Raw genomic sequence first — 72089 nt, forward strand, 5'->3', positions numbered from 1 at the left:
AGACTTGTAAATACTATCTGGGAGCCGAAAGCCAGACATGGCATAGGAGAGGATAGATTACATTACCGCTTTGATAAGGATTTCTTTTCCCCTTTTCATGAAAAATTTGTGAGCCTAATTGGAGATGTGGTTCTAAGCTCTCTCTCTGATGTAATTTAAAGCTTGTTTTTTAGTTCTTCCGAAGCATTGGGGAAGGCCCAGATATTTCTCAAACTCATTTTGTACAAGCATGCCCATGTAGTTTGAGATAAGAGTTTGATCCCTTAGGGCAGTGTTTTGTGAGAAGTAAAGAGATGATCTATTAAGATAACACATTGCCCTGTGGCCTGTTTGTACTGCAGGAGAATCTCTTTTACCACATTGCAAAATTGGATACTTGCATGACAAAACAAAATACTGTCATCAACGAAGAAAAGATGAGATATGGTAGTAGTAGTACGAGAAATTTTTAGACTATTAATATTTCCAGATTGCTCAGGTTGACAAATGAGGGAGGAAAAACCTTCAAAGCACAAGAGAAAAAGGTTGGGAAAGAGAGAATCTCCTTGCCTAATTCCCCTCGTAGGAGTCACAGAACCCATGACTCTACCATTAAGATTACATTGGTAAGAAACAGTAGAGATCCAGCGGTAGATCAGGTTAATAAAACCTTGGGAAAAGCCAAACTTTTCCATTATTTTAGTGATGAACTGCCACTTGACTCTATCAAAGGCTTTTGCCATGTCAAGTTTAATAGCCATCAAGTCTTTCTTTCCTCTTTTCCTTTGTTTTATGGCATGGACTACCTCCTAGGCAACAATAATATTATTCTAGATAAGACGACCCAGAAGGAAGACGCTTTGCTTGAGGCGAATGAGCTTATTGAGAACAGTCTTAAGCCTATTGGCAATAACCTTTGAAATGATTTTATAAATGATGTTACAAAGACTAATAGGCTTAATTTCTTTAATAGTTCTGGATGGTTTAACTTTGGGGATCAAAGTAATAAGGGTTTCGTTTAGGTTAGTAACGTTCCCTCCGAAGTTGAGAAAGTTGAGGTCAGCCTTTACAATATCAGATTTAACCAGCCCCCAATTTTTTCGATAAAAGTTTAAGTTAAAATCATTTTTCCCTGGGGCTTTTATCAAGGGGGAGTTGGAAAAAAGCTCTTTGAATTTCATCCTTAGTGAATTAGTTTTGAAGCATGAGGGTGTCTTGAGAGCTAACTATAAGGCCGATGTTAGCCAAAGACTTATTGATATTCTCGGGTGAGGGAGTAGAAGTTTGTAAAAAGTTCACAGAAATATCTCTCAATTTCCCTCGTAATATTAGATTCATTCAAGAGGGTTTGACCTTGAGCGTTAAGAAGCTCTTTGATTTGGTCTCCAACTTTCCTATTAAAGGAAAATTTATGGAAGAACTTTGTGTTCCAGTCCCCATGGTTAAGCCAATTGACCCGAGAGCATTGCTTCCAGTAAATTTCTTCTTGGTGCAAAAGATTGTCCAGTTTGGTCTGAAGAAATTTAATCTGATTGATCCTATCTTCATTACATGGTTGGCCAGAGCGAGTCAATTCAAGCTCTCTAGAGAGTCTATCAATACATCTTTTGAATTGGAATAAAGGTTTGTGACTTCAATTCTGAAGGCTATGAGTACAATTTTCTTGGATGTCCAATCAATGGTTAATTAAAATGGACTACCTTTTGAAAGAGCCCTTTGCTCCTTCAGAAGTCTTCTTTTTTGTAGACTTTGTTGGTTGAGAATTGTTGATTCCCAGTGAGAAAGTAGTTGGCACACCCACAATATCTTGACTAGTATCGAGAAGAGGAATGGCAGCAAGAAAGGGCCCTTAGAATGGCTAGAGATGTTGTTGCTTGAGTTGCCAGGGGTACTGGAGTGAGACAAATGGATAGAGCTTGAGGAAGTAGTGACATGTTGTCTAGATAGAGTGCGCATAGTAGCATTGAGAAGCGTTGTGAAAGTTGGGACAAATTTAGTGGCTTAGAGAGGCATTGTTGAGGAATTTAGGATAGGGCTGCCACTGCTCCAATGAGAAAGCTATTGCTCCATACTAACATTGTTGGACATAAACAAACCAGCTTGTTGAGAAGACGCTGCCATAGTTTTGGATGTAGCAAGTTGGAGAGGGGCAGTAGTAGCAGGGCTGGCTTAATTGGAGACACACAAACCACTGGTAGGGTTGGTGGACATGAAAGTGACCACTAAAAGTGGAGCAAAATGCATATTGTTAAAATTTTCAAGTAAATGATTAGTGAAAACTCATACCTTACCTTGAATCCTCAAATGTCCTCATTGTAATAGAGATTAGGAGGTAGCATCTTACACCAATAACATTATTATATTTTAAATAATATAAGATACTATTGATATCCTTTAAGAATTTTCATTAATGATATTGAAAAGAAATGATATTAAAAATGAATAAATTCTTGTATTTAGAAACCTAGTAACTACTACCATAATGATATTGAAAAGGAATGAATTCTCATTAATCTGTGTAAAGTTTTGAATTGATATATTTGATAAAGATACAAAATTAATTATATTTAATATTTTTGAAATTAAATTTGATATATTGATTTTAATGTGAAAATAATTGTATCAGAATATTTATTGTGTTAATAAAATAAAGAAATTGTGTTTCTATATCAATTATATTATATAATGGTATTTACATATGGAAAGTCGGGCAATCTGTAGGAAAATTACAACTGTCTTGGGTACGAATTTTAGACTTGATATCTTTAGAAATATGATATGGATGTGAGACGTGACATGATAGAATTTTGAAATAGCTTTGAAACACAAGTTTAATTGCATTAATCACATACATATTCAGCACACAACGCCCAGATTGACAACTCAACGCCCAAGTTGACATCTTGACGTTTACTTGGACGTTGGGTAAGTGAAAAAAAGTCCCAAATTTCTTTGATGCCTAAGTGACATGTTTACATCACTTAGTCAAATTCTTTGTTCTAGTGAAGTTGCTCACCAATTCTGGGTGATGTTGATTTTCAGTGAAATCAAGTAGGCTAAAAACTTCCCAATGATTATTTCATTTTTATTTTTCTTGATTTGATATTTATCCTATTCAAAGTTGACCGTGTATATCATACATGTTAAATGAGAATTGTATTTCTTTATTTATTTAAGGAAACTTTGTTTAAAACTGTCCAAGTTCATCTGTATCTGTTCCAACAAATTTATAGGCCTCTTGAAATGTCTCTAATATCCTAATTTTTTTTCTCATGACGTGGCATGCTTACATGGATCGATGTTGTACCACATGGCAATAAAGCTCACTAAAAGGAAGGCCAAGTCAACATTCGAGCCAATGAAGAGCCCGACACTTAAACGTGGATCAAGTGATAGTCTAGCTCGTTCTAGGGAGCTGGCAAGCTACCCCTGGCTGGCCCCATGGCCGGTCAGGCTAGGGATACCATTATGGCTGGCCAGCTTGGCAAGTACAAGGCCATGGCGGGCCAAGGATTGCACAGTAGGTCCCACAAGACACACCTGAACGTGGACATCATAAGTGGGCTGCGAATTGGACCCTAAAAGCCCAATATAATAGATGAGAACAATCTAGAATCTAAGGGCATTTTTGTCTTTTGTAAATATCTAGCTAAATATCCTATTTTCAAGGGATTTGAATTGCAAACCTAGGGTTTAGGCGTCCTATATAAAGGCCTTAACTTCTAGCTAAAAACCTAAGTTGCCTAAGCCTCCCCTAAGCTAGAAATCTCAAACTCTCTAAGTGTCAGACTCTCTCTCTCTCTCTTCCTCACCCTCTCACACGCCCAAGCCTAGGTTGCACAACACCGAAGGTTGTCCAACACTTGAGTTCTGCCAGACACCGATTCATACATTGTAATCCTAAAGGGTACTATAGCAGATCCCACCTATAGCGATCTGGATAGTAATTCCCTTAGTATAATATAACTAAAAGGGGAGTAGGTCTTTACCCGCTATCACAAGGGGGTCAAACCTCTATAACAAATCCCATTTTCTATTGCTTTTACTCATATTTGTGCACAAACTGTTGAGTTTTATGTCCTAAATAAAACTCATTTCAATATAATCAGATTTACTTATTAATATAGATCAGAAATAACATTTAATGTTTCATGGTTCACATGATTTATTTCATGATTATATGTATATAATGTATGAATTCATCTGAAACCCTTTTCACATACTTGATCCTGTTTATTATGTTGTCAACACATTGGAAAGTAAACATGACTATGTGAATAAAGATTCCTAGATTTATCAGACATAGGGTTTTACTGATATGATAATCTACAACAGAGTTTACTTGCATTTGGAGAAATGCTATGTTCTTTCCAGAGCATTGGTTAAAGTAAAGCTCAGGTTGGATGCATGGAGTATGCATCGGAAGGGACCGATATTGAACTTTGACTTAGATTTATCAAACTTACCGTAATATCTATTCAAGTCAATATCGCCTAGTTAATCTTGGAACAAATGATCTTAATCCTGTTATGATTAGGTTCGATCTCAAGAGGCTATTCATGTTCTTTGATTTGTTAGTTAATCCTACTTTTAGGTCAGGGTGATACATACATTTTGGGAACACGGTAGTGCAATTGAGTGGGAGCGCTAACATAAACATGGAATCTATAGCTTCTATCTGGCGAATAGTAAGTAAAGGATGATCTCCTTCGAGCTTGACCAAACGAAAATAAATGGTGGAGATCTCATTTCACATAAGCAGAAATATCATTTATACGGGGTTAAGTGTTTTAAGGATTAAATACATTGTAGGGTGTAACGGTAATTTAATCCCTTTACAGTGTAGATCATTCATATAGAGGATCATTGATCAAATTAGGATTATAACAATGGATAACTAATGATGTGTCTATATGGTGGAACATATAGAGCATTCTATATACTGAGAGTGCAATTCTAAGTTCTATGCGTGGATTCAACGAAGAATTAATAAGTTAGTGAATTTTAGTAATAAATTCTTGATCTACTTATTGGAAGCTCGGTTATATAGACCCATGGTCCCCGCACTAGTTGAGATAATATTTCTTGTAAGACTCATATAATTGGTTTTGATTAATCAATTATAATTCTCAAATTAGACTATGTCTATTTGTGAATTTTTCACTAAGTAAGGGCGAAATTATAAAGAAAGAGTTTTAGGGGCATATTTGTTAATTATGATACTTTGTATGGTTCAATTAATAAATATAATAAATGACAATATTATTTATAGTTATTAAATAGTTAGAATTGGCATTTAAATGGTTGAATTTAAAAATTGGCGTTTTTGAGAAAATCAGATGTAGAAAAGATAAAACTGGAAAATTGCAAAAAGTGAGGCCCAAATCCACTATGCATGGCCGGCAACTTTTGTAGGGAATTTAAACTGATATTTTCATTATTTTAATGCCAAATAATTCAAACCTAACCCTAGTGGAATGCTATAAATAGATAGTGAAGGCTTCAGAAAAATTATACTTCTGATTCAGAAAAAACTGAGCCTTTCTCTCTCCCTATCTTTCGCCGACCCTTTCTCTTTCTTCTTCCTCTTCAATTTCAAAATTCTTAGTGTGAGAGTAGTGCCCACACACAGCAAGTGATACCTCAACCATAGTGAGGAAGATCGTGAAGAAAGACTTTCAGCAAGAAGGAGTTTCAGCACCAAAGAATCAGAGAAAGAGATCCAGGTTCAGATATTGATAATGCTCTGCTACAGAAAGGAATCAAGGGCTAGATATCTGAACGGAAGGAGTCATTATATTCCGCTGCACCAATGTAAGGTTTCCTAAACTTTATATGTGTTTATTTCATCGTTTTAGAAAGTTCATATTTAGGGTGTTAATCAACATACTTGTGAGTAGATCTAAGATCCTGGTAAACTAATTTCCAACAGAAACTTCATTAGCATAAGATCTGCATGACCCCGATGTCGGTTGATCACTTTTGAGGGTAAATATTTGGTTCTTTCATTAAGAACGGGGATATCGTGATCTGATCAAACGCCATGGTGAACACAAGAATAACTCCTATGGCACCATCTCCATCTTTGAGTCTCCCTCTGGATCCACAGATTGCATATCTAGACACTTGGGTTCCAGTCACAACTGGGATCCCCATGAATACTGCAGATATGGTCAGTCCTGTCACCACAATAGGTTCAACAAGTCTGGCCATCACAGCTGGCCAACCTGACGTGAGCATCTCGGTGGATCTAAGTGGCATGACCATCAGCAGATCCACCATTGGCACCTCCCAGTGAAGGAAGGACCCAGGAGGCGACAACCTCCATGAACAACAACTGGACCTCAAATCCAATTCTACGCTGGAGAAGCAGGCCCTAACCAAAGTGCCTTCCACAGGGGTCATCTCATTTATGATAATATCCTTATGGCCTAAGAAGTTTTCCACTCTATCAAAAGTAGAAAGAAGGGTAAGATTGGATGGATGACTGTCAAATTGGACATGGCCAAGACTTTAGAGAGAGTTGAATGGAGATTTCCGAATAAGATTATGCAAAAATTTGGTTTTCGTTCAAAATTTATCTCCTTAATCATGACTTGCCTGTCCTCTGCAAATTTTAAGTTTAATATCAATGGCTAAGCCCTTGGAAATGTCATTCCATCGAGAGGGATTTTCCAAGGGGGTCCCCTTTCACCTTACCTCTTTCTCCTTTGCTCTAAGGATCTTTCCTCCATTCTTAAGCAATCTGAAATCACTGAAACAACTTTTGGTCTTAAGATTGCTCGCATTACCTCAAAAATTTCACATCTTCTTTTTGCTGATGATAACATCTTATTTTGTTGCTCAAACATCGAGGCCTGCAATGCCATTAAAAAGGCTCTGGCCAAGTATGAGATTATCTTAAGAATTAGTAAATTTCAATAAATCTTCAATATTTTTCCCCCAATACCAGTCTTACTTACCAAACCCTCATCTAGGATTATATGAAAATCTCATCTACTAATCATCTTGATCAGTACCTTGGACTACCTCAGTGTTTTGGCAGATCCAAAATTCACTCTTTTAACCCTCTTAAGGATATAATTTGGTCTTATCTTTCCAAAAGCCAAGGGAAACTTCTCTCCAAGGGAGGTAAAGAAATTCTGCTAAGAGCTGTCATCCACGCTATCCCTACCTATGTCATGTCTGTCTTCAAACTTACAATCTTTTTTTGGAATTTTGTTGAAAAACAGATGGCCAAATTTTGGTGGGGATCGAATAATGGTGACTGTAAAAATTCACTAGAAGAATTAGAGGGCCCTTTGCAACTCAAAGACTTTTGGGGGCCTTGGCTTTAATCCCTCAAACCCTTCAATCAGGATATGCTTGCTAAACATGCTTGGAGAATTCAAACCAACCAAGCTTCCCTTCTAGCAACCCTTTTTAAATCTAAATACTTTCCTAGGTCCTCTTTTCTTGATGCACCCCTAGGACACTCCACCTCTTATGTATGGCAAATCTTGCACTGGGGCAAATCTTTCCTCAAAGTTGGGCTCTGTTGGAGAATTGGTAATGGTGCCACCACTCGAATCCTTGATGATAATTGGATCCCTAATTACCATTTTCTTCCCATCTCCCTGCCTAATCACCTTACCAATGATTCTAACCTGCTCCCTTAATGGTGATTGGAACATTCCCCTCCTACACAACAACTTTCCTAGTGATATTGTCCATGATGTCTTGTCTCTACCCCCTCTTGACATCAACCACATTAATACCCTCTTCTGGAAGCACACTACCTCAGGCCACTATTTCGTCAAAACATGGTATCATCTTGCCAAATCCCTTGCTAATATATCTAAACCCTCTACCTCAAACAATGACATTCTCAAGTCTTGGTGGAAGTCCCTCTAGGCGAAAAACAAATCCCCTAAGATAAAGCACTTTATCTACCATCTCTGTCATAATGCCCTTGCCACAACTAAAAATTTGTTTCACAAAAATTGTCACCCTCCCCCACTTGTCCTCGTTGTGACCTGCATCTTGAGTCTGTCAACCATGCTTTATTTGAGTGTAAGGGTATTAAGAGGGTGTGGTCAGGTACAATTTTTAAATACACTCTTAGTGATTGGAGAGGAAAACTCGTCTTCCCTCTCATAACCAAACCAGACATAAGGAATGGCTCCCTCTAGAGACCAGAAAACTGAAGCTTAATGTCGACGACGCTATTTCAAGCAAAGAATGAAAAACAGGTGCTGGTTCTTTGATTCTAAACTCCTCAGGGCAAGTCGTGGCTACTATGGCTAAGAGTCGTTATGGTCTGATGCTCCCAAAAACAAATGAGGGTTGGCATTATTACAAGCTATATGATGCTGTCGAGAGAGCAATATTGAAATTCATCAAGTGGAATCAAACTGCTTAAATCTCATTATAGACATCCAAACAAATGGAACTACTTTATCTGCGTGTGGAGCAATTGTGAGTTATCTTCGCGAGGTGTTATCTTCACTCCCCACTGTCTCCCTTCAACATACCCCTAGGCAAGGGAATACATTAGCACATAATTTAGCATAAAAGGCTATTGGGGTAGATAGCACTTGGTTTTGGAATGACAATGATCCCTACCTCTACTTGTTGTAATTTTTTGTGGGTTGTTTTCACACAAAAAAAAAATAACTAAAACATATAAAAATATCCAAATAAAATTACTAGTTACACAATCACGAAAAATTTCAAAAAAAAAAAAATTTATGAAAAATTTCAACAAACATTTTCTTTGTTTGGGGAGAATATCCTTGATGAACCAATGACCAGCCGTGTCCTTTTGCAACAGTGGGACTTTGACGGTGATGAACTGAAATTAAAGAAAACCATCGGCCATGCGATTAAAGAAAAACAAAAAAAAAAATCATCCAACAAAAACAAGATATATGAACGAAAAATACCTTAATGTGAGGTAGAGAACAAAAAACCAACGAAAAATGGTCAATGAAAACTATCACCGTCGACGTCATCGCCTGTGGGTTTCTAAACCCTCAAAACCTATTTCTCTAAAATTATTCCAAACCCAAACTAAAATAATTGTTATAGGTTTTTATGCTAGCATTAGGAAAATAAGAGTTTAACAAAAACAAAAAAAAAAAAGATAAAAAAATGGGAAAGAAATGGTCCAGCGAAGAGGTTGGTGGAGTTTTAGCGAAGAGTGTCCACGAAGAAGAAAAGAAACTGAAGAAGAAGAGGAAGGGTTTCAGTTTGCAATATAGGATATATACATCCTATAACTTCAGTTATTATGTAATAACCGAAGTTATTGATGTCCATGTGGACACCTATAAGTTCAGTTATTCTATAATAATCGAATTTATAAGTCTTCGATCACTAACTCATAGAAATGGGCCTATATCTTCAGTTTTCATTTTTCTCCATATAAAAACTGACGTTATATGTTATATTTGTAGAAGTGTCGTGCGTATGTACAAAATATTAGTAGTAGATTTCTCAAAACAACTTAAAAGATAAGAATTTGATTTTTATGTATTGAAATATATCAATGACATCGTCGCACATGGAAATCCTAACAGATTTATGGTCGATGAAAAATTTGTAAGTCTTAATAATTAGTTATCTTATTCATTATATTAATAAACAATCTAATATATTGTAATACCCTAGAATTATGAGATAGGATTAGCAAAACCCTAATTAGATAATGATGTATTATTGAGAAATTACATTATTATATAATTTATTATATGTGAATTTATATGATTTACAATATGTTAAGACCCTCTTGGTGAGCTAGAGGCATTTTAGTAATTTTGACCCGAGAAGGTAAAACAGTAAAATTAATTTATTAACATGCTTATGGGACTATATTATTATATAATATGCATGTGTTGTCTTTTTCAGGTGTGTTCTGACAGGTTGACGTGGTATTGTCATAACCGGGTATTTCGGGCCCAACGGGTTCGAGCCCGAAATGCAATTGGGATTTAATTATTGGCTTTTTAATTATTAGTGAGAATAATCTGAAATTTATTAGAGTTTAAGTGAGCATGAATTGACTTAAATGCCCTTGTGTGTGTATGCATGCTTTATTAACCCTAGGGGTAAAATGGTCTTTTTGGACGTTTGATTTATGTTTAATAAAATGAATTTTGGCAAGATAAAGATTGAATTTTCTGGCTGTGTTTTTCCCAAAACCTGAACCCCTCTCTCTCTCTAACCCTCTTCATTTTTAACTTTAATTTGGAGAAAAATTGCTCGAATCTTGCTATCTTTGGAGCTTGGAATTTAAAGAAGCTCTTGCTATATTTGAGGTAGTGTTTCTATTGATTTTAATCTAGAATCCTTACTGAATTTAAGGTTGAAAAGCATGAAATTAATTGTAGTTGAACTTATGTTGTATGTTGATGTTCTTGGTTGCATGAGTGTTAATCTTAATAGAGTTTGAGTGTGACTGCTTGGCTTTGTTGTTGGATTGTTTTTGTTGGGTTTGGGCTGTGATTTCAGGGAATTTAAGAGGGTAGAATTAATGTTTTATTGGGTGTTATGCTGGTGGAAAATGTCTGGGGTTGAAGGATTTAAAGCTCAAGTTCATGAGCTTGAACTTTGTTAGTTTGAAGCTTGATTTGGGTATTGTGCAATCTGAATTTTGAGAGTTTGTTGTTGATGTTTAATGCATGAAATGGTGTTTTAAACTCTCTGCTTAATGATTGAAAATCTATGTGATGGTTCTAAGTTTTGGTTTGAGTTTTGATGTGTTTTGGGCATAATTTTCGTGGCTAAAAACTGAGTTTTTTGGGTTTTTAAACCCAGTGGTCGCGACTATCATAGGTCTGGTCGCGACCATGATAATGGCAGTTTATTAATTTGTTTGAGTTTTTGTTTTTGCCATAACTTTTGACTCGGAATTCCGTTTGGGATGTTCTTTATATCGTTGGAAAGCTCCTTTTGAGCTCCATGTGATTATCTATAATATGAATGGCAATTTTATATTTTTGTGGAAGTGGATTTAGGGATTAACCGTATTTGTGTAAATCCCAATATTGTGACTAGGATTACCGGCACCTAGTCAGGAGCACCCGGGGATTTGGAATCTCTACTATTGCGGGACATTAAGTAAGACAGTAGTTAGCACATAGAGTTATGCGCAGTGGCGCTTATATTGGAAATGATATATGTGAGTAATCAGTAACCGGGATTAGGGTTATTACCCTAACATGAGCGGTTTAATTTCCTAGGGTTATTACCCTAGTGATATATTGTTGGAAATATTTTACCAGGATCTAGATTTACTAACAAGTGTGTTTCATTAACACCCTAATATGAATTTCTAAAACAATGAAATAAACACATAAGGGTTTAAGAAAACCTTACATTGGGTGCAGCGGAATATATTGACTCCTTCCGTTCAGATCTTTAGCCCTTGATTCCTTTCTATAGCATAGCATTATCAAGATCTGAACCTGGATCTCTTTCTCTCCTTCTTGAGTCCGATTCTCCTTCTTGTTGATTGGATTCTTCACAGTCTTACACACTATGATTGAGATACCACTTGATGTGTGTGGGCACTCACTCTATCACTAAAGGCTGAATAATATGAAAAAGAAAAGAGAGGAAGAGGGTGGCTGTTAGGGTATAGGTAGAAGGCTTAGAGTTTTTTTCTGAAGGAATGAGATGCATCATCTTTTTCCTGAAGCCATCACTACCTATTTATAGGTAACCACCTAGGTTTAGGTTAGATTTAATTTGTTGGGTTTTGTGCCCTAGATAAAACCCATTTCAATATAATCAGATTTACTTATTAATAAAGATCAGAAATAACATTTTATGTTGCATGGTTCACATGATTTATTTCATGATTATATATAAACATATTTATCACACTATATAATCAGCGATAGGTATTCTTACACCTTGGAAAAGTGTTATGTCCTTTCCAGAACATTGGCAAAGTTTACCAGTATCGGATGTATGGAGTATACATCGGAAGGGACCGATATTGAACTTTGATTAGATATATTAGAATTTACCGTAATATCTATTCAGTTTAATATCACATGTTGATCCTAGATCAAATGATCTTAATCCTGATATGATTAGGTTCAATCTCAAGAGTGTTATTCGTGTTCTTTGATTTGTTAGTTAAGCCTACTTTTGGGTCAGGGTGATACGTACATTTTGGGAACACGGTAGTGCAATTGAGTGGGAGCGCTAACATAAATATGGAATCTATAGCTTCTATTTGGCGAATAGAAAGTAAAGGATGATTTCCTTCGAGCTTAACCAAACGAAAATAAATGGCGGAGTACTCATTTGAAATATCATTTATACAGGGTTATGTGTTTTAAGGATAAAATACATTGTAGGGTGTTACGGTAATTTAATCCCTTTACAGTGTAAATCATCTATATAGAGGATCATTGATCAAATTAGGATTATAACAATGGATAACTAATGACGTATCTATATCGTGGAACATATAGAGCGTTCTATATGACTAAGAGTGTGATTCCCAGTTCTAAGAGTGGATTCAATAAGGAATTAATAAGTTAGGGAATAAACTTTCGAACATATAATCAAGATTATATTCCACTATGCTGACAACACTATAATCATCAACAATTACATATGTTCTGGACTTAATAGCATTTATACATTAAATATAATCATGAAATAAATCATGTGAACCATGCAACATAAAATGTTATTTCTGTTCTTTATTAATGAGTAAATCTGATTATATTGAAATGGGTTTTATTTAGGGCACAAAACCCAACATATATGTTGTATGAATGCTATGCCATGATATATATATACACATATGAGAATATGAATATGTAAGATTTAGGGTTACGTGTTCAAGGCAAAGCCAAGTTAGACTCGGTAATTAGAACCGAGAGGAACCGTTTTAAGGCCTTACTGTAATTAGACGTGTGAGCGCAATATGTAGGTCTACGCTAGTTGACATAAATAGGCATGTGAGCGTAACATGCAGGTCTGTGTCATACAGGCATATGTGAATGACATTACTGATTATATAGTGTGATAAATATGTTTATCATTATTTTATACTGTCTTGCTGGGCTTGGCTCACGGGTGCTCTACTGTGCAGGAAAGGGTAAAGTTGTTTCTGATCAGCCATGAGTATGGGAGCTGAACGAAGAATGTACATGTTCAGGCCACACTAGAGCAAGCGAGTTGGGGTCTACCAGTGATGTGTTTTTGAGACTCTGTTTTACCGGTTAGGTCGGCTAAAAGAAAAGGACTTGTAGTAATGTTTCGTAAATATTTGTAGGATCCCGGCTTCTGTAACTTTTGAATTATAAAGTTTAAAGTCTTACAAGATTATTTTTATTCCAATTGTTATTAAAGTTTAAATTCCGCACCCTTTTGTTAGTAATCCCGTTTAGGGGATTAGGGTTTCTTAAGTATATTGGGTAGAATGCCTAGTTATTTAGGGCGTTGCAATTTGGTATCAGAGCGCCAAGGTTTTTTAAACTTCATGTAGACCAGCCGAACATGTACATTCATCGTCAGAGACAAGCTCGTCTCATGGTGCAGTAAGTATTGAGAGTAAATACTTTACTGTTTATCTGATCATCTGTTTACCGCTTTCCATTTTAGGCAGTATGCAAGCATCTAGAGTATATATGGGTTATGTGATGCCATGCTTTAAATGCTATATGATTAAGTGTTTATTTATAAGGAATAAATAGTTGAGTTAGGGTTTAAGGCAATAACTGCATAAGTTTCGTATTGGTGCTTAACTCGCTGGGGTTGTTGATTACAGGGGTACTAGTAATGGACCCTCCGCAATCATTTGGACCACAGGGCGAGCAAGTAGAGCCTGTGGTTGCCCAAACTGATCCACCGGCACCGCCTCCACCTCCGTAGAATCTGAGGGGATAATGCGGGGGTTGGCAATGCTAATCCTCCTACTGACTGGCAGCAGATGTTCCAAGAAATGCGAGGTATCATACTTCGTTAAGAAGAAGAGTTGCGTCGATTAAGGCAACCTGCTGCCCCTATAGAACAAGTGTTATTACCAGCACCTGTGCCAGTGCTGGGTAACTAGGGGTTTATTATGCCGCATAGAGATTCTGTATTTGAGTGGTTTGTGAAGCTGCAACCTCCGACTTTTCAGGGAGGTACTGATATAATAAAAGCTGAGTAGTGGATGAGTACTATTACCTGTATCCTTAATAATATGGGGGTGATGGGAACTTAGAGAGTGAACTGTCCAACCTTCATGCTATAAGATCATGCTCGCGTCTGGTGGGATATTGTGGGTCAAACCCGGGATGTCAATGTAATGACTTGGGAAGTGTTTAAAAATTTATTTGAAGAAAAGTTTTACAACATCGCTGTGAGAACTTCACACATGGAGGAAATTGTGAAGCTTACTCAGGGGAAGATGTCTGTGGCCGAGTACACTCTGGAGTTTAATCAGCTGTCCAAGTTTGCTAGTGATCTGGTGCCCACAGATTTCACAAGGAATCAGAAATATGTGAGAGGACTGAATGCCACGATCAGTCGAGACTTGAAGATTACCACTTCACATGACACTTTGTACAAGAAAGTGGTAGAGCTAGTCTTGATTGCTGAGGAGGCTGAGAACCATGTAATAAAAAAGCAGACTGCAAAGGATGCCGTCACGGCATCGAACCCTCCTGCTAGTGGTATTGTCAGTAAGGGGACCAACAGTGGCAACCCTGATCACAAACGGAAGGCTGAAGCTTCCGGAGCATCAGGAGGTAATAGAATGTTTTGGGGAAATAGATGTGGTCGTCAGGGCGGCGGGTCCTCATTCTGATCTTATCCTGAGTGTCCTAAATGCAAGAAACACCATCCAGGTGAGTGTTGGGCCAAAAAATGTTTTCAGTGTGGCATGGTGGCCCACTTTATCAGAGATTGTCCTTAGGCCAAGAAAGAGGAACCTAAGAAGAATGCTACTCAGAACTCGGGGCGACTTTTTACTATGACTTAGGCTAACGCTGATGCTAGTCTGTTAGTAGTGACAGGTCAGTTGTCTATTAATGGATGTTCTTATACTGTGTTGTTTGATTCGGGAGCTACTCACTCTTATGTGTCGAGTAGAGTTATAGAAAGTTTCCATAAGCCATGTGATATTTATGCTTCGGATTTCGGTACCATGTTACCCTCCGGAGACCTTATAGTATCCACTAGGTGGATTCGGTCTTTTTCCTTCTGGATTGACGATTGTGAATTGACTGCCAATCAAATTGAATTGCAACTGTCTTATTTTGACATAATCCTGGGAATGGATTTTCTGTCTAAGTATGGGGCAACGATCGACTATAAGCGGAATATGGTGGTGTTTGAGCCTGATAGTGTTAACCCATCAGTGTTTGTGGGTAAGGTTCAGGGGACACGCATACCAAGAATAACACTGTTGAAAGCTAAGGACCTGATGAGCAGAGGTTGTCTGTGATTCATAGTCACTGTAGTGGATACCAACCAACCTGTGACATCAGGACCTGAGAATACAAGATTGGTGTGCGAGTTCCTTGACGTCTTACAGAAGATTTACCGAGATTGCCACCTACCCGAGAGATTGAATTTGTACTTGAGTTGGTTCCGGGAGCGGATCCAGTATCAAAAGCACCGTATCGAATGGCTCCTGCGAAATTGAAGGAATTGAAGATACAATTGCAAGAATTATTGAATTTGGGATTCATTAGACCGAGGTACTCACCTTCGAGTGCTCCGATATTATTTGTGAAAAAGAAGGACGGGTCTCGGCGAATGTCTATTGATTACCGAGAGTTTAACAAGCTTACCATCAAGAGCAACTATCCTTTACCTCGAATTGATGATCTGTTTGATCAACTAAAGGGGAAGACGGTCTTCTCCAAGATCGATCTTCGCTCAGGCTATCATCAGCTGAGAACTCGAGAGGAAGATATTCCAAATATTGCGTTCTGTACTCGGTATGGACATTATGAATTCGTTACGATGTCTTTTGGACTCACCAATGCCCCGACGACATTCATGGATCTTATGAATTGGGTGTTCAAGGATTACCTGGATAGATGTATGATCGTGTTTATCGATGAGATCTTGGTATATTCTGAATCAAAAGAAGAGCATGAGTTGCATCTTAGAGCAGTTTTACAATGGTTACGGGATCACAAGCTATATGCTAAATTCAAAAATTGTGAATTCTTTTTATCTCGTGTCTCTTTCTTGGGGCACATAGTAGATAAATATGGGATCATGGTGGATCCGACAAAAATTGAAGTTGTTCGGGATTGGCCGACACCAAAATCAGCTACTGAGGTTAGAAGCTTTTTGGGATTAGCTGGGTATTATCGGCGGTTCGTTAAGGGTTTTTCAAAGATTGTTGTACCGTTAACGGAGCTGACCCGAAAGAACCTAAAGTTTTTTTGGATTGATCGGTGTGAGAAAAGTTTCCTGGAGTTAAAGCAGCGCTCAATTACCGCTCCAGTACTAACCCTTCCTTTAGATAAGGAAAAGTTTGTGGTTTTTTGTGATGGGTCGAGACAGGGTCTCGGCTGTGTGCTTATGCAAGTTGGAAAGGTAATAGCCTATGGTTCTCGGCAGTTAAAGGAGTACAAGTAGAGGTGCCCTACTCACGATCTAGAACTCGCAGCAGTGGTATTTGCGCTAAAGATTTGGCGGCATTACCTATATGGCGAGAAATGTGAGATATACACTGATCATAAGAGTCTGAAATACTTCTTTACCCAAAAAGATCAGAACATGAGACAGAGACACTGGCTAGAATTGGTGAAGGATTATGATTGTAAAATCCTTTATCACATGGTAAAGCCAACGTGGTTTCTGATGCCTTAAGCAGAAAGGGGCAGAGTCAGATAAATATTGTGAAACAAATCTCCCAGCAGTTAGCAAATGAGATGACCCGATGTAAGATTGAGTTGGTTGTAGGGCAGTTAGCTAATATTACCCTGCAATCTACTCTTTTAAAGCTAATCAAAGAAGTACAAATGCAAGATCCAGAGTTGGTAAAAACCTGAGATAGGGTTTCGGCTTGGAAGGCTAGTGATTTTTTAGTGGATGAAACGAGAATGTTGCGATTCAAAAATCTTGTTTGTGTGCCTATGGATGTGAGTATCAAAAGAGAGATCATGAATGAATCTCATACGACTCCTTATTTAGTTCATCCAGGATCAACGAAGATGTATCGGGATTTAAAGGCTATGTTCTGGTGGCCAGGAATGAAGAATGACATTGTTGAGTATGCTGCTAAGTGTCTAACTTGTCAGCAAGTAAACGTTGAACATCAGAGGCCTGCAGTGTTGCTGCAGCCATTGAACATACCAGAGTGGAAATGGGAAGATATTGCTATGGACTTTGTGGTAGGTTTGCCATGAACCACAAGACAGTTTGACTCTGTGTAGGTCATAGTGGACAGGTTTACAAAGTCAGCGCACTTTTTACCTATTCACACGAATTTCTCCATTGACCAGTATGCCAAGTTATATGTCAGAGAAATTTTTCGTCTTCATGGTGTCCCAAAGTCCATTATTTCAGATAGAGATCCAAAGTTTACATCGAGATTCTGGGAGAGTCTGCATCGAGCTATGGGTACTCAGTTAAAGTTAACCACTACATTTCATCCTGAGACGGATGGGCGATCTGAGAGGACTTTTTAAATCTTAGAAGACATGCTACGGGCATGTGTGCTTGACTTTGAAGGATCATGGGTAAAGTACTTACCCCTGATCGAGTTCTCTTATAACAACAGCTATCAGGAAACAATTGGGATGGCCCTTTATGACCTTTTGTATGGAAGAAAATGTAGATCACCTGTTCATTGGGATGAAGTAGGTGAAGAAAGTTCTTGGGTCCTCAGGCTGTTTAGAGAACGAGTGAAGCAGTTGACAAGATTAGAGCGCAAATACTCGCGGCTCAGAGTAGACAGAAGAGTTATGCTGATCCAAAGCGTCGGGATATAGATTTTTAGATTGGGGACATGGTATTTCTCCAAATATCTCTGATGAAAGGCATTAAATGCTTTGGTAAGAAAGGAAAGCTTAGCCCGAGGTTCATTGGACCTTTTAAAATCCTTGAGAGGATAGGGGAAGTAGCGTACAGGTTGGCTATGCCCCTAGCGCTAAGAGCTGCACATGATGTGTTCCATGTTTCAATGCTTCGGAAGTATGTCTCAGACTCGTCCCATATTCTGAGTTATGAAGCACTGGAACTTCAGCCGAATTTATCTTATGAGGAACAACTGGTATAGATACTTGATAGAAGAGAGAAAGTCTTGAGAAACAAGATGATTGTACTGATAAAAGTATTATGGAGGAATAGTAAGGTGGAAGAAGCAACCTGGGAACTCGAGACGGATATGCAGCAGAAATATCCAGAGTTGTTCAGGTAAATTTCGAGACGAAATTTCTATAACGAGGGGGTAATTGTAATACCCTAGAATTAGGATTGGATTAGCAAAACCCTAATTAGATAATTATGTATTATTGAGAAATTATATTATTATATAATTTATTATACGTGAATTTATATGAATTATGATATGTTAAGACCCCTAGGGGCATTTTAGTAATTTTGACCCGAGAAGGGTAAAACAGTGAAATGAATTTATTAACGTGCTTATGGAACTATATTATTATATAGTATGCATGTGTTGTCTTTTTTAGGTGTGTTCTGACAGGTTGGCGCAGTATTATCACTACCGGGTATTTCGGGCCAAACGGGGTTCAAGCCCGAAATACAATTGGGATTTAATTATTGAAATTTTAATTATTAGTGAGAATAATCAGAAATTTATTAGAGTTTAAGTGAGCATGAATTGACTTAAACACCCTTGTGTGTGTATGCATGCTTTATTAACCCTAGGGGCAAAATGGTCTTTTTGAACCTTTGATTTATTTTTGTTAAAATGAATTTGGGGAAGATAAATATTGAATTTTTTGGCTGTGTTTTTCCGAAAACCTGAACCCTCTCTCTCTCTCTCTCTAACCCTCTTCATTTTCAACTTTAATTTGGAGAGAATTTGCTTGAATCTTGCTATCTTTGGAGCTTGGAATTTAAAGAAGCTCTTGCTATATTTGAGGTAGTGTTTCTATTGATTTTAATCTAGAATCCTTACTGAATTTAAGGTTGAAAAGCATGAAATTAATTGTAGTTGAACTTATGTTGTATGTTGATGTTCTTGGTTGTATGAGTGTTAATCTTAATAGAGTTTGAGTGTGATTGCTTGGCTTTGTTGTTGGATTGTTTTTGTTGGGTTTTGGCTGTGATTTCAGGGAATTTAAGAGGGTAGAATTCATGTTTTATTGGGTGTTATGCTATTGGAAAATGTTTGGGGTTGAAGGATTTAAAGCTCAAGTTCATGAGCTTGAATTTTGTTTGTTTGAAGCTTGATTTGGGTATTGTGCAATCTGAATTTTGAGAGTTTGTTGTTGATGTTTAATGCATGAAATGGTGTTTTAAACTCTGAGTTTAATGATTGAAAACGTATGTGATGGTTCTAAGTTTTGGTTTGGGTTTGGATGTGTTTTGGGCATAATTTTCGTGGCTGAAAACTATGAGGCTGTTTGGCTGTGTTTTCAGTTTTTAGTTTTCAAAAAACAGTTTTTAAAAGTGAAAACAGAAAACAGTTTTTTGTCATTTTAAAAACTAAATGGTGTTTGGCTAATATTTTTTAACAACATTTTTTAAACAACAAAAATTGAAAACATGTTTGGATAGTAAAAACAACAAGTTTTTAAAAATTACTTTATTAAAAAAAATATAAACAAAAAAAAAGATGACTGTTATTATTTTTTTTTAGTGTTGTGTTGTTTTTTTTTTAAAAAAATAAATATTACAAATTTTAATTTAATTCAAAAACATATTAATATCTAATTTATTTAAGAAAAAAATTTAAATAATAAGTAAATATAATATTATAATACTTAAAAATAATTATGAAATTCTTAAAGAATTTTTTAATCTAAAATAGATATAAAATAACCATTAGTCTAGAATATATCCTTATAAAAATAAATTTAATCTTGAATGTATCATCAAACATTAAAATATAATTGACTAATTTCTATTATTATAAGCCGTCCACATAGTTTGAGCAATACGATCTCGAACACGTGCCATTACTGCAGCAGATTCATCAGACAAATTAACTTCATATCTTGACACACTGGTTTCCCATCCTTCTTTGTTGTCTTCACTCTCAAGTTCTTTTTCTTCCCATTCTCTAAACATATGATCATATTGGGTGCATTGTCGAATAAAATTATGAAGTGTACAACAAGCAATTACTATTAAAGTTTGTCGACTCAATTTGTAAGGTGGCATCATCTTTAATATAGGAAAACGAGCTTTCAGCACACCAAAGCACTGTTCAATGACATTTCTAAGTGAAGAATGTCTATAATTGAATAGTTCTTTCATGCCACGCGGTCCATTACGTCCACTATTGTATTCTTGCAAATGGTATCTTTCACCACGATATGGTGGGAGAAAACCTTTTGTACATGGAAATCCAGAATCCAAAACATGATATTCACCTACAAAAGAATTCATTTTCTATAAGCACCATCACTAAATAATAAAATAATAATTCAATTTTGGTTACAAATACCTTCTTTAGGCAGTGGAAACTTATATTCAGGTGTTGTAATTGTTGAGTTTTATGCCCTAAATAAAACTCATTTCAATATAATCAGATTTACTTATTAATATAGATCAGAAATAACATTTAATGTTGCATGGTTCACATGATTTATTTCATGATTATATGTACATAATGTATAACTTCTATTTAAGTCCAGAACATATCAATTTGTTAATGATTATATTGTTGTCAACACAATGGAATATAATCTTAATTATATGTTCGAAAGTTTATTCCCTGATTTGTCAGAACACTGGATTTAGACTGACATGGTATAATCAGCGATAGGTATTCTTACACCTTGTATAAGTGTTATGTCCTTTCCAGGACATTGGCAAAGTTTACCAGCATCGGATGTATGGAGTATACATCGGAAGGGACCGATATTGAACTTTGATTAGATATATTAGAATTTACCGTAATATCTATTCAATTCAATATCACATGTTGATCCTAGATCAAATGATCTTAATCCTGATATGATTAGGTTCAATCTCAAGAGTGTTATTCGTGTTCTTTGATTTGTTAGTTAAGCCTACTTTTGGGTCAGGGTGATACGTACATTTTAGGAACACGGTAGTGCAATTGAGTGGGAGCGCTAACATAAATATGGAATCTATAGCTTCTATCTGGCGAATAGAAAGTAAAGGATGATTTCCTTCGAGCTTAACCAAGCGAAAATAAATGGTGGAGATCTCATTTCACTTAGCTGAAATATCATTTATACAGGGTTAAGTGTTTTAAGGATAAAATACATTGTAGGGTGTTACGGGAATTTAATCCCTTTACAGTGTAAATCATCTATATAGAGGATCCTTGATCACATTAGGGTTATAACAATGGATAACTAATGACGTGTCTATATCGTGGAACATATAGAGCGTTCTATATACTGAGAGTGCAATTCTAAGTTCTATGCGTGGATTCAACGAAGAATTAATAAGTCAGTGAATTTAAGATATAAATTCTTGATCTACTTATTGGAAGCTCGGATATATAGACCCATGGTCCCCATACTAGTTGAGACCATACTTCTTGTAAGACTCAGTTAATTGATTTTGATTAATCAATTATAATTCTAAAGTTAGACTATGTCTACTTTGTGAATTTTCACTAAGCAAGGGCGAAATTGTAAAGAAAAGAGATTCTAGGTTGATTTATTAATTAAGAGACTTTATATGTCTAATTAATAAATATATTAAATGACAATATTATTTGATAATTAATTTTTAGTTATTAAATAATTAGAATTGGCATTTAAATGGTTGAATTTGAAAATTGGCGTTTTTGAGAAAATGAGATGCAAAAATGATAAAACAGTAAAATTGCATAAGTGAGGCCCATTATCCAAGGCCCATGGCCGGCCACACTTATAGGGATTTATCATTTATTTTTTCATTATTTTAATGCCAAATAATTCTAACTTAAACCTAGGTGGTTACCTATAAATAGGTAGTGATGGCTTCAGGAAAAAGATGATACTTCTCATTCCTTCACAGAAATTTTTCTAGCCGCCACCTTCTCTCTTCTTTTCTTCTCTAAATTTTGAAATCCTTGAGTGAATGAGTGAGTGCCCACACACATCAAGTGGTATCTCAATCATAGTGTGTAAGACTGTGGAAAACCATCCAACAAGAAGGAGAATCAGCATCAAAGGAAGGAGAGAAAGAGATCCATGTTCAGATATTGATAATGCTCTGCTACAGAAAGGAATCAAGGGCTAAATATCTGAACGGAAGGAGTCATTATATTCCGCTGCACTCAATGTAAGGTTTCCTAAACTTTATATGTGTTTATTTCATTGTTTTAGAATTCATATTAGGATGTTAATGAAACATACTTGTTAGTAAATCTAGATCCTGGTAAAATATATCCAACAGTAATTGCATCTATAAACACCCTGGAATCATTTTCAGTGCCCTCCCAACAAGCAGATACAAAAGTAAAGAACATGTTGAAGTTACAAGCACATAAAACATTTTGTGTTACTACATTTTTTCGACCTTTGTAACTGACTTGCTTATCTGCAGGGACACATGCACTCACTTGTGTTCCATCAATTGCACCTATACAATTCTGATTAAAAAAATAGATAAAAGTTAATAAAAAAATACACTCTAATAATGTGTGAAAGTATTATTTATCTTACACTAGATGTAGTTAAATACCTGAAACCATGGATAGTATTTCGAGGAATTGACAATACGAGAAGGTAATGGAGACTGAGTTGGACGAATGATATCTTGTCCTAATTTACATATTGCCTTCAATGTTAGACGAAAATGCTTATCAATGGTTTCAAGTGAATTTTGAAATCGATCTGCTATAAGTCTCATTTTCATATTTTGACCAACAATCATAAGAAAAATAGCAACTGACTCTTCAACTTTAACCTCTCGGGTGTCCTTAATGTATTCTTTTTGTTTTAAACAAGTACAAAGCTCAACAAATACATTCTTATCCATTCGTAACAATTTGCAACATGTTCTCTCATGACCACCTAATAATTGTTTCACAAAATCCTCTCCACTTAAAACAGATGTTCGTTGAGGGATTTTCTCAATAAACTTCTCATTATAATCACTTAGAAGGTATAGCATCAAAAAATCTAAAAGGTCATCGAAATCGCTATCTGTAGAAGATGAACTAGAACTAGAATCATCCATTTGATTATTCTTAGTCCTGAAAATCATATTAGCATGCAAAAAATTAACTTAGAAAAAAAACATAACCAAAAAGATATATAGAAAAGATAAATAATGTTTGAAATCAATAACAAAGTCATCCGGTGTTCAAATAAAGAAATAGGTACCAGTTAGCATCATCATAGCATAAAAAACTATAATAATATAAAAAAAGAGAGAGAGAGAGAGAGAGAGAGAGAGAGAGAGAGAGAGAGAGAGAAATAAGTATCAATAATCATCTTAGCATAACAAACTATATAATATCAAAGCCTATCTAGCCAAGCCCTCTTTCTAGCAGTAGACATATTAATAAAAATCTCCCTCCAATCCGAATCTTTGAATTTCTCGACAGCTTTCATGTAAACATCATCATCAACTCCTTCAATTCCTTCAAGGATCTGCATGCATTTTGTGAGAGAAAATTCATCTTTTTCACTTCCTCCTACTTCTCTTTTACTCTTGTATTTTTCGGCTGTAGCTAAAGTAGCCTCAGCTCTTACTTTAGCTACCTCGGTCCATGCAACAATTGCATCACTCATTTGTTGTGATCTTTGTCTTTTCACTCGCTCTGCACTTGTTGATGTTGAATTTTTTGCTGAACGTTTAAAAATATAATCAACAAGATGAGAGCCTATACAACTAGCACTATCATTATCATCAATATCTTGTATGTCTACATGATCTAAATCATTTTCCATCTCCCTTTCATCATCAGTATTGGGTGGACCTGACACAGGAAAACGATGGTGTAAACCAGTCGCAGTTGATTTACTAAAAATTAGTTCCAACAATCTAAAATGATCACATCCTTTCTTTCGATATTGTGCTGCCCTTGGATGTGCCTAAACAAAGAAAAGGAACTAACTTATCACTTTATTTGATTAAAGACTAACTCTTTTAAATAATAAACTTAATTAGTTCTTACCCTTATATAATTCTGCCATACTTCTTCAGGAGCAATCACAATATCTTTCTCACGACTCCATCTAAATCCAGTTTGTTTCGACAATTCAGAAAACTCGTGATACCTGGTGCGTAACCTATGAAACTTTTGCTTAACTTGTTTCATTACATACTTTCGCTTACTTATACTTTGCAAATCCTCAAGAATTCTTGCCCATGTCTTTGAGCTAAACTGACCACGTGTCATATTTCCCTTATTCACTTCATCAACCATGATATCAATAAACATTTTCTCCATAGTTGGTCCCCACAAACATGTATCATCATCTATGTTCTCAGTTGTCATATTTCAAATCTAGCAATATGCCATAGCAAAAATTATCTTCCTGTGTATGTAAGTCTAAATTCTAAGTTATAACAATAATTCTACATAACCCCCTATCACATAATCTAAAAATCTCAACTGCACTTGCTGCAAACAAAAAGAGTATTTTGGAATCATCACTGAAATCATAATCAATTTTAAAGCCATGCCCTCTCTTGTAAACAAAAGGCAAAAATACCAGAAAAGAAAAGATAGTGAGAAAATCCAATTAGAGAAACTGAATACAATCCAGTGATTAGCTCTACTAATCAAAGATATACTGAGCTAAAAATAGACCATGATAGTTGTAATCAACAATTAAAAAAACTAATTAAAACATAATAAGTTTCTCTGCATAAGTGGACTAAACAGTAAATAGAACAAATTGCAGACTCGAGAAGGATACAGCCAGATGCAACTAGAACATAATCTATTATTGAGGTTTTGAGGTTGTTCTTCTTTGATTGCCTTCGACAATGAGAAGTTTGTTATAGTTTTTATTGTATTATATTTGTTTTTAAAAAAAAAAAAACAAAACAACTGGTTTTAGAATAGTCTTCTCCCAAAGTCAATATATAATTAACTATGGCCCACTAATATTTATGCATAGTTAAACCTACATGCAGTTTCCTGCATATATTGTGAATGTCTAACTACAGTAAATAATCACTAGTGTGTCTCTCGGCCTCACTGAGGAGATAAAGAAGGCATTAAAGGGGGCTTTGAAATATTTGGTTTGAACTTTATAATTATTCTATACAAATCAATAATCATGATTCGTATGCTTTTGCAAGTTCAGTGTCATGTTTTATAAGGCAACCAATACCATCCTACTTCACCTGTTAGCTTTGTTGGTCAAAGAAATTTACTAACAGGTTTAAGACAAAACTTCATACTAGACAGAGATGGACCAATATAATTGAAATGATATATTTTCTTGTCAGTAGTACAATGCTAAAATAAAGGAATATATAGCATAATAATTAAAGAAAATCAAATGACCAACGTTAGGGACTTTTCTTTTCATTTCTTGTGCTATTTTCCTAGTAGTTTAGAACAACTAAGATGGTACTCAAAAAGGGACGGCCCTCTTGCTATAAGCACATGGAGTCTTCTAACTGCACATTCTTTCAATAAACACACTCATTTCCCAAAGTTTATTTTAACTATTCAGAAAGGGAAGTTAGAAACCTTAGGTGATCAAATTCTATTCACAAACAAAAACAGCTAATTTTTCAAAGATCAGACAAACTATTCTCAGAGTGTAGAACCCAAAATTAAGCAATAAATAAATCATAAATCAATTTAATGCTAAGCAAGAAAAAATTGTAAGAAGGGGTTGATAAGGGTCGTGTTCTAAAAGTATTGCTCTGTATTGAAACCCAAAAAATCCATAAGACAATGAATCAAAAAGTATTGTTCAAACTGAACTAACCTTATTTGTCACCTTGTCTTCTCTTCAGAACTCAAATCTGGAGTAAGCCCATTGCAATTCAAAACCTAATTAAAGTAAATCAGAAAAATAAAACAGAAAAATCAAAAGGCCATTTCTAGGACACAGAAGAAGAAGAAAATGAAGATAAAGAAGAAGAAGAAGAAGATGATGATGATGATGATGATGATGATGATGATGATGATGATGATGATGATGATGATGATGAAGATGAGAAGAGTTGTAAATACTTTCTAGGAAGAAGAAGAAGATACCTGATTACACTGTAGGATAGAGAGATTACATTCAGAGAACTCGTTCTCTTTTTTTTCGTTTGAGAATTTCTGCTGAGTTTTTAAAAATTCAGAGAACATCATTTTGATGTTTTTCAGTTTTTTGTTTTTTTTAATCCAGTTTTTAAAAATGATTTTTAAAAATTTCAGCCAAACACTGTCAATTAGTTTTAAAAAACTATTTTTAGTTTTTAAAAAGTGAAAACAGTTTTTAAATTGCAAAGCCAAACAAGCTGGTTTTTGGGTTTTTAAACCCAGTGGTCGCGACTATCATAGGTCTGGTCGCGACCATGATAATGGCAGTTTATTAATTTTTTTGAGTTTTTATTTTTGCCATAACTTTTGACTCAGGACTCCGTTTGGGACGTTCTTTATATCGTTGGAAAGCTCTTTTTGAGCTCTATGTGATTATCTGTAATTTGAATGCTAATTTTATATTTTTTTAGAAGTGGATTTAGAGATTAACCCTATTTGTGTAAATTCTGTTATTGTGACTAGGATTACCGACACCTGGTCAGGAGCACCCAGGGATTTAGAGTCTCTACTATTGCGGGACATCTAGTAAGACAGTAGTTAGCACGTAGAGTGATGCATGGTGGCACTTATATTGGAAATGATATATGTTAGTAGTCAGTAATCAGGATTAGGGTTATTACCCTAACATGAGCGATTTAATTGCCTAGGGTTATTACCCTAGTGATATATGTTGTATGAATGCTATGCCATGATATATATATATATATGAGAATATGAATATGTAAGATTTAGGGTTATGTGTTCAATGCATAACCAGGTTGGACTCGGTAATTAGAACCGAGAGGAATCGTTCTAAGGCCTTATTGTAATTAGACGTGTGAGCGCAACACGCACTACAAGAAATGTCACTTTTACCAGCACATTTCGCAAACTACGCTGGCAAAGAGATCAAAGTTTTACCAGCGTAGATTTGTAGTGGCTAAAATCTAACTTTTACCAGCACATTTACGCGTTGGGAAAAGTCTGTTTTGCCAGCGCTTTTCATTTTATGCTGGCAAAAATTCTAATACCAACATTGATTTGCCAACCCCCTTTTGCCAACACATCATGGGTAAATTCTATTTTACCAGCGCAGTACTAACTTTTGCCAGCACAAAAATGTGGTGGCAAAAGTGACATTTCTTGTAGTGACGTAGGTCTACGCTACGTAGACATAAATAGGCATGTGAGCGTAACATGCAGGTCTGTGTCATACAGGCATATGTGAATGGCATTACTGATTATATAGTGTGATAAATATGTTTATCATTATTTTATACTGTCTTGCTGGGCTTGGCGCACGGGTGCTCTACTGTGCAGGAAAGGGTAAAGTTGTTTCTGATCAGCCATGAGTATGGGAGCTGAACGAAGAATGTACATGTTCGGGCCACACTAGACCAAGCGGGTTGGGGTCTACCAGTGATGTGCTTTTGAGACTCTGTTTTGTCGCTTAGGTCAGCTGAAAGAAAAGGACTTGTAATAATGTTTTATAAATATTTTTGGGATATCCCAGCTTTTGTAACTTTTGGATTATAAAGTTTAAAGTATTACAAGTTTGTTTTTATTCCTATTGTTATTAAAGTTTAAATTCCACACCCTTTTGTTAGTAATCCCATTTAGGGGATTAGGGTTTCTTAAGTATATTGGGTTGTGTGCCTAATTATTTAGGACGTTACATATATATACTAATAAAAATATTTACTTATTTTTACATTTTGGGGAAAATGTTACATTATAGTGAGAGTGGATAACACAATTGCTTACAGTGATTCACGATGCTGATGTACAAAATAATTGTATAAGATTTTTTTCTTTTATTTTAGTCATTATGTTTAATTAAATAACTTGTAAACACTTTAATTAATTTTAAAATATTTGTGTAATATATTTACTTAGAATAATATATATATACATTTAGTTATATGAAATTGATATTTAATTTAAATAAATTAATAAAAATAAAAAAAAAATTAAATATGTGAAAATATATAGATTTTATATGAAAATCAGTGGTAGATTTAGTAACTATAAGGCGTCGATTATTAGCTAATAACTGACGTTATAAATCACGACGACGTCAGTTATTAGCTAATAACCGACACCATATATGCTAGATTTTCAACATGACCACCTTATATTGTCGGTTATTTTATAATAACCAATGATATAGACTCGTTTTCTGACATTGGTTAATTTCTCCCTTACGGTATCACTTAGAATAATGTTGGGAACGAATTTTATCAAAATTGGTGCTGTATATCCCAGTTCTATATATTTTAATTTCAGTTAGAATATGTGAAAATTAACCATATACGTATGCAGAATATAAGGTGAAATGATAGATTTTTTTTCTCTTTAATAAAATCTAAATATATTAATTAAGTAGTAGATAAGAAAATAAAGAACACTCACTGACACTGTGAAAACTCATTCAGGATAAAAGACCTACATACAGAGAAAAAATAAATAGTAAAAAAATGAGATTGTTAGTATGATATCTACAATAGCCTAATTTTTCTCAATACTTCTTTTACCTCACCCCGCCAGCTTTTCAGATCGACTGAACCAATTGGAATTCCATCAAGTAAGAAATACAACAATAGCTTAAATAATATTTCAAATAATCCTTTTATTATTCTATATAAGATATAAAGTTTAAAACAATTAGAATTATTTAATTACAATCTTATATATCAAAATAATAAGTAGGAATAGGATCCGCACAATGTACGTATTAATCATCTTGATGTTTGGCCAATTTTTTTATTTTTTTTTTTGACTGATCATATTTTCATATATTGATCGCTAGGCCGGTCATTATAATAATCTAACTAAACTATATGAGTTACATTAATACTTTTTTATTAGAATATTATTGCAGCAGGCTTTTAAGTAGGGACACATGCATATATGCATTTCTTATAAGTTTAGAGTAAGTATTGGATCTCAAATATATTAAACTAGAAAACAAATCCGCGCTTCGCGCGATTTGTGACAGTACAATGACAATTTTAAATAATGTATACTGTAAAATAGAACATATGACCCTAATTTCATAAAAACAAATAATTTTAGCCAAATAATCTTTTGATTCTATAAGTTCAAATTTAGTCAAGTAATTTTAACCCTAGTTCTAAATTTTTCTTCTTCTAGCGCTGAAACTTTTATTTCCTAACACTAACAATTTTGACCCAATTTTTAATATAATTTTAATTCTAAAAACGCTAAATATTTAATACATTTAATTCTTGTTAAAAAAAATGCAATGCTGATAAATATTTATAGATTATCTGCAAATGAAAAAAAAAAAAAATCATGACTTTCCAGCGCTCAAAGTTTTTAAAGTGTACTTACTTATATTTATATCTAAATAAAAATTTAGAAATCTTAATTGTTAATGATAGAGCGTAATTTATTTATTATTTTATTTTTTTATTTGATACTTTTGTGAGGACCATGCTATATTTGTTTATTTAGTTACAAAAAAAAACTTGGTGCCCAAAATTATGAAAGGAATAGCATAATATATTGTGCATGAGAAAATTATTGTTGCGAGTGATTTCAATAAAATATAAGGATGGTATGTATATTTATCATTCTCCATATAAATAGTACAATAATATATATATATATATATTTACAATGTATATAATCTTGAAAGAGATAAAAAAAAAAACTCTTCAAAATTGATAAAAAGGTAACAAAAAGGACCAAAAATAATTAAGGAATTGAAACTTAAAAAGGAAAAAAAATTATATATATATATATATATATATATATCTTAGCAAAAATTAAGTCTAGTCTTCTTTTCAACTGAAAATTTACAAACTCTTCGTGTCACTATTAATTTCCTCATGCATAGAGATCTACATTGTGATTGCGTACTCAAATATTGCTTTAAAATTTATATCATATATATATAAAGCGATTCTCTTCATATATTTAATTGACAAACATGTATAATGTTATGTTATTGTCTTAATATATTATTTTCATAATAAATATATAAGGGAAAAAAACAAAAAAATACAAAAAAGGAAAAAAAATTACAAAAATACTTTGGGCCGGCCCATTAAACATTTATACAGTCCACATACAAATATTTACAAAAATACCACATGCACTAAGCCTTCGGTATGCACGGAGCGAACCATGAAGATGAAAATACGCGCTCGTTTCAAAACCGCAAAACAACCAAAATGAAACCAAAACGAGAAAAATACAACTATTAATTCTGGCAAAATCAACTGGAAAAGAATACCTGCAATGATCTAAACTGAAAATGACGAAAAAAAAATCAAAAAAACTGTGAAGAAACTGAAATTACACATTTGTTTTCTATTTTATTCGATCAAAATAACTCCCCCTAATATCGAAATCTATATTCATGAAATGTAGATCTGTAACAAACAGATCTGGAGCTCCCACTAAATCCAAAACAATGTATGATGTGAAAAATTTAAAAAAAAACCTCATGAATAATACATCTACGTTATATAAAGTTGCATTTTGATTTATTTTTTGTTTTGGTTGCCTTATAGTTGCATTATCGTTTTATGATAGTTTATATATTATGCAAGAATTTAATTTGATGGGGACTAAGAAATAGTAGTTATACATAGTAAGTTTTGTGCAAATAGTTGCATATTAATTTTATAGTGAAATAACATATGCAAGTAGCAAAACTATAACAAAACTACAAAACAACTGTATGCAAGTGCAAATAGTTGCCTTATAGTTGCATTATCGTTTTATGATAGTTTATATATTATGCAAGAATTTAATTTGATGGGGACTAAGAAATAGTAGTTATACATAGTAAGTTTTGTGCAAATAGTTGCATATTAATTTTATAGTGAAATAACATATGCAAGTAGCAAAACTATAATAAAACTACAAAACAACTGTATGCAAGTGCAAATAGTTGCCTTATAGTTGCATTATCGTTTTATCGTTAGGAGAGTTCATTAAGTCTCATGGTTACTCTGACTTGTTTATGAAAGCATTTCTTGTGAGATCACTTTACTAATTACTCAACTCTATTTGTACATATTTACTAATTTGACATTAACAATATTTAATTATATATGATTATTTCATATTATAGATTCCAATGGTTTGTTCGATATGGTGTTGCCATTCAGACATTATTATGAGCTTCTCTGCATTCTCTCTTCTATCATACTGTCGCAATCACGATCTCTTTCAGGTATATATAAATAAATTTAAATATATGTAGAGAGAAAAGTTTCTCCTGTGTGGATATATATTTATATATATATACTTACTTTTCGAATGACATGTGTGTATGTTGCTTTTTATTTTCTTTTTTTTGGCTAATGCAGCTATATGATAATCCTCAATGGCTTACTATCAAAGGACGTGCACAATGTTTTGTGAAAAAAGTATGTAACTTATTTTTATGAAAAAAAAAACTACTAAGGCATTATATTATTTTAATTATTTTTTTAAAAAGAAATAAATAACTACAGGTAAGAGAAGAGCTAGCGAATAGAGGTACATCAAATTAAAACATGTTCTGAGGTACAAATGATTTCAACCATTGATGAGGGTTAGTGCTCTCAACTACTTTTAATTACATTTGACATTATTTTGATATGGCTTGACGCGTAAGGAACAGTGTCCAACAAAGTTCATACAAAATATGATTATTAAAAAACTGAAAATAAAATTAAAAATAAAAAATTAAAAACTGAAATAAAATTAAAAATAAAAAGAAAAGAAGAAAAAAAGAGAGTGAAATGATAGATTGATTGATAGAAAATAAAAAAAGAGAGGGAAGAGAGTAGGATTTGATTGATGATGGATGGAATGATGAGTAAGTGGTAAATGTGTAATAAAAATAAGTTTGTAAGTATAAATGTAGTAATAAGCGTGTGAGGGTAATTATGTAATAAAGTGTGTAAAAAGGATTTTTCATGTAAAAATTTCAATATATAATAATCAGGATGTGCACAAAAATTTTATATAAAACATCCAGTTATAATAATTAAAAATAAAAATTTCATACTTTGATATTATTCATAAATATACTTACAATTTGACTTCTTCCCAATTCCAAGATGATAATTTTTCTATAGTAAAAATGCTTAAAGTTCTAAGATATATATTGTAGTATATATAGGATAGTTTGAGTCGGATATATTATAGTAAGAAAGTTGAAAGAGTTTTTTTTTTTTTTCATTTTTTTGTGAAAGAAAGTTGAAAAGTTTTGTGATAATAAAAAGTCTCATAAATATACAAAAGAATACAATTTATCTTTAATTAATTGAAGAATACAAAAAGTTTCACTATTAATGTAGTAAAAATATTTAAACAAACAATTCTTCACCAACCATAAGAAAGCCTCACAAAATTAGAAAAATAGAAAGAGAGAATTATAAGATGCCACCTAAGATCTTTTGTGCTTTCCTTTATTTATTGATATTGATTGATTATATGGTGACTATTCAATGGTTACATTTTTATTGTGCCTATATGGTTACATTTTTCTTTAACCTGTAATAGCAGGTTACTAATAGGTAGACTTTCTTTTTTTAGATTTAATTAATTATAATTAACTATTTTCTTAAAATAATTAATTAAATAGACATTCCTTTTTTAGAATTATTTAATTATAATTAACTATTTTCTTAAAATAATTAATTAAATATTTAACAAGACCTCTTTTAGCAATTAATATTTATATTTAAATCATTACGTGAATTATTTTAATAATTAAGCCATTTAATTATAATATTTACAATAAAATTTATTTTTTTTTTACAAAAATTAAACTTCTTTTGACACAAATTAAAATTCTCTTCTTATAATAAATTTTCAAATAATTAATTATTTTTAAATGATATTTAATTATTTTGTTACAATTATATGAACTAAGTATGAGACCTCAAGCTAATCAATTGATAAAAAGTGCAGTCACTTTTTCTCTAAAATATCCTTCAACTTATATCATTTTTTACTTTTTTAAATATTTAAATAAAAAAATTAAATAATTAAGTGTAATAATTTAAAATTAAGATTACAAGTATAATAAAATTTAAATTATGAAATTACATGTGTATAATTTTAAATTATAAAAAGTTTTGCTATAAAATTTTAAATAATTTAAGTATAAAAAAATAAATTGCTAAAAGATCCTTATATAGTAATAAATTGCAAAAAATTAATTAATAATTATAATTAATTTAATTTTAAAATATAATTACTCTTAATTAAAGTTTTATAAGGAAATAAATGATTAGGTTACTTTCAGGTTACAAGTTATTTATTATTTATTTTTATTTAATTTCCAAATTAATCACAACCATTTAATAGTAATCCAATGGCTTAAAAAAATGTAACCATGATGGTTACAATAAAAATGTAACCATTGAAACCTCTTCCTTAATTATAACACCAATAAAAATATATGGTTTTATTTTTATCAATAATTTACTTATTTAGTAGCTCAAAAATAACTTTGACATACGGTCAACTATATATAGGCATTACCTGTCACGTTATCGTTATCGTGATGTAGTTTTCTGTGCTTAATGAAGAAAGCGCGAAAAGAAAAATTCTATAGAGGAAAAGGATAAGTGATTCAAAGACAAAAGACTAAACAACACGAAGGATAAAACAAAGGAAGACAAATAATGAATAAATATTAATGATAGACATAAATGTATATAATTGACTCGTAGTTCACTCTTCGTTCCGTCACTTCTGACATATTCAAATGTTTTCTCTTTGGGTGGCCCCGGCCTCCTGCTTCTGCAGCCTGAGATGGTCACATTTTCCATTTCATTTCTTCATGATATATTGATCTTCGCACCCCACTGAGTTCACATGTACATATCAACAAAAACCATCATCATCACATATAAACAGTATACCATCGATCAGTGGTTGCCACTGAATTGGCTCAATCCCATAGCTGATGAACCACAGGAATTATGTGACAAGAGTTTCCTTTGGGCCATTACTACCCCTGATCCCGATCCTAGAAAATCCCTAGTCAGACCACCATTTTCGATGCCTTTAATATTTGATGATGACAATGAAATGTTACTTCCTAATGATCTCATCAAGTTTGAACCGTCTAAATATCCATGATGAGCCATGGTTGTGGCCACATTGACATGACTATTAGTAGCTGAAGAAGAAGAGGGGTTCATGATCATCATTACACCTGTTGATGATGAGCTAGTGGTAGTAGTAATATTAGTAGTACTAAATGAGGGGTTGCTTGATGATCTAGTTGAGCCCATTTGAGCGGCTTTTTGGAGAAGAGCTGTGGCTGACATTGGAGCAATAACATGCTTCGATGATGATAATGATGAAGAGTTGTTAAGCACTCGATTTGCTTCTTCTTTTAATCCTACCAAACTTGACATTGAAGAAGAACAAGAGCCAAAGAGAGTAGTACTACTAGTAGTTGATCCTATGACCAGTTCTTGCACACTACTACTTCTATTATAGACATAATCCATAGGATTATTGTCATTATTATTAATGTTATTACTATTATGCGATGAATTATTTGCTTGGTTAAGCCAATGTGATAATCTTGACTTGCTGAGATGATGATTGAAGTGATCTTGTTGAAGCTGAAAACCATGACTAGTACTTGTAGTACCACTCATAATACCGAGTCCATGTAATATATGGTCCATATTAACCATAGTGGTAGTACTTGAACTAGGACTACTAGTAGTAATAGCATTAGTATGATCATCAACATTATTATTACGATTACCGAAGCTGAGATTGCTGGATACAACCGAAGTAAGCCTAGCACTCTCTTCTGCTAGGGCATCACAAAACGCTCTATGTGTAATGAAGCTATCTTTCCTGGTATACATCATCAGAAGAAATACTTTATAAATATATATATATATATATGTCTATATAATTAATAATGTTATTTCGCAAAAACAGCTATGATCATTTATATGTTTATAAAACATCAATGCAATGCTATATTTTCAAATGATACTGAGAATTATTATAAAAGAGATCGTGGGGGAATTCTATATGTTTATATATATATATATATATATATATAGGTACCTGGAAAAGAGGGTTCCACAATCACATTTGTATTCTCTAGTACCACAAGTCTTGGAATGAGCTTTCCAGTCAGATTGAACTGCATATTTTTTAGAACACTTATCACACTTCCACTTCTTCTCACCGTGTTTTCGACTAAAGTGCTTCTTGATTCCGGTGAGGTCACCCAAGGCTCGACCAGGGTCATGGTGGACACAACTCTTTTCAGGGCATATATACACCTTCTTCTTCAGCTGATCTTTGTTAGTCCTTTGCCTAAGCTTCCATGGAAGGTTGTGACCTCTTCTGTGAAGCTGCAAGTTCTGGTCTCTCTGGAACCCTTTGTTGCATATTTCACATACGAATCTGTTTGTAGCCATAAGTGTTTTTGGAGATAAAGCAACAACCTCCGCATCTGGATCTGTAATTAATGTATATATACTTAGTACAATTTACACATGTATAATTAGTAAAAATTATTAACATAAATATATAAATAATTTGCCTGGTGTTCCTGGGAGATTTCTCTTCTTTTTGGTAGCAGCAGCAGCAGTAGTAGTAGGGTTAGGTTTTTGATTATCATGATGAAGAAGATGAGCAGTAGTAGTGCCAAACCAGCCATTCATATTGGAAGAAAAGCTTCCAGTACTACGAGCCATAATATGCATCTAATAATAAAGAGTTTTATATGATACGTAGTACTAGCTACAAGAGTATAAACAAAACAAAGCTCTATAAAGCTCTCGACATATAGAGTTATAATAAGTCTTTAGTATATATGTGTGTAGTATGTGTGTTTATAAGTATATATATATACTACACACATATATATCTACAAAACCCATGTATATCCCAAACGACTCTAAGGCAAAACGACAGAGATGAAAAAAAAAAAAGAAAAGGAGAACGAATGAAAGTTCAAACTTGAATAAAGGGATCTTGAGTCTAAATAATATACTTAATAACCTCCTTGGGTGGTGGAGAGAGAGATCTGGCTAAGTGTTTTTTTGTTTTCAGCTTGTTTTGTTTCGGGTTTTGTAAATATGAAAAAACCAAAAACTGTGTTTGAAGACCAAAGACAGAGAATAATCTACTTATATATAAATATTTTCTTCACTCTCAAGTGAATGTATTTTTTATTTCTTTTCTTTTCCTTCATATATATCTTCATAGTTGGTCAGCCATAGTAGATTTGGATGGGCCACCACCCTTTTTTTTTCTTTTCTTTTCTTTTTCTTCTTCTTCTTTAATTATTATCTTTCTATCTCAGAGAGAGAGACAGAGAAGTACTCATAGTCTTATATGAATGATCGCTGTAAATGACAGTAGTGCTTTGAGAAATTTCTCTCTCTTATTTTCTTGAGGTTTGTGAGAAAATAACTTTTAAAGCTCAAACTCCAATTATGTATAAATAAATATTGTATTGCTATTGGGCAGTATATTTTTTAAGTGATATTTTACCATTGATTTGTAATATTTTCTAAAATTTATTATTTTAATTTATGTAAGATTTGATACTTAACTACATCACATCAATAATAGTGTGATACCAAAAATATGTACTAAGCAACAGTAATATAAATCAAAATGGTAGCTTTAGAGTATGTATACGTGTAGAGTAGGTTGTAGATTTAAGAGAAAGAGAAGGTACCCATGCTGCCTCATACTATAGGGAGGTGTAATATCTCTTCAATATAATATAGTGTCTCATTTATTTTATTTTATTAAAATTTATTAAAAAACCGTTAATCAATTATATGCTAGTTTCCTATGCTTGAAGAAAAAAGTGAGTTGCCTTTATGAGATTAATTGGATATTGTATATGTTATGATTAAACGATAATTAGTAACAAAAGGTTAGAGAAAAAAAAAAGAAAAACAATAATAAAAAGTTATGTTTTCGAGGCATGATGATCAATAGGATCGTCCGCGATAGGGTTGTGGACAGAGGAAGCAGAAGGTGTGGGGCTTGGTTTGGGTCCCAAACCATAGAGTGTGTGTGAGCCGTCTCTGCTGCACTATCTATCATCCAAAAAGAGTAATGACTATGAGAGTGGATGTGCCACCACAACAAGCCATATTGATACAGTTAAATAAATTCAGTTAGTCTTCTGTTATAACTGTCAATTGTTTATTAGTTGACAAGTCCTCTGTCTTTTGGTTTCTTTGTAAAACTATCTCTATAAATAAAGGTTTCAACTCTTAAGCTTATAACTTTTACAAGCTTATGAGTTCTTTGTATTCATTGACTAAATACTTGTATTGATAAGTTCACATGGTATCAGGAAGCCATCGACGAAAGTCATTAATGGATCCTTCAATCATCGACAACCCACCTCGCACCTCTTCTCAGCCTCAATGGCCACCACCACCACCTCCAACTGCTCCTACTCAGACCTGGAATCCCTTTCAGAACTCCCTGAATTCATCTCTTACTGTCAGACTTAACAGATCTAACTTCTTGGCATGGAAATCGTAAGTAATTCCTACAATGATTGGTCACGGATTTGATGATATTCTTCTCACTGGAATTCCTCCACCAACTCAACTCGTTAATGGTGCCGTCAACCCTGAGTTTCTGGCCTGGCAACGAAAAGACCAACTTCTTCTTAGTTGGCTACGCTCTTCCATGTCTAAAACGGTTCTTGGCTCCCTGGCTCATTACAACACTTCATTTTCAGCATGGAAAGCATTGGAGCAACGCTTTGCCTCTCAGCCCAAAGCAAGATTATTACAGATCAAATCACAACTTTCTACAATTCAGAAAGGTAATCTCTCCATTTCTGATTACTATGACAAAGTTAAGGTTCTTGCAGATTCTTTATCCACAGTTGGACATCCCATGGAGGAAAGTGATTTGATCATGCATCTTCTTAATGGCCTAGGCCCTGAGTATATCCAGTTGTTGTCCATGTCACAAGCTTGGTGGACAATCTCTCCTTCGAATCCATACAATCCCTTCTCTTGACTCATGAAAGTCGTCTTGAACGACATTACACTGTCAGTGATCCTTCCTCCAAACCAACTGCCAATCTCTCTACAAATTCATCAAGATTTGGATTCGAAATGCCTCACTCACGATCTACTGGTTATAATGGTCGTGGATATGGAGGCCAACCCAATCGACCCACAGGAAGGTATCTTGGTCGAGGAATCGCACCCTTCATACTTCTCTATCAAGTCTGCTTCAAAATAGGGCACACAGCTGCTGTGTGTCATTACAGGTTTGACAAGTCTTTTGTCACTCCGAAACCTGGTGACTCTCATGCATATCTAACAGAACTTGACGAAGAAGATCCCCTCACCTATAGCTCTCCCATAATTCAAGAGTTTGCTCATGATCCCGACTGGTATGCTGACTGTAAAGACCGCTTAGTTTAATTTGGAAATTAGCAGTTAATCACGTTTAATTATGAAATTATTTATAGCTATTTAAATAATTATTTATACTGTTATTGTTGAATTCTGAGATGCATTTTATGTCAGTTAGTAGTTTTCATAATTTTGCATTTCCGGTGCCCGGTAACATGGAACTCGGTGTTTGGCTCAGTAAAATCACAACTTAGTATGTTAGTAGTGTGGGACGGATTATTAGACATTGGGAATGTCGGGAATGGCCGGGAATTTAGATTTTCCCAAAAATACCCCTTTAGTGTTATTTATGTGATTTTAGTGTGAAGGGGCAAAATGGTCATTTTGCCCCATTGTTAGTTTGTCTTTTGTGACTTAATAAATTGGAAAATATATGTTATTTAATGATTCTTTTTGGCTGAAGTAAAATGTGTTAAGTGCCTTAAATTTCATTTTCTTTTCAAAACTTAGAAAAAAATAGAAAAATTTCAAAGCTCTCTCTCTCTCTCTTTTCGGCCAAGTCTAGGAGCTGCTAGGGCTGGGTGTTCTTGTTTGATTCTTGTGATTTTCAGCAACTCTTTGTGTAATCCAAGTCAAGGTTTGATCTCTAGTAACTTTTCTTTGTGTTTTCTTGAGTTGTAAGAAAAGTTTGATAGTTGCATGCTTGATATTATGTTGTTGTTGTTGCTGTGTTTATGTGATGTTTTCAGAGGTTTAATCTTGTAGTTTTAAGTAGATTAGAGCTAGTGTATGCATGATAATTGTGTTGGTTTCAAGATTGAAAGTTTTTAGCTTAAAGTTTAGTTTTCAAAGTGAAATTCGAAATCTATTGCTGTGATTATTGCATGAGTTAGAGTTTGTTTTCTGCAGTGTTTTTATGCATGATTATGTGGTTTCAATCTAGTTTTGAGGGTTGTAAGTGAGCTTTAGTCAAGTTTGAGTTTGAAACTCAAAGCTTGGAGCTCTCATGGCACTTTTTGTTTCTGTACAATCTGGGTGAGTTTGTTGCCTTAGAAATGTTATTTGGGTCCTATAGAACAGGTCTGGAAGGTTTGAGGTTGTTTGGATTAGATTTGAGCATTGTGTGAATTTTTGAAATTCTGTCTGCGAGGAACCGGAATTCCGGTTGTGCATTCGGAATTCCGGATGGGTTTCGAAAATTCCGAGAACCAGAATTCCAGTTGGGCAACCGGTCTACCGGTTGGGGAAATTTCAAGAACCCTAGTTTTCCTCGATTTTATGTTATTTGGGGCATTGCCATGTTTTTTATCCATAGGGAAACTTTTAGTTCCTAGTTTAAGTCCTCGGGAAGTGATTTAGCGTATTACTTATAGTGTTGTGATTTTTATGGTTTAGGAGCCTGTAATCCGCCGCGCAGATAGTTCCAAATCGGGTTGATCAAAGACACCTGAATTCGGAATCCAGGTAAGATTAGTATAACAGTATGCATATGTAGATTACATGTTTAGCGTGCATGTAGGAAGCCTGTTAGATTACATTAGATATGTATGTTGGCTTTGAACCATCCGACTGTGTCACGTCGGTACAGGCTGGAGTATGACCAGCAGCCGGAGTATGACCGGTTCGACCGATTAGGCTGATACTTAGGTTGGAGGTTCCGTACTATTTGACGTATCACGTCGGTACAGGCTGGAGTATGACCAGCAGCCGGAGTATGACCGGTTCGACCGATTAGGCTAATACTGTAACACGTCGGTACAGGTTGGAGTATGACCAGCAGCCGGAGTATGACCGGTTCGACCGATTAGGTTGTTACTTGTCAATAGTATCGTCCCTATGAACGTTCAGAACTCAGTACCGTGTTGGACACGGCAGTTAGGGGGACTCAGTATCGTGTTGGACACGGCAGTTAGGGTTATGGTCAGGGGTATGGGCGTCTGACCATGACCGGGATTTATGTATGGGTATTATTATGCTTTTCTTACTGAGTCTATTGACTCATAGTGCTATGTTTATGTGTAGGTAAAGGCAAGGCTAGGGCTGATGGACCGTGAACGAGCCTATGAAGATTGTACATGTCGGGGCGGTTAGGCCTGGAGCGTACGATCATCGGGACAGCGAGGCTATTTTTGTAATTAGTCGCTAGGCGACAAATATTTTGTATAGACAATAAACTTTTGTAAATGGTTTTGTAATCGAGATCCTGAGTCTTTTGTATAAATATTTTACAAGTTTAATTAAAAAGCAAAAATTTTAATTAATCACGTTTTCCATAAACCTCGTTGATTAGCAACAAGCTGCACAGCATGTTTAAAAATCACGTAATACGCCTATGCTAGTTAGGGTGTTACAATTTGGTATCAGAGCCGCCAGGTTGTCTTCCGAAGATCGTCACGACATGTACAATCATCATCAGCAGTTAGCTCGTTCCACGGTTAAGTAAGCCTTTATTGCTTTAGTAGTTTATTTATTTATTTTATGAATAAGAAAAGCCTAATAGGAAGCATGTTAGTAGCCTGATAGTAGAATAGGCGCATGTTTCGTTTTTAATTTCCAAATTAAGCGGCATTAGTAAGCTCTCCTTGAACACGACCTGATATGCCAACTCTTGGTTTTGCAGGCGGTTCCGACTAGATGGACGCCAGGCGGACTACCAGGATTCAGGGCAATTCGGTAGGGTCGAATCAAGGTCAGGGAGCTCAGTTTCCCCCGCAAGCTAGGGGCCGAGGTAGAGGTCCCCGGGGCAGGGCTCGTGGTCGGGGTGTTGAGAACCCGCCACAGGCTGCCCAGGATCCCCAAGCCGACCAGGGAGCCCAGAATTGGGAGGTTAGGTTTGCTGAAATGCAAGCCAGGATAGAAGAGCAAGACCTCGAGATACAGAGATTGAGGCAGCAGGGGGCTCCTGCAGTGCCTGTGCCAGTAGTTCCAGTGGCACCCGCCCCTGCTGCTCAGGCCGAAATAGTTGTGGCGGCCAACAGAATGGAACCTTTGTATGAACAGTTCCGGAAGCAAGCACCTCTAGTCTTTCTGGGAGGTCCAGATGTAATGAAAGCCGAACAGCGGCTAACAGTAATCACCAAAATTCTGAACTTTATGGGTGTCACCGGTAATGACAGAGTGGTGTGTGCCACTTTCCAGTTCTAGGAAGACGCTCTTGTCTGGTGGGACATGGTGTCTCAGATCCATGACGTTACTACCATGACCTGGGAAAGGTTCCAGGAACTCTTCAACGCCAAATATTATAACGAGGCGGTCAGAAGCGCCAAGAGGAAAGAGTTCACCCACCTGACCCAGCGAGAGAATATGAGCATGACAGAGTATACTACTCAGTTCGACCGGTTGGCGAGGTTAGCCTCGGGAATAGTGCCAACCGACTTCAGCAAGAAAGAGAAATACCTGGACGGGTTGAATGCGAAGATTAAACATGACTTGATGATCACCACTGACGACAAGACCACCTACGCTGAGATGGTGGAGAAGGCACTGCGAGCTGAGGGCGAAGTTGGGTGTATGTCGGAGTCAGCTAGTACTCCGGCGTGTGGCGGGGCTCCTACCCCTCCTGCATCAGGCTTTAGCAGGGGGAGTAGTGGTTCGGCCATGGACCAGAAGAGGAGAGCATCCACTGCATCCGGTGGCTCGAGTCAGAACAAGAGGTTCCGGGGGAACCAAAATAGAGGTAGTCGTTCTAGTGGTGCAGAGACCCGGTTCTCCTATCCCGAGTGCCCCAGCTGCAAAAGGCACCATCGGGGTGAGTGCAAAGGTCAGGGATGCTTTCACTGTGGCATGCCCGGACACTTCAAGAGGGATTGTCCCCAGCTCCGATCAGAGGCACCGGGGGCTCCGGCGATACCCACTCCAGCTAGGGTGTTCGCCATCACTCAGGCTGATGCAGATGTCAGCCCATCAGTTGTAACAGGTCAGCTTTCTGTTAATAACTCGCTTTACTCAGTTTTGTTTGATTCTGGGGCTACACATTCTTATGTGGCATCCAGAGTCTTTAGTAAATTGGATAGACCGTATGATAGATATGAATCAGGGTTTGGAACCCTATTACCTGGCGGAGAGTTGGTTATCTCCAAAAGGTGGATTAGGTCTATGCCGATCAGAATAGATGGTAGAGAGTTAAGTGCTGACTTGATAGAGATGAGCTTAGTAGAGTTCGATATTATTTTAGGAATGGATTTCCTATCCAAATATTCGGCGAGTATTGATTGCAAACGGAAGATGGTGATCTTCCAACCGGAAAGTGAAGAACCTTTTGTGTTTGTTGGTTCAGTTTGGGGATCTCGGATCCCGGTGATTTCGGCCATGTCAGCTAGAGAATTATTGCATGGCGGTTGTTTAGGGTTTCTGGCCGTGGTAGTGGACACCACTCGGCCAGATACCATTCGGCCAGAGGACATCAAGGTGGTTCGGGAATTTTTAGATGTTTTTCCCGAAGAACTTCCAGGGTTACCACCTCAGCGGGAGATTGACTTCGTGATAGATTTGGCACCAGGGGTGGAACCGGTTTCCAAGGATCCATATAGAATGGCTCAAGCTGAACTTAAGGAGTTAAAGATTCAGCTCCAGGGGTTGCTTGACATCGGGTTTATTCGGCCCAGTGTGTCACCCTGGGGAGCCCCGGTTTTATTCGTCAAGAAGAAAGATGGAACTATGAGGATGTGCATCGATTACAGAGAATTGAACAAGCTGACAGTGAAGAATAAATATCCATTACCTAGGATCGATGATTTGTTCGATCAGCTTCAGGGGAAGACGGTCTTTTCCAAGATTGACCTTCGCTCGGGTTATCATAAGTTGAAAATCCGAGAGGAGGACATTCTAAAGATAGCTTTCCGAACTAGGTATGGACATTATGAATTCCTGGTTATGTCGTTTGGACTAACCAATGCTCCTGTAGCGTTTATGGATTTGATGAATAGAGTATTCAAGGATTTCCTCGATATCTGTGTGATTGTGTTTATCGACGACATCCTTGTGTACTCTCAGTCAGAAGATGAGCATGAGTTACATCTTCAGATGGTTTTGCAACGGCTTCGGGAACACAAACTTTATGCCAAGTTCAAGAAATGCAAATTTTGGCTATCTCAGGTGTCCTTCTTAGGGCATATTGTGAGCAAAGATGGGATCAAGGTGGATCCCGAGAAGATCGAATCCGTCAGGGATTGGCCGAGACTGAAGATAGTGACAGAGATTAGAAGTTTCTTGGGTTTAGCTGGGTATTACCGTAGGTTCGTGGAAGGGTTCTCAAAAATTTTTATGCCCTTAACCGAACTAACAAAGAAGAATCAGCGGTTTGTCTGGTCAGACAAGTGCGAAGCTAGCTTTCAGGAGCTGAAACAGAGGTTGATTACCGCTCCAGTACTAGCTTTGCCTTCGGACAACGAGAAGTTCGTAGTTTATTGCGATGCATCCAGACAGGGTCTGGGGTGTGTGCTGATGCAAGCCGATCGGGTTATCGCTTATGCCTCCCGTCAGTTAAAGGATTACGAACAGCGATACCCGACTCATGATTTAGAGTTGGCCGCGGTGGTTTTTGCATTGAAGATTTGGCGGCATTACCTTTACGGAGAAAGGTGTGAAATCTATACCGACCATAAAAGTCTCAAGTATTTCTTTACTCAGAAAGATTTGAACATGAGACAGGGACGTTGGTTGGAATTAGTGAAAGATTATGACTGCGAGATTCTTTATCACCCTGGGAAGGCCAATGTAGTGGCCGATGCCCTGAGCAGGAAGGGTCCCGGGCAAGTAACTAGCATGGTTTAGATTTCACCTCAGCTAGCAGAGGATATAGTTAGATCCAGCATTGAGTTTGTGGTAGGTCAGCTTCATAACTTAACACTACAATCTGATCTATTGGAAAGAATTAAAGCCGCTCAGATGACCGATCCAGAGTTAGTGAAGATCAGAGATGAGGTTTTGGCTGGTCAAGCTATGGATTTTTCAGTGTCAGACAGCGGAATGCTTCTGTATAAAGCTAGGGTTTGCGTTCCGAGTAGTGTGGAACTCAGGAACGAGATCTTTGAGGAGGCTCATTCCGCCCCTTATTCTCTGCATCCCGGCACCACTAAGATGTACCAAGATCTTAAACCGTACTTCTGGTGGAGCGGTATGAAGAAGAATTTGGTAGAATTCGTATCGAGGTGCCTCACTTGCCAGCAGATTAACGCTGAACATCAGAGACCAGCAGGGTTGTTGCAGCCTCTAACCCTACCTGAATGGAAGTGGGAAGATATCGCGATGGATTTCGTGGTTGGGTTACCTAGAACCACGAGTTTGTTTGATTCCATCTGGGTAGTGGTGGATCGATTCACGAAATCTGCTCATTTTCTGCCTGTCAGAACAACTTTTACAGTGGATCAGTTGGCAGAATTATATGTCAGAGAGATTGTAAGACTTCACGGGGTACCGAAGTCTATAGTTTCGGATAGGGATCCGAAGTTCACCTCCAAATTTTGGCAAAGTTTGCAACGAGCAATGGGTACAAAGCTGAAATTCAGTACAACATTCCATCCTCAGACAGATGGTCAGTCCGAGAGGACAATTCAGATATTGGAGGACATGTTACGAACCTGCGTTATGGATTTCGAAGGCTCTTGGAATAAATATCTACCGTTGATAGAATTTTCTTACAACAACAGTTACCAGAGTACGATAGGGATGGCTCCCTATGAACTGTTATACGGTAGGAAGTGTAGGTCTCCCATCCACTGGGATGAGACAGGGGAGAAAAAATACTTAGGTTCAGAGTCAGTGCAGCGGACCAATGAGGCAATAGAGAAGATAAAAGCTAGAATGCTTGCCTCACATAGTAGACAGAAAAGTTATGCAGATCCGAAACGCATAGATGTTGAGTTCCAAGTAGGGGACCATGTGTTTTTACGGGTATCTCCGATGAAGGGGATCAAACGTTTCGGGAAAAGAGGCAAGTTATGCCCTAGATTTACAGGACCTTTCGAGATTCTCGAGAAGATAGGTCAAGTGGCATACCGGTTAGCATTGCCTCCAGCTTTATCAGCAGTTCACAACGTATTCCATGTCTCGATGTTGAGAAAATACGTTTCAGATCCCTCTCATGTACTCGGTTATGAGAGCCTTGAACTGCAGCCAGATATGTCATATGAAGAACAGCCAGTGCAGATCCTGGATAGAAAGGATAAAGTCCTTCGGCATAAGACCATAGCATTGGTCAAAGTTCTCTGGAGAAACAGCAAGGTGGAGGAAGCCACCTGGGAGCTGGAGTCAGATATGAGAGCTCAATATCCAGAGTTGTTTAGGTTAGATTTTGGGGACGAAATCCTTTTAAGGGGGGAATAGTTGTAAAGACCGCTTAGTTTAATTTGGAAATTAGCAGTTAATCACGTTTAATTATGAAATTATTTATAGCTATTTAAATAATTATTTATACTGTTATTGTTGAATTCAGAGATGCATTTTATGTCAGTTAGTAGTTTTCATAATTTTGCATTTCCGGTGCCCGGTAACATGGAACTCGGTGTTTGGCTCAGTAAAATCACAACTTAGTATGTTAGTAGTGTGGGGCGGATTATTAGACATTGGGAATGTCGGGAATGGCCGGGAATTTAGATTTTCCCAAAAATACCCCTTTAGTGTTATTTATGTGATTTTAGTGTGAAGGGGCAAAATGGTCTTTTTGCCCCATTGTTAGTTTGTCTTTTGTGACTTAATAAATTGGAAAATATATGTTATTTAATTATTCTTTTTGGCTGAAGTAAAATGTGTTAAGTGCCTTAAATTTCATTTTCTTTTCAAAACTTAGAAAAAAATAGAAAAATTTCAAAGCTCTCTCTCTCTCTCTCTCTCTCTCTCTCTCTCTCTCTCTCTCTCTCTCTCTCTCTCTCTCTCTCTCTCTCTCTCTCTCTCTCTCTCTCTCTCTTTTCGGCCAAGTCTAGGAGCTACTAGGGCTGGGTGTTCTTGTTTGATTCTTGTGATTTTCAGCAACTCTTTGTGTAAGACAAGTCAAGGTTTGATCTCTAGTAACTTTTCTTTGTGTTTTCTTGAGTTGTAAGAAAAGTTTGATAGTTGCATGCTTGATATTATGTTGTTGTTGTTGCTGTGTTTATGTGATGTTTTCAGAGGTTTAATCTTGTGGTTTTAAGTAGATTAGAGCTAGTGTATGCATGATAATTGTGTTGGTTTCAAGATTGAAAGTTTTTAGCTTAAAGTTTAGTTTTCAAAGTGAAATTCGAAATTTGTTGCTGTGATTATTGCATGAGTTAGAGTTTGTTTTCTGCAGTGTTTTTATGCATGATTATGTGGTTTCAATCTAGTTTTGAAGGTTGTAAGTGAGCTTTAGCCAAGTTTGAGTTTGAAACTCAAAGCTTGGAGCTCTCATGGCACTTTTTGTTTCTGTACAATCTGGGTGAGTTTGTTGCCTTAGAAATGTTATTTGGGTCCTATAGAACAGGTCTAGAAGGTTTGAGGTTGTTTGGATTAGATTTGAGCATTGTGTGAATTTTTGAAATTCTGTCTGCGAGGAACCGGAATTCCGGTTGTGCATCCGGAATTCCGGATGGGTTTCGAAAATTCCCAGAACCGGAATTCCGGTTGGGCAACCGGTCTACCGGTTGGGGAAATTTCAGGAACCCTAGTTTTCCTTGATTTTATGTTATTTGGGGAAATTAAAATTTTATATTGTATACTTTATTTAAAATTAAAACTGTTTTTAAATTCAATTATATCAATTACGTATTCTGATACTGTTATATTTTTAAATTCTATACCAATCACAGATTTAATATCTTAAAATTCAAAAACAATTTTTAGAATCAATCACATTTTTAAAAACATGTTTTCAATCACAAAATTCAAAGTTTCATTTCTGAATTATAATTTTTGAAAACACAGTTTTCAAATCACAAACCAATCAGCCCCTATATTCTTTATTTTCTCTTTCGATATGTAATTAATTTGACTGCCGCTATTTATGTAATTGTTATCATATGTAAGTGCATAACTGAAACTTTCCCTTAGAGAAAATTACACTTACTATGGGATTTTAAAAGTTCTTCTGATAAATATGACACATTTATGTTTGACCAATTCATATGGTATTTTTTTATTTTTAGGTCTTTTTATGGTATTTGATATGCCATATATATGTAATTAGGTTTTCAAATCCCATATTTAATGTTTTTATTTGTTTAGGAAGTTTTATTTGTCATTGATGCCGGAAAAGTCACCAGAGTTTGCTACCGGTGCCGGGAAAGTCGCCAGAGTAGCGGTCGATGCCGGGGAAGTCGTCGGAGTTGCTGCCGGCGCTCAGAATTGGCATTGTCGCGCGGAAAAATTACTGAAAAAATCACCAAGAAACCGGTTTCTAAGAAACCGTTTCTTGGTAATTTTTCCGTTGACAATGCCAATTCTGACGACTATTCTGACGCTAGCAGCTACTCCGGCGACTTTTCCGGCACCGACAACAAACTTCAAAAAAGTCATCAGAATTAACATAGTCACCGACAAAATTACCAAGAAACTGGTTTCTAGTTTCTTGATGAAGAAACCAGTTTTTTGGGGATTTTTCCGACGACAATGGCAATTCTGACGACTTTTTTGGCGTTGGTAGCAACTCTGACGACTAATACATCGGTAGCTACTCCAGTGACTTTTTTAGTACTGACAGTAAACTCTGGGAAATTCGTCGGAATTAGCATTATCGCCGAAAAAATTATCGGAAAAATCACCAAGAAACTGGTTTTTTTTCTTCATCAAGAAACCAATTTCTTGATGAAGAAACCAGTTTCTTCGTAATTTTTTTTGTATTTTTTTCTCTATTTGGTTGATTGATGAAAATGGTTTCAATTATTTTCAGTGTATATCATTTTTGTTTTGTTTTCATAAGCTTTGTTATTGTTGTGTAACAAAATTAGTTCCTTGATGAAGAAACCACTTTCTTGGTGAAGAAACCAGCAGCAACTCCGGCGACTTTTACGGCACCGGCGGCTACTCCGACGACTTTTTCCGTGCCGACAGTAAACTCCGGTGACTTTTCCGGCACGAGTGACAACTTCGGCGATCACTATAGTTTTATTTATTTTATTTTTTTTAAAAAAATAAATATGAAGGGAATTTTAATAATTTTTATTGTAATTTAATTAAGTTTTTATTTTTTGTGAATTTAGATTCAGATTTCTTTTTAATGTTTTATATGGTTTTTTTAACATATTTTTAGTTTAATTAGTTAGATAATGTCATATTTAGTGGCATTTATTTTTTATGCCATATTTTTCTCTTTCGATATGTAATTAATTTGACTGCCGCTATTTATGTAATTGTTATCATATGTAAGTGCATAACAGAAACTTTCCCTTATATATGTGTGGGCTTAGGGCCCAATTCCTCATTTCCACCAAAACTTGGGCCCGTCAAAGTCTATTCCACGTGTAATTAATTGATTGGTGAGAGTAACGTGGAATGACATTGAGAATCCTCGCTCAAAAACCAGCAAAATCGTATATTACATTACTTATTATATATTTTGTCTTTCTTAATTTCATTTCTTCATCTTCTTCCTCTTCGATTCGAGCATAAATCAATATATATATATACTCTAATATATGTAACATACGTATACGAATTCTGAGTGTGAATGGTGGAGAATCGAATGGAGGCAGTAGCTTGGAGAGGATTAGCTTACGCAGGGTTCATACTGCATTTCGTCTTGGTCTGCCAGCTTCTCCTTCTTCAACCTCTTTCTGCTTTAGGTTTCTCCACTTCTCAATTTTTCGATACATTTTTCAATTATAATGATGTTTGTTAAAATGGTGTTATTTAAGCTTCGATCTGGTGTTTATTATTCTCTTTAGATTTGTTTTGTACTTAATTAGGTAGATTTTGGTTGATTGGATCGTGGGATTTTGTTTGGCAAAAAAGAAAAAAGAGTGTATCTCTTTGTTTTGATATGGGATTTAACATAAGTTAAAGATTTAGCAATTAATTAGGAAGAATAATATTGGACCAAAATATAATATCGATTCTGCCTGATTGATTTGCATATGTTAGAAATGGGCTGGAAGTTGATACGTTCGTTTACATATACATGTGTGTATGTGTAGATGTATTCATCTTCTTAAAAGTTAAACATTTATACATATATATATATATATACCGGTACCTGTGTTAATAATTGTAAAGAAAGAGTGTATGAAATGTACTACTTGAATATACCAGGTAGCAAAGCTAGTAATGCTGCTGAGTTGTTCGAGAAGGTTTCACAGAATGTGAAGGTGAAGCGTTACAGTGAGGCTCTTGATGACCTTAATGCTGCAATTGAGGCAGACCCAACTCTTTCAGAAGCCTATTTTCACCGGGCATCAATTCTTCGACAGCTATGCAGGTTCATCCTCTGCTGTTACTATGATAATGTTTAGTTAGAAGCTTCTTTATTCAACTATTATGTTTCTGAGTTCATTTGGTTTTTATTTTCTCATCCCATTGTGATTTTCTATGGTTGGATGTTAATTATAGACTGGACACATCGACCATTACAACATCTGACATACCATCTGATACTTCTCCAAAAAAAAAAAAAAAAAAAAAACCTTTATAAAGGGAAGAATAACTTTGCAAGAGAATAAGGAAAATTATTGAAAACCAACTTGTCATCCTAACACCGAAAATTCAATGATATGATTAAATGAACTTTAAAATTAGCACCTTGTCTTTAAAAGCAAAAAATTAATTATACGAAAGAGTATATTGTATTGGAAGTTTATTTACAGTATACAAAGCAATTTATTTTCCTGAAATAGAATACACGAGTCATTCAGCGTTTACTAGTTCTGTTCACATTGTTCTCCTTACTTCTTAGCTTCAACGGCTGCCCACCATTGACAATCAATGATAATTGTTCATGTTCACTGTAATTCTCAAGTTAGTTTATTCTTCACTTTCGTTATTAGTAAAATGAGTGAGAGAAAATATTTTAAGATTACAAAAGAAATGTCTTATTTCAGATTTTTTAGATAGCTCTCTCTCTCTCTCTCTCTCTCTCTCTCTCTCTCTCTCTCTCTCTCTCTCTCTCTTTCTCTTTCCAATTTCTGATTGGAAAATTATATGATTCAGGCGGTTTTTGGCTAATGTAGATATGAGGAATCAGAGAAAAGTTATAAAAGTGTTCTGGAGCTAAAACCTCGACATTCTGCGGCAGAAAAGGAGCTTTCTCAATTGCACCAGGCTCAGAGTGCACTTGCTACAGCTTTATCTCTCTTTGAGTCGGGTGATTTTTCGAAATCTTTGGAATATGTTGACAAAGTTGTACTCGTTTTCTCTCCAGCATGCTTGAAGGTAAAATTATTTTCTCTCTTTATTGGCAGCACTTTCCTTTGTAATTTTACGATGGATGGCCACTTAGCTAATAGCATCAGATGGTCAAATTGAGTAACTCTATGAACATTGATTAATGCAGGCCAAACTACTCAAGGTGAAATTGTTGATATCAAATAAAGACTATTCTAGTGCCATCTCTGAGAGTGGATTCATTCTTAAAGAACATGAGGATGATCTGGATTCATTATTACTCCGCGGTCGTGCCTACTACTATTTAGCAGACCATGATGTTGCTATAAGGTATGTATAAGAACAGCTTAAATGAAGTGCTGGACTGCTAGTACAGAAATCTTTTTTAATTTTGAGTGCACTTATACATGTGAGAATCAAAGTAATATGGATGAATATGTGTTTCTATTTCAGGCATTACCAAAAGGGACTCCGCCTTGATCCAGAACACAATGAATTGAAGAAAGCATATTTTGGACTAAAAAATTTACTCAAGAAGACAAAAGCTGTAAGTCTCAAATCTACAGTGAACCGAAGAAAGTATAGTTAGAAAGAATTTTGCTTTTCTCTTTTCCTTTGGTATATAGCGGACCTTTACAGCATATGTCTGCACGGATAATTTATCAGTTTTTATTTTTTTATAAATTCGTGGTATTGATATTGTGCAGGCAGAAGATAATGCAAATAAGGGAAAGTTGAGGGTTGCAGTTGAGGATTACAAAGCAGCTCTTGCCTTGGACCCTAACCATCTTGCTCATAATGTACATCTTCATCTGGGTTTGTGTAAGGTATTGGTCAAGCTTGGAAGGGGAAAGGATGCTTTAAGCAGTTGCAACGAAGCTCTTAATATTGATGGGGAACTCCTCGAAGCCTTAGTTCAGGTAAGTTTGGTTTAACAACTTATCATAAGGATTCACATGAATGAAACCATTGCTTATGTTCGATATTGTTTGATATTGCTAATCTTGTGTATACCTGGCTGTTCTATTTCTCAGAGGGGTGAAGCTAAGCTTCTGACTGAGGATTGGGAGGGTGCTGTTGAAGATCTGAAATCAGCAGCTCAACAATCATCTCAGGTTAGCTCTTTTGCCATTTCTTTCATGAGCAAATTTGTTCAGAATCAGAGGTCAGCATTTCTTTAGCTCTAGTTAATTTTGCATGAAGATTAATTAGTTTCAATTCTTGCAGGACATGAATATTCGAGAAGCTTACATGAGAGCTGAGAAAGCGTTAAAGATGAGCAAACGCAAAGACTGGTATAAGATCTTGGGAGTTTCAAAGACAGCCGCTGTTTCTGAGATCAAGCGTGCTTACAAGAGGCTTGCTCTGCAATGGCATCCAGACAAAAATGTGGAAAACAGAGAAGAAGCAGAGGCGAAGTTCAGAGAAATCGCTGCTGCATATGAGGTTTGAATACATACAATTTCACTCTGAAATGCAATCTTCATCAAAATGATTGTCTTAAATGTTGTGTCATCCTTTACAGGTTCTTGGCGATGAAGATAAACGAACAAGATACGATAGAGGAGAAGACCTTGAAGATATGGGCATGGGCGGGGGAGGAGGTGGTGGCTTTAATCCATTTGGTGGTGGAGGACAGCAATACACATTTACATTTGATGGCGGCTTTCCTGGTGGTGGTGGCGGTGGATTTGGTGGCGGCGGAGGCGGCTTTGAATTCCATTTTTGATTCCACAAAGATAGAGAGGGTGCATTCCTTTAAGGAATAACCTCCATACTAATTGCTGACAGCTTTTGGCGAGTAGATATAGAATCAGTTCATCTAAATGTTAAAGATATATTCCATTTGAGTTTTTTTTGGTAAACTCTCAATGTAGTCTTCCCCTTATAAATATATTCTGTTTGTTGGCATCATGAGAATATGAGATCATCTTTGCACAGAGGGAAACTGAATATTGTTGAAATTTTTTTAATTTTAGCATATTGTCGTTAGTTGGAATCGTGTCGTTTTGTTAGTTCCCTACAAGAGTGATGCTGTGAGAGATCCATTCGCTTTGTAGGAGTTGCCATTCTGTTTTTCTTAAGTTTGTCGTTTTGATAAGTTTGTAATAAGGGGTTATGGAATACAAAACTAATATATTTACTCTTCCAAATAATCTTTTGTTAAGAAAGTTTTTCTTGGCTATTCTCTTCCATTATCTATTTTATTATTGTTGATATATACATTCTTTTTTGGTTTTTTTTTTTTTTTTTTTTTTTTTTTTTTTTTTTTGTATTTTTACGTAATTCTACATAGAAACTCTCATTGCAATTAGCGCTGCAATCTAAATTGCAACAAAAAATCGTATAGAAACCCCTATTGCAACTACCGCTGCCACCACTTTAAAAACCCATACCGTAAATTTGAAAAAAAAAAAAAAAAATTAAAAAAATAGTATATGTGGTAATTTCCCTTCTTTTTTTTTAATATTTCTTTTTTCCTCATTGTTCTGAAAGCCTCTTAAGAAAAAAAATCCAATTTTCTTCATTTCACTATAACTTTCCGTTTGTTATTTTTTAACTAGGATCTTAATTTACATTAGGATCTTAATTTACATTGAAGTATGTTAATTATTCCTAATCTAATACCCAAAATACAGAATTTCTAAAGCAATAATCTGAACACATAAAGGGATATAGAGATCTTTACATTAGTTGTAGCAGAATATTATGATTTCTTCCCTCCATATCTCTATCCCTTGATTTATGTCTGTAGTGGAGTATAATTAATATTTGAACATGCATTCTCTTTCTGACCACAAATAAACTATGTAGTCTTCCTCACTATTCTGAGTATTGCCTTAAATATTATGGACAATTTCTCAACACCAAAGAGCACAAATTTCTATGAAGAAAACCAAGAGAATTTTTGAAAAATAAATAGAATAAGAATTGTCTTTCTTTTGATTCAATTTGTCAGACAAGAGAGAGTCATAAGTTGTAGAATCAAAGGCCATTATATTTTATTTGTAAGGAGATACTAGGGTTAGGTTTTGGAATAAATGGGCTAATCAAAAAAGATATAATGACACTAAAATAAAGCCCATGGCCGAAATCTCCTTTAAGGGCCGATGAGTTTGATTTTTGTCATTATTTTATTTTCTTAAATGAAACAATATTTTCTATCTTAAAAATTTTCATTTATCTATTTTAATTATTTAAAGGGCATTTTACATAAATGTATACATTTTTTTAAATAATTACAAAAAATGTGCAAAAAAATACAATTTTAAAAATATACACATTTCAAAACATATTTACAAAAATTCATACATATTTTTAATTAAATTATAATAAATATATTAATGATTTAACTTTCTATATATAGATTTGTATAATAAATATTTATAACCAATTGATATGATATTAATGAAAATGCCACAACTAATTAGCAAAATATATATATTAATAATTAAAAAACATAAAAGATTCTAATTATAAATTTGTTATCATACAACTCACGTGAATATCATAACTGTTATATTTTTAAAATTGAAATCATATATAATCCTAATTGCAAGGGAAATGAAAACTAATTATGATATTATTTTAATAATCTGATTATGTTATATGATTATTAAAAAACTTATAGCTATACGTATATTATCATAATCTAATCATAATTATCAAATTCTAATTATGTTATATGATTATTAAAAAGATTATATTATCAGATTTTATTGGAAAAATATTAAAAATTGATATTAATTATACATATGATCATATCAAGCCAATTTAATATATTTTAATGTTAATTAACATATATTTTGAATTAGTGATATATATATATGTTCCATATTTTACTTTTCATTCATTCATTCTTTTTTATTTTATATATGTTGTTTTTTTTTTCTTTTTTTCTTTTTTTGTGGTGTTTCTTATTATGTTTTGTTGTGTATGGTATTATAATATTTTTTTAATATGTTTATATGTTTTTAGTGTTTTTTTTAAATTTATATATGTTTTTGTTAAACTTGATGGGTTGTTTTTGTTTATTTTTTTTAATGTATTTTTTTGGTGGAAGAATTATTCATGCTCCATTTATAAAGGTTCTTTTTTTTTTGTATTTTTATCTTTTTTAGTTTTTTTGTTGTTTTTTTTTTGTGTTTCTTATTATGTTTTGTTGTGTATCGCATTGTAATATTTTTTTTAATATTGTTTATTTGTTTTTAGTGTTTTTTTTAAAAAAATTTATATATGTTTTTGTTAATCTTGATGGGTTGTTTTTGTTTATTTTTTTAATGTATTTTTTTGGTGGAAGAATTATTCATGCTCCATCTATAAATGTCATTTCTTTGTTTTTTTTATCTTTGTTAGTTGTTTTTTTTCTTTTGTTGTTTTGTGGTTTTTTTATTATGTTTTGTTGTGTATTGTGTTGTAATATTTTTTTAATATTGTTTATTTGGTTTTAGTATTTTTTTTTTTAATTTATATATGTTTTTGTTAAACTTGATGGGTTATTTTTGTTTATTTTTTAATGTATTTTTTTCGCTTTTTATTATTAATTTAAAACTGTTTATTATTTTTAATCGTTAATTATTTTTTTATGTCTTATATTTAAAATATTACATCTGTATATTTTTTATAAATCATCTTCTCATCTATGTTATTGTTTTGTTTATTTTTTGGTTTTATTTTTTTTTTTTTTCATGTGTGTATTTTAAGTACTTTTCATATAAATTTATTCATCGTGTTTATTTTCATGTGTTTATTTATATTAGGATTGGGATTTTTATTTCATGTGTTAATCAATAAAATTATGATTATATATGTTTTAAATTTTAAAAATATTGCATTTATGTTATAAATGATGTTGCCGTGAGTTGTATGAGAACAACAAATAATATTGTTTATAAATAGAATTTTTAAATTATTAATATACAAATTTTGTTAATTAGTTGTGGCCTTTTCATTAATACCATATCAAGACATAAATATTTATTATCCAAATCTAAATATAGAAAGTTGAATCATTAATATTTCAATTATAATTTAATTAAAAATATGTATGAATTTTTGTAAATATGTTTTCAAATGTGTACATTTTTAAAATTGTGTTTTTTTGCACATTTTTTGTAATATAATTATTTTTGTTGTACACTAATGAAAAAACCCCTTATTTAAATACTAACTTTATATATTTGATAATTATAATTAATTATTTAACAAAATTACCATTTAGACCCTCCAAAGTCTCTTAATTAACAAATAACCCCTAAATTTTCTTTTTTTCTCTCAAATATACCATTCCTTAGTAAAATTCATTGTTGACTGGAAAAATAGCCAACTCACTCGAAGTCTAATAAATGCTGGTAAATCACTAATAAAGAGATTAAAATAATAAATAAATAAAGAACACACATAATTTATAGAGGTTCGGCCCCCTTGTATATGGATAATGACCTACTCCCCTTTAGTTGTATTACTTGCGTGATAATACCGGACAGATTACTAAAGAAGACAAAGTGATTTCTAGCTTCAACTCTCAAACTGTTTACAAATATCTTTCAATAAAGTGATCTTAGATGCATAAGTACGAGTATAACTCTTATGTTTTAGGCCGCTCCCCTTGTGAATGTCGTCACTATTTATTGGGGGAGAGTTGTTACTTATGGCTCCGTAAAAGGAGTAAACAAATGATAAAATATCCCTATTTTTTAGGATGTAGTTATAATATATTAAATGCCCTTTATTCTCGGATAGATTTGTTGGATTCAAGTTTGTAGGATTCAGTTGTAGATATTTGAGGAAGCTTGTTGAGGATGAAATAAAGGATCGCATATCTTTGTTCGGTATCCTTAACAGTGCTAGATCTGGTCGGCATGTTGGCCATCCGGTCAAATCTCTTGACACTTGTCTCCTTTATGAGATTGGCTTGTAGAATCACCCTTGTAGGGTGTTGCCCCCATCTTATTTGGCCAACAAGTAGATGATCCGATCATATGCTACATGGGACATCTGCATCTTATGGCTCTCACTCCTTATATAGAACTGCCAGGCATATTTCTACCAGGAGAGTTTTCTGCCAGGTAAAAAAGATGGCTGGATCATGCCACGTGGAAGGACCACGTCAGCTGTACAAACTTTGGGATAACATTTGTCCCCAAGTCCCTATACAGGTATTTATACAAATGGACACTTTTAATACCTGTAAAGGTGCTGGCTGTCATGTGGGCTTCCAAGTTGGGGTAGTCCATAAAAAAACATACATGCGCCCTGGGGAAGTCCCCTTTCAAAGTTGCCTGAAAGGAGGGGTCGAGTTCTACTACCTCACGTCTTCCTCCTCCACCTCCCTATGCTCCTCCGGCCAACCAACCCATGGTGGTCGGCTTGGACGGACATCCTCCTGCTCTCAGGAGGTCTAGCAAAGAACGTCAAAAAATCAACTGGGAAGCTAGTTTGGCCCAGGCTAAAAAGGCAAAGGAGGTTATTCATAATTATTTGGACATGTGCCTGGTCCAGGTGGACGAGCAACGGTAAGAGTCAAATAATGAGTCCGTTAAAATCCTGGGCTCTGGTATTCTAAAGGAGCTTTCTTTGGTAATTGATATTTTTCTGCCAGGAGCATTTTTGTATATTGCAGTACACTATCTAACTTTCACTTCTTCACTGTTTTAGGTGACTTTGAAGTTTAGGCATACTTATGCTCGCCTCAAGAGGATTGGTACCGTCACCAAGAAAAAGATTGACGAGCTGGAGGCCCATCTTGGTGAGGTGAACAAATAGTAGTTCACTGCCAACAATGAGATAAAAGAGCTCAAAAGAAAAATTGAAGACATGCCCTCTAGTACAATGTTGGATGAGGACTTGGAGGATGGTGAGAGGCGAGTGAGAAACTTGACGGGCGAGGGAGAGGCCTTGGGTCGGATGTTAGGTGCTCGAGATTAGGAGATCACCGGACTCAAGGAGGAGTCTGAGGCAAAGCTAGCAAAATTAGAGAGGACCTGGGCTGTAGAAAAGGAAGAGTATGACAACTTAGCCATCGAAACTTTCTATGAGTTCTGGAAACAGAACCCCGTGGGTGATTACTACTATATGAAGTCTGGCTTGCTTGAAGGGATGATAGCCCAAGGTAAGGAAATTGAGTCATCCAAACCACTAGGGGAGAATACCTCCGCCTAAGATACCACCGGCCAGCCTACTAATGCTATCGGCCGGGTTACCGATGCGGCTAATCAACCCATTACTCTAATGGACCCCCTATGGAGGTACCTTTTAATCCTGTCACCCAGGACTAGGTCAATGACAACATGAACCTGCAAACTCCTTTTGATGTGCTAGAGCTTTAAAGCTATTATTATTATTTTTTTCTATCTCTTTATTTTTTGCACGACCAAAAAGCCCACAACATTTGAGACACATAGCTAGCTAGACGACTTTTAATCCTGACTTTATTTTTGTCAAGACATATAGATGGCCGACAGCCTTTAATCCTGGACTGATTACCTTTTATGTTTAACAAAGCCTTATTTGCACATACTTAGCTTTCAATTTCTTGCATTAACTTTGCTTTGAACTTTTGTTTTGCTTAAGTATTTTTTTTCTATGCTTGTCATATGTTGTATGGGTGTAGGTGCCCCCAAGTGATTAAGCAGACTTATGGTCTCTTGGTCACTTGCAATTAACCAAGTGTATGAGCCTTTGTCTGTCCTGTTTCTTGGGCGGACCTATTTGCATGCATGTTAGACAAAATATTAACTTTAATAAGTCAATTATTAGCAAGTTATTTGACACAATCTAAGTGAAAGAATCACTTTTATTCACTCATTGGTCTTACAAATATGTTGATTTTGGGCAACGAACATATATTAAAATAAAAGCTTAAATTCCTTAAGGCTACTTTTAAAATCAAAATTATTCACACATTTTTGCACGACATACCGTGTAGAAGCCATCACTTAAGAGTGATGTTTTATGTACAAATTCTTGTGCGGCATACCACCCAAGGACCATTATTTAAGAGTAGTGTTTTTTTTACGAATTGGCTTATTGGTAGTACTTTCTAAGATGTTCTCCATTCCAATATCTAGGTAATAGGACCAATTCCATTTTCTCATTGTACCGGCCAAGTTTGTATGCGCCTAAACATGTGATGTCTGTAACTTGGTATGGCCCTTCCCAGTTTGGGCCAAGTACCCCTGTTATAGGCTCGTTTGTGTTTAGAAATAATCTTTGAAGTACCATGCTTCCTACAAAGAATTTCCTGTTCTTGACTTGCTTGTTAAATTATCTAGCCACTTTTTGTGATAAGCTTGTAGCTTTAAGTTGGTCTGATCTCTTTTTTCTTTGATTTCGTCAAGTGATTCTGTTAGGAGAGTGTGGTTTACTTCTTGGTCATAGGATACCCTCCTATGATACGGTGGTTCCAATTCGACGGGTAGCATTACTTCATAGCCATAAGCTAATACAAAAGGTGCCTGCCCAGTTGTCATCCTCTCAGTGGTCTTGTAAGACTAAAGTACTTCTGGAAGTTGTTCGAGCCAGTTGCCCTTTGCCTCTTCAAGATGCTTTATCAGTGTGTCTTTAAGGGTTTTGTTTACAACTTCTACTTGCATGTTTGCTTGTGGGTGAGCAACTGTATGGAAGCTTTTGATAATGTTGTGCCGATTGTAGAAGTTGATAAACATATCACTGTCAAACTGATTACCATTGTCTGATACAATCTTGTTTGGGAGACCATACCGGCAGATGATATTTTTACAACAAAATCTAAGGTTCTGGCCGAGTTTCTCAGCCAACCCTAGTTCGTGTGCAGCAGCCATGAACACTAAACTTCGAAACACCATATCTCACTCAATTTTAATCCAAATTGAAATTCGTAAAATTCTAATTTTCTTATTTTTCAACCAACTAACAAATTAAAATAATTTAAAAGAAAAATAAAATTATTATCAATAAAAAATTTTGCAATATCGCATTCAATCATCAAGGCAGATAAACAAACCATGAATCATCCAAATCAACTATGAAAACATACAAATTATTATAAATCTATATTTCATGAATAATAAATCATTACCATGGCTCAAGTACCAGTTGTTAGAAAATCTTTAACCCAGATCTTAATTTACTATTTAAGTATGTTGATTATCACTAATCTAACATCCTAAATACAGAATTTCTAAAACAATAATGTAAACACATATGGGATATAGAGATCCTTACATTGGTTCCAGCGAAATATTATAACTCATTCCGTTCAAATATCTAACTCTTGATTCCTGTTTGTAGCAGAGTTTAATCAACTATCTGAACCTAGATTCTCCTTCTGACAACAAATATACTACATAGTTTCCTCACTATTTTGAGTATTACCTTGAATTACGTATGCAATCTCTCAACAAAAGGAGCACAAATTTATATGAAGAAAAGCAAGAGAATTTTTGAAAAATAAATAGAATAAGAATTTCCTTTCTTTTGATTCACTTTTTCAAACAAGAGAGAGTCATAAGTTGTAGAATCAAATGTCATTATATTTTATTTATAGAGGGGAAATTATAGTAAATGGCCCCAAATCAGAGGAGTATGTTAGTTTATGTCCTCTTTTCAAAAAAATATAGTAAATGACCCTAAATCATAAAACTATGTTAGTAAATGTCCTTTTTTTCAATTTTTTTTTTTTTTAGAATTAGAAGCAAATTATTTAAACATTATGGTATATCTATATTAGTTTTGTTAAAATCTTTTTTATTTTAAAGTTATGTCAATTTTTTTTAATTTTTTATGAGTTGTTTTGGGTTGTTGGTATATAGATTTTGTTGTACGGTATATTTCTATTTTGTTGTGTGGTATATTATTATTCTTAGATGATATTTTTTTTTTTTATTATGATATGTATAATAGTGGTATATAATTTTATCAGCATAATAAAAATATTTTAATGTATATATATAATTTTATTGACATGCTACATATATTTAATTATTATTTTTATATTTTTTGATTGTATGATTATTTATTTTAAATAGTATTTAATTAGTTTTTATTTTATTATATACAATGGTCATGGTATATATATTTTAATTGTGGTATATAATTTGATTAGTATAGTATACATACATATATATATGTATTAGTAATTTATATTTTTATTATTATTATTTTTTGTATATATGTTTTGGTGTATGGTATATGTATTTTTTGTTATACGGTATATAATTTTTTTTAAATAATATTTAAGTTTTATTTTCTATTGTACTTTTATTGACATGATATATAATTTTATTAGCATCCTATATATTTTTATTTTTATTTGTTATTATTATTATATATATTTTTATTGTAAGGTATATATTTTATGTTATATGGTATATAAGTTTTATTGTATAGTATATCATTTTATTTTAGATAATGCATGTTTAGTTTTTATTTTAGTATACATAAAGGTGATATATAATTTTTTTTAATATGATATATATAATTTTTTTTAATAATATTATATTATATTATTTTATTTTTTATTGTAGGTATATACGTTTTATTGTATGGTATATGATTTTTGTTGTCTATAATATATTATTTATATTTAATATAATATTTAGTTTCTATTTTATTGTATATAAATTTTTTGGTATGTATTCATATTTTAATGGTGATATATATAATTTTGTTAGCATGATATATATATTTTTTGAGTATTAATTTAGTATTGTTATAATTTCTTTGTGGTATATAATTTTATTACTACGGTATATTAATTTTCTGTATTACAATATATCTAATACTGTTGTATATATTTAAATGATCTAATATATTTATTTATTTTTGTTACAATATAATAATATGCAATACTAAAAAAATTATGTAACTTAATTTTGTTATTATATATATTTATTTTTTTAAAAAATATGTGATAAATCTATTTTTATAATTTTTATTAGCTAATTTATTAAATTTGGCCATTTTCTTAATTTTTTTAAAAAGTGGACATTTACTAACTTAGTTACCAAATTTAAGGTCATTTTGCATCTCAACCTTTTATAGAGAGATGCTAGGGTTATATTTTAGAATAAATGACCCAATAAAAAAGATATAACGACACTAAAATAAAGCCCATGGTCAAAATTCCCTTTAAGGGCCTATGGGTTAAATTTTTGTCATTATTTTTTTTTTTTTGTTGGGAATTTTTGTCATTATTTTGTTTCCTTAAATGAAATAATCTTTTCTATCTTCAAAAATATCATTTATTTATTCTTATTATTTAAATGCTAATTTTTTCTAATTAATAATTATAATTTATTATCTAAGAAAATTACCATTTAAATATATTTATTAATTAGACCCTCTAATATCTCTTAATTTACAAATAACCCCTAAATTCTCTTTTCTTCTCAAATATACCATTCTTTAGTAATATTCATAAATAAAACATAGTCTTACTTAAAATTCTAATTGATTTATTAAATCCAATTAATTGAGACTACAAAACAAAATTATCTCAGTTAGTGTAGAAACCATGGGCCTATGTAACTAAACTCCTAATAAGGAGATCTTGAAATTTACCGAGTAAATTACCTAACTTATTAATTCCTCCTGACTCCACTATAGATTCACACTCCTAATTACACAGAATGCTCTATACACCAAGTATAGATACACTATGAATTATCCATTATTTTAGTCATTACAATCATTGATCTTTTATAGACGGTTTACAATCATTAAAATTAGTGTTTTACCCTTTTATGTATTTTGTCCTTAAAATACTTAGCTACTTGTAAATGATATTTCGAGAAACTAATATAATTATCAAAAATGCTCTATCATTTATCGCGTTAAGCCAAGGTCTAATGAACCATCGTTTCACTTCTAATAAACATGGAAGCTATAGATGTTCATCTTTATGATTAACACTCCTACTCAATTGTACTACTAAGTTCCCAAGATGTAATTGAGATGGTTCTACAGTAAGCTGGTAACAAACAAGTCAAAAAAACTCGTGTAATATATTTAAGGTAAAGCTTAACCATCTTAGGATTGAGATCAAATGATCTATAACCAAGTAAGTGACATTGACTTAAAAAAGATATAACAGTAGGTGTATGATATCTTTTTCACTATTAATATCGGTCCAGTCTAATGTATAGCCAATACATTCTATCCTAGTTTACTTTACTAATGCCTTGGAAAAGACATTCCACTTAGCCAAGTGTAAGTAAACTTTATCGTTAATTATCACGTCAGTATAAATTTAGTCAACTGATAAATCGTGGGACTAAATAATTTGAAGCATACAATTACAATTACTTTTCATTATGCTGACATCATTGTAATTGTGAACAACTATATGTTCGGAATTTAATAAAACTTATGTATTAAAGTATAATCATGTATAAAACATTTGAACAAATCATATGATAAGGTCAAGATATGATTTCTGATCTTTACTGAAAGTAAATAAGATCTCAATAAAATTAAATTTTATTTAGGGCATAAAATCCCAATACTTTAATCAACAAACATTTATTTTTATTTCTTGAAAGAAAAAAGTTAACTATTGATTTTGTTGTGGAATAGATGTGAGACTTAAGAACTTAATAAGGTAAACTCCTCTTTATTTCTATAATTTTGTTACTGAATTTTGGGTCAAATTGAGTAGAAATTGATGGAAAAGTAGAATTTCATTATTTCTAAAGTACTGTTTTTGTTGATAATAGTTCTCAAAGGAAGATTTTATTATTGTTAGCTTCTAATTTTAATGAAAATACTCTTTTAATTTGTAATTTTTGGATTTGGAATCAAACTATTTTGACCTAATTTTAAATTATTGTTGAGCTTGAAACTTTCTAAAGTAAAAGAGATTGGTTAAGTAAGTTTTTATTGATAAAATATACCCATTTTACACATCTTCAAGTATGAATTTAGTTATAGCTCGTCTGAATGCTATTAGATTGATTTTGATGTTTTGAGGAAAATGTAAAAATTGAAATTTTCATGTTTTGATCTTTGGATTTCTTGTTCTAAGTAAGATTTGGATGTTAGAAATGAGTTCTAAGTTGTTAAATTAATGATGAACTATTATGTTTATATACTACTCTGTGTACTTATTTTGAGCAGATTTCGAATATGGTTTAATTAGGGTGAAAATTCGCAACAGAAAATACTATATATTTTTTTTGTAATCTTGGCACTACTTGCAACTTTACGGTACAACTATGCTAACCCTTGTTTCGGATGTAGTTTTTTAATTTTGTAAAAGGGGCGTAACTTTTAATTATGATGTCAAAATTAAACGTCTTTTATATTATTAGAAAGCTTGCAACAAGATCTAGAAGTTAGATGTATAAGGTGAATCAAATTTTACTTAATTGGTAGATAAAAATTATAGTATTGAGATGTTAATTGACTTTTGATTGAATATGCTTAGGGTTTCATAAAAACACTTGAACGGGATTGCAGCGAGTCACTTTATCTCATTGCTGTACCACAGGTAAGAAAAGTGATATTTGTATATTGATAGTGTAATAGCACTTGTTGCATGACAATAAATGGTATTGACAATCAGATTATAAAACTAGAGTTTTAGACCCTTCTTAAGCTTTTTAATATGATATACATAAAATGTAAAGTTTAACTTTGTTTTCTAAATTGTGATATGTTGGTGTTGACCATTAAAGACCTTATTCATGAGGAATAGGTTGAGTAAGCCATAAGAAGGCTATGGTGCTTAAAAGAACAAGTTTGGGTGTCGACCCCTTACCGTGCCATATTATATGAATAAGTTGTTAAGCATTTGGCTGGGGGCATATTATATAAATAAAGTTAATTTAGAATAATAAGTCTATGTTCATTTCTTGTTATTAGTGTTGCTACTTAAATTTAGAATGTTTAGCCCACTTTTCTTACTAAGCCTTAGCTCACAAAAAGAAAGTCTAAAGCTAACACTCAATAGTTTGAGGCTTGTGGTGGGATTTGTTCATGTTTGGCCTACTTGACCTATGGGGTTGAACTAGGAAAACTGTTATGATAAAAGTGTTTTATTTTGTCGCCTAAGTCGAGTTTTGAGTACAAAACTATTGTAAATATTTTATTAACCTGTTTTGGGATCACCAGTCTTTTAGTTTGCAACTAAAGTGTAATAGTTGGAACGTTTTAGCAAGAAACGATTGTTTAAAGTATGTTTGAAATTTTAGATTACACTTTTTGAATCTTTAGGCCTTGCTTATCTAATATTTTAAGTTAATCTTGTAATGTTCCTATTAGGATATGGTGTTACAGAAATTTAGAGGAACTCCAAAAATATTTCTAAAGATTTTTCAAAATTCATATATTCAGCCTAATATTTAAGAACCTCACAAGGTTCTAACCACATAACTAATGGTTTCAACAAATATCTTATAAATATGTTCTTTATTTATAGAATTTTCATTCCTATTTCAACATGAATGATTACCATAAAATATTCGACTGTTACCAATGTTAAATTGATCATCTATGGACTAAAATAAATAATTTGAGAGTTATAGGAGATGTTAGAACCGTGCACAACTTTCACAAATCGTTCAAAAATACATTCTAAAATTGGACAGATTGGTAACTAGTAACCAATTACTTTATTTTTCAGCATTTTACTAAATAATTCAAAATGATTCCAAACTTCTCACATTCACTTTATATCATTTATACACTGTAAATTAGTGTCCAACAATTTTTTTTTTTTAATTACTACCATTTAATTTCTTTCAAATACAATTAGTAACTTAAGTTACTAATTTTAAAAAAATATTAATGAAGATGAGTTGCAACTTTTTATGATCCTCAATGTAAATCTTCATTATAATTTAATAATAATGAAGATGATTTATAACTCTTTTTAAATCATCATTGTCAATTTCATGTTTTTATGTTACCATTTGACAAATATCACATTAAATTATTTATTGTAAATATTATATTACATAGACTAATAAAGAAGTGCAGGAGTCCAACTATTAGCTACGACTTTTCAGTAAGAACAATTATTTGATTTTTATTTTGAACAATTATTCGTTTCTTTTTTAACTATTAAGATCTAACCTTCCTCCTCTTAATGGAATTGTCATTTAAAAAAAAAAAAAAAATCTAACCTTTCTCTATTTATTCATATAATAGAGCAAGAAAAGAAGTTTTCTCTGTAATGCATATAATTCAATAAGGTTTTTTAATATAATAAAATTTAATATTCAAAGAACTTAATTATTTTTTATTTTTATTTATCTACTTGGATTTATCATTATTTTAGTTTTTTCTTACAAAGTAACTCTAGTGAGCCAGACAAAATTAATTGTAGAAAAAGAATAATGGTTTCAATCAATAAAACTTCAAAAGGGAATTGCAATTGTTCCAATGCCACACAAAAGGATTCAAAAATTAAAAATAAAAAATTAAAAGACGGCAAGAAGAGCTGCTCCAACAAATAAAAGCCCACCGATTGAGCCTGATTTGAGGCCCAAAGCACCAGAATCGTCATCATCATCGGGGCCCTTAGACTTGGCCGGAGCATCATCGGAATCTTGGTCAACACTCTTAACAGGCTTAGAATCAGCCACGGGCGCCGGTGCCGGAGCTGTAGCCGTTCCAAAAATATCTAAAGGAAGCAAAACTTGGTCGACTTCGAATACTGAAAGCTGGCCATCAGTATAGACGGTATTACTGACGGTAGCATTGACCACACCAGTAGTAATGTTGACCTGGTTACTAGTCGAGGTTGTTACATTAAGTGGGTACTGGCCATTTTCGCTATTACCAGCTTGGGTATGAATTGGGTTGGAGACAGTTTGGAATTGGGAGATGGTATAAAAGGCTGGGAGGACATGGTACTGAACTAGGTGAAGTTGTTGTTCACTGGTCAAGGAGTTGAGAGTGCCTGTCTTGAGGCTAGAGAAGGCTGAGTCGGTGGGTGCAAAGACTGTAATGCCCTGACTTGAACCACTAAGTTGGGAATTGATTTGGTCAGATACTTGGGTACCCTTTAGAAGCTTGATGAATGTGGTGTATTGCCCTGCTTTTTTAAGAACAGCTATTATGTCAACAGGGCCTCCTGGCGCCGGTGACTTCGCCGGACTTTGGCCTGAGATAGGTTTGCAAAGGAAGAAAATGGCTGTGGTTATTAGTAGAGCTAATCTTGTGATTTTCTCCATTTTGTTTTGGTTATTACACTACCAACGAATAGGAAAGCTGAACAAGTTTAGAGGAAAAGGGGATTAGGAGTTTGAGATGGTATATTATAGTATAAGGTGGTGTTTTTATATCTTGAGATTTGAATTGAGAAGGGTATTTTGGGTATTATATTTTGGAAGTTAGGTAAAAGGGTTTGTAATTTAGGTAGAAAGATTGAATCAAATAAATACCCCACATTATACATATATAAAAACTTATACAACTATATATATATTATTAGATGGAAAATTATAATTTTGCTTTGTGATGCAGGAAAAACAGCAAAATGTACCTGAGAAAGAAAAAGAGAGATTTTTTTTTTTTTCGCTTAAGAGAGAGAGATTTGATTTTGGAATATGAGTGCAAAGTGGGTGAGGGTGATGGGGTAATGTTTATGCATTTGTTGTTGCTTGAGAAAACAGTTACTAAATTTGTTATATTTTTGTGTACTGTTTTAGCATGTTGTGGTACACGTAATATGACTGGAATTGGAATGGGACCAATTTTTGCTTTAGTGATTATTTATATGACCCATTGATAAATAATTACCCCTTTTTTTAATTATAAAAGATCAAAAGATAATTTGTATTGTAACAAGTCTAGTATTTATGCTGCGGGGGATGAGGTAACTGCGGCGATTCGCCTTTAATGAGACAATAATTCTTTGGCTTGGCGGTTAATGGGGTAGGGATAGAAAATAATTTTAATACTTAACCAAATTATATTGTATACTCACTTTATTTTATTTATTTTTATTTTTATTTTTATTTTTATATTCTTTAAGATATACTTACTTTTATAAATAATGTTCCTATTAGATCTCTTAAGTTAATGTAAATTATATGTTAGATCTAACTAGAAAGTGAAGGTATATTGAAAAACTTACTTATAAAAGTGGGATATTTTAATAAAATAAAACATGAAGGTAATTTTGATTAATGGATAAAAACATAGGTATTCCTTAACTTATCCCATAATACTATCCACACTATATTCGACCCCAATATATAGTTTTCTTTTATTTAAATTTAAAAAAATTTCAATTATTTTTAAATTATTATATTTTCTTTTTCTATTTACCTTAATAGACACTCGATGGGTATTCCATAAACGATGGTTATTTCCCTACCTCGAATCCGCTAGTTATTAGATAGGGATTGAGCAGGGATGGGGGACATAAATATGTAGTAGAGATGAGAGCGAGAATTGCATTCTCCGTACATTAACCGTCCAATTTTTATCCCTAGTAACAACTATAAATAGATTTTTAGTGATTGTAAGGTTTTAATTAGGGGTACACATGAGTTTGGTTGGCGGCATTAGAGGTATTTTAATGGGCCATCCTAATGACTCCGGTTTGAAGAAGTTATAAATCATTTAATTTTTTTTATTATACAACTCAATCCTACTTAATACAATAATATAGGGGTGGATTGAGTTGGATTCATTGGGTTGAGATGAATATTTTAAGCTTTAATATTTAACGATAAAATAATTTAACCTAGTGTATACACAAACAAACGATACATGTATATATACGTGTATGTGTATATGTAAACATAGTGCTTTTAAAAAAATCGAAGGTGGTGGTGATATCATTGTGTGGGTAGCAAAATAAAATAACAGTGATTGATTCTCACGTTAGACTTGTTTGTAAAAGTAGTAGAGTAACTATGGACTACGTATTAGTAGTGTGTTTTGGTCAATTCACTTTGTAAGGTTATCGTGATAATATAATCTATTCATTAAAATATAAAATGTAATATATATATATTTTTATATATTTTGTGAATGTAAAATATCTTTTATAGAGTATTTGTAGTATAAATACCTAAGTTTAACTCTCAGTTGCAAATAAATACCTAAGTTTAATTTTTTGCGGTAATAATACCCAAGTTATATTTCTAGAACTCTATAGGTATCTGACCGTTAAATGTCAAATCATTATCCACGTATAATTTTATTATTGGTATATTTAAACTAATTTTTTTTAAACAAATAAAATTTCATGATGTGAACCAATCAAGGATTGCCACGTGGCAATTTACTTAACACTTAACAGTCAGGTACCTACAGAAGTTCCAGAAATATACCTTAGGTATTATTATTGCTAAAAATTAAACTTATGTATTTATTTACAGCTGGAAGTTAAACTTAATTATTTATGCAGAAAATTATTCTATTTTATATATGAAATTTGTCTTAAATTTGAAACGCTTCTTAAGAAATGGGTTGAGTTGGGCTATATGGAGTTAGAGTGTGCCCAACCTATAACCAACCCATAATTATATATATGACCTATCAATGAGCCATGACCTATTCTTAACATAACCTTTTATTACTAAAAATTAGTTGGGTTGATCAGGTTGAATAGCTTGGCCCATATTTTGTGCAGCTTAGTTTTAAACTTTCATCAAATCTATCCTTTTTATTTATTTATTTATTTATTTACAAATCTTGTTAGAATTTGGAAGTGTGTGGTTAAAGTTTATAGGGTTTCATCTCAAAATTAATTAGTTATGAGAAAAGTAACTCATTCATCTTATACACCATTCTCACGTGTTGGTTTTAGAAAGTGTGTCTATCAATGAGCCATGACCTATTCTTAACATAACCTTTTAATACTAAAAATCCGTTGGGTTGATCAGGTTGAATAGCTTGGCTCATATTTTGTGCAGCCTTAATTTTAAACTTTCATCAAATCTATCATTTTTATTTATTTATTTATTTATTTACAAATCTTGTTAGAATTTGGAAGTGTGTGGTTAAGGTTTATAGGGTTTCATCTCAAAATTAATTGTTTATGAGAAGAGTAATCCATTCATCTTATACACTCTTCTCACGTGTTGATTTTAGAAAGTGTGGGTATAATGAATGAACTTCAAGAGACCACATGACTGAACGTGATACTTGAAGGAATTCCACAGCTAAATCAAAAAATTTGTGGGTGTACATATTAGAAATTTTGTGGATTTTTTGAGACAGATTAAAGATCCTAATACTAGAAATTGACACACATTGATCGAAAAGTTTCAAATGGAGGTCAAAAGTGGAGACAACATAAGCTTTTTTTATTGCACTGATACCATATTAAAATTGTAAGATGTATGAGATTTTATCTCAAAATTAATTAATTATAAAAAGAACAATCTATAAATCTTATATGTGGTATTATCTTTCCACACATTACTACGTGAGAAATACTTCTACTATTCTACTGATATACGAGCTTTTATCAACTCTTCCTACTTGGTTCATATGTGAATGATTATAAACCCACATATAAAATATATATAATATAACATTTTCACAAAGCATGTGTGCTAGACCCATTCTTGCTATGCATCGAAAACTTTAGACTAATAGGCACGTACTATGCACGTGTGATAAATATATATAAATTAATGTTTTTTTGACATAATAAATTAATATTTTAATATGATTAAAAAAGAAAATAAAATAAAATTTATTTTTGTTTATTTAAAATTTCTAATTAATTTAAGAAAAAAATCAGGGTAATATCATTTTAGACTCTCTATTCTGCAAAAAATTATCGATTTGACTATCTATTTTTTAGACTTTATGTTTTTTTTTAAATGGTACAAAATAGACTTTAATCTCAATTTGTAGTAAATTATTTTTTTAATATTACCAGTTTGAAGCCAATATCTAGCATGAATAAATGCAAAAAATGTAATCAGTTTAGTACTAATACATCTAGGTCAAATTATTAATAAGTATTAACTTTAAATAAAATTAAGCTTGGGTCTGTTTTGTAACAATTTAGAAAATATAAAGTTTGAATTGTCATTTAAAAAATAAAACGTTCAATCAATAATTCTTGTAAAATACAAAATTCGAAATAATATTTACTTAAACAATGAAGAAAAAAAATTATAAATTAATAATACTTAAGTAATGGTTACACTCTAAATGTATTAATTTTATAATTAAAATTTATATGTATGTCCATATATGTAAAGACCGCTTAGTTTAATTTGGAAATTAGAAGTTAATTAAGATTTAATTATGAAAATTATTTATAGATATTTAAATAATTATATATCTTGTTATATTTGAATTCTGAATGCATTTTATGTCATATAGTGAAATTTCATAATTTTGCATTTTTGGTGCCCGACAACATAGAACGCCGTGTGTGGCTCAGGAGAATCACAACTTAGTATTTTTAGTTTAGTGGGGCAGTTTATTTAGACAATGGGAATGTCGAGATTAGTCGGGAATTTAGAGTTTTCTGAAAAATACCCTTTTAGTGCCTTTTAACCCTTTTAGTGTGGGAGGGGCAAAATAGTCATTTTGCCTCATAAGCTTTTGTCCTTTTGTGGACTTAGTGTTATGTTTATGTGTGAATTATTTGATGTATGCTAGCTGAAATAAAGGAAAGAGTATGCATTTTATCATTTATTCAAAATTGGAAAAAAAAAAATAGAAAAGAAACAAAATCCAAAATTTTCTCTCAAGCCCTCTCTCTCTTTCGGCCTCACTTTGAGAAGAAAAGAGGTGGTGTTTTCTTTGGTAATTCAAGCTATTTTCTCTAGATTTAGTGATCACAAGTTGTTGGTAATATTCTTATAGCTTTCTTTTAAGTTTCTTGAATTTTTGAGAAAAATATGATAGTTGCATGCTTGAGAATTTGTGACTGTGGCTGTTGTTTGAGTTTGTTAGTGATTTCTGAAGCTTAATTATGTTTTAATATGTTGATTCAAGCATGGTCTTGTTGTTGTTTGTTGATTTTAACTAAGTATGGAGTTTTGAACCCAAAACTATAGTTTTCAAGGTAAAATGATGAATTTTGTTGCTGTGCTTGTTGTAGATGATTGATGTTGTTTTCAGAGGCTTATTTATGCATATTTGAGTAGATTCAAGCAGGTTTTGATGCATGTTAGTGGGGTTTAACCAAGCTTGAGTTTTGAACTCAAAGCTTGGAGCTTTAATGACAATTTTTGTATCTGTGCTTACTGGGTTGT

The 72089-nt window shown here is 33.7% G+C and overlaps 4 protein-coding genes across 4 annotated transcripts; 1 reads left to right on the top strand and 3 right to left on the bottom strand.

The window, feature by feature from the left end:
* Positions 1 to 19990: 19990 nt before the first annotated feature.
* LOC133035443 (uncharacterized) lies at positions 19991 to 20608 on the bottom strand. Its single transcript, XM_061111302.1, has 2 exons — positions 20573 to 20608; positions 19991 to 20498 (listed from the first exon to the last, which is right to left on the bottom strand). The coding sequence occupies exon 2, from the start codon at positions 20380 to 20382 to the stop codon at positions 20020 to 20022; it is 363 nt and encodes a 120-aa protein (XP_060967285.1). The 5' UTR covers positions 20383 to 20498; positions 20573 to 20608; the 3' UTR covers positions 19991 to 20019.
* A 13252-nt stretch (positions 20609 to 33860) lies between these two features.
* On the bottom strand, positions 33861 to 36494 carry LOC115709006 (zinc finger protein BALDIBIS). The gene is made up of 3 exons (XM_030637026.2): positions 35856 to 36494; positions 35372 to 35771; positions 33861 to 35152 (listed from the first exon to the last, which is right to left on the bottom strand). The coding sequence occupies exons 1-3, from the start codon at positions 36016 to 36018 to the stop codon at positions 34201 to 34203; spliced, it is 1515 nt and encodes a 504-aa protein (XP_030492886.2). The 5' UTR covers positions 36019 to 36494; the 3' UTR covers positions 33861 to 34200.
* Positions 36495 to 48986: 12492 nt separating this feature from the next.
* Positions 48987 to 53078, top strand: LOC115709955 (dnaJ protein P58IPK homolog). Its single transcript, XM_030638230.2, has 9 exons — positions 48987 to 49391; positions 49858 to 50023; positions 50772 to 50973; positions 51095 to 51255; positions 51379 to 51472; positions 51633 to 51845; positions 51960 to 52040; positions 52153 to 52371; positions 52451 to 53078. Exons 1-9 carry the CDS (start codon positions 49277 to 49279, stop codon positions 52652 to 52654), a joined length of 1455 nt encoding a protein of 484 aa, XP_030494090.2. The 5' UTR covers positions 48987 to 49276; the 3' UTR covers positions 52655 to 53078.
* A 13049-nt stretch (positions 53079 to 66127) lies between these two features.
* Positions 66128 to 67219, bottom strand: LOC115709972 (fasciclin-like arabinogalactan protein 11). Its single transcript, XM_030638254.2, has one exon. It carries the CDS (start codon positions 67080 to 67082, stop codon positions 66327 to 66329), a length of 756 nt encoding a protein of 251 aa, XP_030494114.2. The 5' UTR covers positions 67083 to 67219; the 3' UTR covers positions 66128 to 66326.
* Between the last annotated feature and the right edge of the window lie 4870 nt (positions 67220 to 72089).

Source organism: Cannabis sativa, chromosome 3, assembly GCF_029168945.1.
Source record: "Cannabis sativa cultivar Pink pepper isolate KNU-18-1 chromosome 3, ASM2916894v1, whole genome shotgun sequence".
Lineage (NCBI taxonomy): Eukaryota > Viridiplantae > Streptophyta > Magnoliopsida > Rosales > Cannabaceae > Cannabis > Cannabis sativa.

Excerpts from the sequence above, each read along its gene's own strand:
- LOC133035443 (XM_061111302.1), bottom strand. The coding sequence starts at position 20,382 with ATGAAAGAACTATTCAATTATAGACATTCTTCACTTAGAAATGTCATT.
- LOC115709972 (XM_030638254.2), bottom strand. The coding sequence starts at position 67,082 with ATGGAGAAAATCACAAGATTAGCTCTACTAATAACCACAGCCATTTTC.
- LOC115709955 (XM_030638230.2), top strand. The coding sequence starts at position 49,277 with ATGGTGGAGAATCGAATGGAGGCAGTAGCTTGGAGAGGATTAGCTTAC. Across the intron at positions 49,392-49,857 it reads TCAACCTCTTTCTGCTTTAG|GTAGCAAAGCTAGTAATGCT; the intron begins GTTTCTCCACTT and ends TGAATATACCAG. Across the intron at positions 52,041-52,152 it reads CAGCTCAACAATCATCTCAG|GACATGAATATTCGAGAAGC; the intron begins GTTAGCTCTTTT and ends CAATTCTTGCAG.
- LOC115709006 (XM_030637026.2), bottom strand. The coding sequence starts at position 36,018 with ATGCATATTATGGCTCGTAGTACTGGAAGCTTTTCTTCCAATATGAAT. Across the intron at positions 35,772-35,855 it reads AAATCTCCCAGGAACACCAG|ATCCAGATGCGGAGGTTGTT; the intron begins GCAAATTATTTA and ends CATTAATTACAG. Across the intron at positions 35,153-35,371 it reads TGTGGAACCCTCTTTTCCAG|GAAAGATAGCTTCATTACAC; the intron begins GTACCTATATAT and ends GATGTATACCAG.